At 36.2% G+C, this 72,089-nt stretch overlaps 5 protein-coding genes and 1 long non-coding RNA gene across 6 annotated transcripts in view; 4 read left to right on the forward strand and 2 right to left on the reverse strand.

The window, feature by feature from the left end:
* The window catches only part of LOC132555484 (proton channel OtopLc-like), a 13,217-nt gene extending 7,250 nt beyond the window's left edge, over nucleotides 1-5,967 (forward strand). Inside the window, exons 6-8 of the mRNA XM_060219834.1 lie at nucleotides 2,034-2,223; nucleotides 3,748-3,876; nucleotides 4,659-5,967. Coding sequence (XP_060075817.1) covers nucleotides 2,034-2,223; nucleotides 3,748-3,876; nucleotides 4,659-5,449 — 1,110 coding nt within the window. The 3' untranslated portion in view covers nucleotides 5,450-5,967. The remainder of the gene's footprint in view (nucleotides 1-2,033; nucleotides 2,224-3,747; nucleotides 3,877-4,658) is intronic.
* Nucleotides 5,968-15,156: 9,189 nt separating this feature from the next.
* On the reverse strand, nucleotides 15,157-34,090 carry LOC132555472 (proton-coupled zinc antiporter SLC30A9, mitochondrial-like). The gene is made up of 19 exons (XM_060219819.1): nucleotides 34,060-34,090; nucleotides 33,431-33,524; nucleotides 31,890-32,108; nucleotides 31,360-31,524; nucleotides 30,468-30,543; nucleotides 28,379-28,477; nucleotides 27,728-27,792; nucleotides 27,271-27,302; nucleotides 26,944-27,020; nucleotides 25,736-25,838; nucleotides 24,836-24,891; nucleotides 22,832-22,970; nucleotides 21,997-22,036; nucleotides 21,558-21,635; nucleotides 20,604-20,817; nucleotides 19,499-19,561; nucleotides 17,450-17,564; nucleotides 16,982-17,095; nucleotides 15,157-16,716 (listed from the first exon to the last, which is right to left on the reverse strand). Exons 2-19 carry the CDS (start codon nucleotides 33,510-33,512, stop codon nucleotides 16,672-16,674), a joined length of 1,782 nt encoding a protein of 593 aa, XP_060075802.1. The 5' UTR covers nucleotides 33,513-33,524; nucleotides 34,060-34,090; the 3' UTR covers nucleotides 15,157-16,671.
* Nucleotides 34,091-34,163: 73 nt separating this feature from the next.
* LOC132555480 (uncharacterized protein SYNPCC7002_A1628-like) lies at nucleotides 34,164-39,581 on the forward strand. Its single transcript, XM_060219828.1, has 8 exons — nucleotides 34,164-34,309; nucleotides 34,716-34,867; nucleotides 35,761-36,067; nucleotides 36,461-36,654; nucleotides 36,966-37,094; nucleotides 37,692-37,830; nucleotides 38,283-38,425; nucleotides 38,695-39,581. The coding sequence occupies exons 2-8, from the start codon at nucleotides 34,739-34,741 to the stop codon at nucleotides 38,746-38,748; spliced, it is 1,095 nt and encodes a 364-aa protein (XP_060075811.1). The 5' UTR covers nucleotides 34,164-34,309; nucleotides 34,716-34,738; the 3' UTR covers nucleotides 38,749-39,581.
* Nucleotides 39,582-40,661: 1,080 nt separating this feature from the next.
* Nucleotides 40,662-43,681, reverse strand: LOC132555473 (protein zwilch homolog). Its single transcript, XM_060219821.1, has 3 exons — nucleotides 42,724-43,681; nucleotides 41,908-41,975; nucleotides 40,662-41,658 (listed from the first exon to the last, which is right to left on the reverse strand). The coding sequence occupies exons 1-3, from the start codon at nucleotides 43,679-43,681 to the stop codon at nucleotides 40,795-40,797; spliced, it is 1,890 nt and encodes a 629-aa protein (XP_060075804.1). The 3' UTR covers nucleotides 40,662-40,794.
* A 179-nt stretch (nucleotides 43,682-43,860) lies between these two features.
* LOC132555482 (exosome complex component RRP43-like) lies at nucleotides 43,861-54,300 on the forward strand. The gene is made up of 11 exons (XM_060219830.1): nucleotides 43,861-43,892; nucleotides 44,808-44,844; nucleotides 45,146-45,209; nucleotides 45,608-45,681; nucleotides 46,326-46,371; nucleotides 46,900-47,005; nucleotides 47,786-47,831; nucleotides 48,489-48,585; nucleotides 49,129-49,243; nucleotides 49,479-49,582; nucleotides 54,158-54,300. The coding sequence occupies exons 1-11, from the start codon at nucleotides 43,876-43,878 to the stop codon at nucleotides 54,268-54,270; spliced, it is 819 nt and encodes a 272-aa protein (XP_060075813.1). The 5' UTR covers nucleotides 43,861-43,875; the 3' UTR covers nucleotides 54,271-54,300.
* A 13,180-nt stretch (nucleotides 54,301-67,480) lies between these two features.
* On the forward strand, nucleotides 67,481-70,113 carry LOC132555485 (uncharacterized). The gene is made up of 3 exons (XR_009554439.1): nucleotides 67,481-67,512; nucleotides 68,202-68,306; nucleotides 70,034-70,113. It is a non-coding gene; the product is annotated as an uncharacterized LOC132555485 (long non-coding RNA).
* The last annotated feature ends 1,976 nt before the right edge of the window (nucleotides 70,114-72,089 follow it).

Here is a 72,089-nt window from a genome sequence, read left to right on the forward strand (position 1 = left end):
GGAATTCTAATCCGCCTGTATTATCGAAACGTTTAAAATGTGCTACACCAAGAATGATTCCATTTTGAAACATTATCAGCTCCGTAAAATTTGTTGAACTCCTTTTGAAAAGATTGTTTTTGATCACCTAAACAGCCCTCACAAGTCACAACACAAACTTGTTAGATAATATTTTTGACAATTGTTTACGGAAACAGACACAGTTTGTTGCATAAATGAGTAAAACGACCATCACCTCATCATCGTTACAAGCAGTAATGAGAGGTAATCTACCATTGTCATGTAAAAGAACAATAAACGTTATTGAAGTGTTGGTATAATTTACATACTGTGGCGACTTACCATTAACAAAGATCAGAAGAGAGAACTTTTATTCATATCTTGTACATGGAATGGTGGTCTGTCACGAACCACGTGTCACGGTTGGTCATAGTACTGAGTGGCAAGAAATAGACCAGTATGGCTTCTCCTGGTCTTATATCACACTCCCACGTAACCAATTACACAACACCCATCTGTCATTTCCGGTAATTTGTAATTTACATAAATGTATATGCAATCTTAACATGAAACAGATAATGAATATACACAGGCGTATAATTTGGCATGAAAACAAATGCTATTATAAGAGATATAAAGAGATGTACTAGTTACGAGCCCAGACGATATAAATTTGTTGTCGCACTAAACATCTGGGAAGCCCGTTAATGTCTGAGATTGGTTAGTGTAGTCGTTACTTATCGTCGTTACTTACCAGTTATCTGACTAAACTGATAGGCATTAGTTTAAACTTTTGTTTTATTTTTTAAAAATTCATACATGAAAACGTTGCTGTTGTGTAGAGGGGAGTGGAAAACAAGCTCATGTTTTCCCCTGTGATATAAAGTTACATTTTCTATAGAGATCAATTAGGTAGCAGAATATGATAATTGTATTCATATCATTATCATGTTAAGGACTGACAAAGGAACACATGTTGTCTATCAGACAACCAAACCCAACAATCCTTCTATATATAATAGTTAAGTGAAATAAAAATTACTGAATGGAAACTTTTTCGTAATTTTGATTTATTGCATAGTGTAGTCGCACAACCAAACTTTCTGAACACGCGCATTTTTTGGTAGTTTTCATCAATATAGGATGTCAGTTTTCGTTTATCAATTTGTCTTAATGGACTAGGATTAAACCTTTCGACGTCTGTTTTTGTCTCGATATATGCTTGAAATACTGTTAAATCATTGATTTTCGGGGGGCTTTTATTTTCGTTGAATTCGTGGTTACTCGTAATCAACAATACATATGTCCACCAAATAAATTGATAAAATTATTTTTAGTACCGGTGGATTCCGAGAGGTTTATCCACGAAATAAGATATTAGCGAAAATGTGTATTACTAGAAAACCACGAAACTTCAGCCAAACGAAAATGTATGATTTTGCAGTATCACAACATTCAAAGTGCTGACGAAAAGGTTTATCTGCATAAACGGACAACACCAGGTTGTATTACGATGTTGCTACATGTATATATAAACACTGCTACGGGTTTGGACGATCTGACTTCCTGATCCAGAATACTAACACCTGTATGTTCTCTACCCTAATTCTAGCCATATGAGTGCCATCAACATCAAAGTATATACAAAAAATATGGTCGCCCCGCCCAGCACGCGTGTACAACGGTACAGCAGGGGTCGGTCGGGACTACCATCGCTGTACTGTTGTATAGGAGACTCGTATCGTGTTATTTAACAATTCATATTTCATGTTTATGATTTCTATCCAGCAGGTCAACAGGCCATTAGCAGTAAATTACATAGACTTCATCTCACCCAAACTGAATGTGAAAAATGCTTCCAAATTAATCATAATGTTTACACTTGTTTTTTCGAAGACGTAACGATGAATCACACGACCCTATCCTCTAGATAGAACCGGATATCTCAAATTCTTTCAATAGTGTAAATAAAAAATATTTTGGTCCGTTTTGCTTTTGAGTGTAACCTTAATATTTTTGTTGTATATTTTCAGATGTGTATACATCGCTACAAGAGCCTGGCCAGGTTCGGACTCATGCACATGATCGCAACTAACTTATGTGTGTGGGTGGAGAATATTGTCCGGGAAACCCTGCGCGAAATCGAAACCTATAACGTCCGGCACGGGAACGTGGTCACGTGGATAGATCCGCACGTGTCTACCAATGATTCAGTATCCATGGGTATGTGTAATGGTCTCTCTAACAGTCCAGTGTATACAAACCGTTTTATACATGTTCTTAGTGATTATATCACCATTCGCCGATGAATTATTCATTTAACAAATAACACGATGTCAAAGTTCAAAAAATAAAAAAAAAGTGTTAAAGAACCATTAACCCGAAACATTTTTTCTTTTGTAGTAGTTTTGAAATAAAGTTGACAAGTAACACGTTTATTCAGGCAAAATACAGTAATAATATCGGCATCAGTTAGACTGGCGGTTAGTCATTTATCATACAATGCTGGATAACTCTCGCTCGGATGGTTTTTTGTCGTATGGACCAATAAAATAACAGAAATTCGAGGATAAATACCCGAACCTCTCTTGGGGAAAGTAACATTACCAAAATGCAAATATTAGATATAATAAAGATTCCTCCGAGAGAGGTTGATCCGGGTCATTATTGATCGTGCGTGCTTTTATACGATCCGATGTGGGCACGTGCTGTGTAGTTTGACAGATACAGATTTCCGGCAGCGTATCTTGTGTTTATGACTGATCTGGGATATGTATCCTCCAGAAGGATTCTCGTCCGCTCACGGTCAAAAGACAACGTCACGAGATTATCATCACTTTGTGTCTTTAATCCACTAGTGTCAGTTCACAGATCTCCCGATATTGCGTTAGTGTGCCGCCAGGGGGTTCTTTTCACGTGCTTGGTACCAGCATGCTTTGCGACGCCGCCGGTATTGTCGCCGTTGTAGATAAGCTCGAGTAACGGTGCAGTTTCCATTGTTTTAAAACAATTACAACGAAATTAAATGGAAGTTCCGTATTGGCAAACGAAATAATGGCTCAATACGTCTAAAATTCAATCAATAGTGACGTCCGTGAACAAACCATCAGAAAGTCAATGTTTTTTTTAATCTTCCAAGTAATGTTTTTTAAGACGAAGAACATCTTTATACTACTAGTATTACAGATCATATACGGATCTAAGAGTGGCAGTTAAAATAGACTTGCCACAGTAGTGAGTAAACGACTATATTTAGGACAAACACGATAAAAATATGTTTATGAACAGCTTCCTCGAGGAAACATAGGTTTATTACGGATTTTTTTATGCAGTTCCTGTTTAAATATCTATCTGTAAAGTTTTTCAGTATCCGCTGTCAAACCCGTCAATCGGCCTTATATAGGTTTTAATAGGCATTGCTGACATGTTTTCATGTCCGACCAAATCTTAAAATTATTTGTCAATAAACAGTAGATCTTGAAGTAGTTCATTTCGTACTTGAATACGTCACGTAGACAGCCTTCTATGATATGTAATGATATGATAATAATTTCAAGATATTGAACAAAACCAAGAGTATTTACAATGTTCTCAAGGTTAACTTGTATCTTATTTAGCATTTCTAAAAAGCAATTCACAAGAATATTAATACCCAATAACTGCGTTTGTGACTGTGACACAAGTCAGTTTCTGATATTTGTATCGTTGACGTTTTTTTCTGATATATGTATCGTTGATGTTATACAGTACAAAATAGTTCAGTGGCGTCAGCCGGCATCATCCGATGTAACGGAAACTCATTGATGAAGTCTGTTGTGGAGTCGTCTGGCCCCTATCTCTACCCATGCAGTGTCGAGTACAGTATCATCTGTGCAGGTAAGTCTGACCCCTACCTGTACCCGTGTAGTGTGGAATACAGTATCATCTGTGCAGGTAAGTCTGACCCCTACCTCTACCCGTGTAGTGTTGAGTACAGTATCATCTGTACAGGAAAGTCTGGCCCCTACCTGTACCCTGTAGATCACAGTATCATCTGTACAGGTAAGTCTGGCCCCTACCTGTACCCGTGTAGAGTACAGTATCATCTGTACAGGTAAGCCTGACCCCTACCTGTACCCGTGTAGAGTACAGTATCATCTGTACAGGTAAGTCTGGCCCCTACCTGTACCCTGTAGAGTACAGTATCATCTGTACAGGTAAGTCTGGCCCCTACCTGTACCCTGTAGAGTACAGTATCATCTGTACAGGTAAGTCTGGCCCCTACCTGTACCCTGTAGAGTACAGTATCATCTGTACAGGTAAGTCTGGCCCTTACCTGTACCCTGTAGAGTACAGTATCATCTGTACAGGTAAGTCTGGCCCTTACCTATAGAAACGATCTTATTAAGCATTTCCTTACACAAAATTACGGACCATCGTAAGCATTGCCAGTGTTGACAGTTATTTCCATTCATCAATGCTTCTGATATCAAATATTTTACTCTCTACTTTGAGCCAAGCAGGTTTTTGTAAGATTTTATCATTGCACAACTCAGTTGCATACAAGCCTTATACGTTGTTTTAAGCTTCGAATCCATGAATATAGAATGTTTCAAAGCAAAAGAACTGTTTTAAATATTGAAAGTCCAATGCATGATAATTTTACACTCTACCTGCAGGTATTTTGTACGTGATGTGGAAGAATATAGGACGATTCCAGATGGGTTACGATGGCAATGACGTACAAGACATTGAATCTAAGGTTAAGGCCCAGAGGATCAACGTCGACTGTTCCGGATCTAGTCGGGGTCTTTTCATCGGAATATTTGTCTTAGTTGCCACTGTCATAACCATGATAATATTTTTCGTTCTGATTGGCTCGTTGTCATATTTGGATACGGCTCTTAAATTGGAACACCTTTCGGAAGTAGTCATATACGTTTTGACGTCGATCGCCGTCATCTTGGCGTTTCACCGAATGCAGGCTTTACGTTACTCGATTGAGAAGCAGATAGACCTTGAAGAAAGCCTTCTCTTGGTTGGAGTGATAGGAGAATTTACGTTTGGATTATTTAGTATCATCGCTGCTGCCATGGACAGTCAAGAATCCAATGGGTTCCTTGTCATATTATCTAGTGTCCTGGGAATGTTTCAGGCCACTCTTCAAACTGTGTTCCTTCTGCACGCGCTCCGGAAATCCGCGGGAAAACGGGAGCACGAGCGACAGAAACCTGGTCGCGAGTTTGTGACATTCTTGTTAGTGTGTAATATTGCTCTGTGGAGTATTACTACGTTTGAGGTTTTGCGGTCTCAAGCTAACCCAATGCAATTGAACTATTATGGTGTTGTGGCTTGGAACATTGTCAATCATGTGTCTATCCCACTGACAATATTTTTCAGGTTTCACTCGACAGTGTGTTTGTCGAACATATGGAAAAATGCTTGGAGGCGACGTTACCCTAGTGGTTAGATTTCAGTATCACAGACGAGAAAACCCAAATCATACCATTTTGTCACTGCTTGGTGCTACAAATTCATCTTGTCATGCCTATACACCAGTAATGTTCTTCAATTCTCACCTGAATGAAGAGATTCAATCGTAACAGTGACTAACCATAAGGTCCAACCACGTGACTGCATTGAGGCTTGTTGATATGACGTCATCATAATCTTTATGCAAAATAAAGCCAACTAAAAGAAAATCTAGAAATTCAGGTCGCTAGTATCTATGTTCAACAAAAAGAAAGCTTAGAAGATGGATTTATGTTGTCGATAATCTCGTCGGGCCAACATCTTTACAGGATACAGTACTAGAAGGTTTCACGTCGACATTTTAATTCAATGCTATAACATGTTTTCAAAGTTGAACACTTTGAAACAATCAAAAGTTTAGCAGTCCATGATGCTACAGAAAATTATCGGCCAATATTAGATGTAATCTTTTGTTATCTTCTATTGAATTGTTTTCTATGTATTTGGTTGTGCATCTGTAGGAAAAAAAAACATTGTCAGCAATGTATACAATTTTGGCAGCATTTTTAAATAGTACATTAGTATTTCTGATAATGGGTCGGTCATATCTTCTCGTATACAGTTGACAATTTGATGGTATTGTTTGCCGACGCAGTGCTAGTGAGGTGGCCTGATGCACTGTACAAGTGAGATTTAATTCTGCACGGACTTCGATCTCTCCCCCTCCCAGTCTCTCTCTCCTCCCTCCCTGTCTCCACCCCCCTTCCCCTCTCTCTTTCCTCCCTCCCTGTCTCCCCCCTTCCCCTCTCTCTCTCCTCCCTCCCTGTCCCCCCCCCCCCGTTCTCCATCTCTCTCGCCTCTCCCCTACTACTACATTGTACGTTTACTCTTCTCCTGAAATTGAAAATGAAATTAATTTAACGATCCACGTTTTCAGCATAATAGCATAATGTATTACTGTATATGTTTTCTTCTACTAGTTCTTCAAATTTATTGTGGAGATCAAATGGCTTAATAAAACACGAAGGAATTACTTACAGCTTTAGTTACACCATTACCTGCCTTACTACAACGGCAGGAAATCCAGTCTAAGGACCGAGCTTCGGAGCGCAGCCAAAATAAGACTGACAACCAGCGTATTTCAACATGATGCTATTTGATCCACATCGTATTGTAATTCATCAGTATTACCTCAACAGAATCATTGTAAATAGCCTTTTAAATTATGGAGAATATATGTCATGACCAATGAATATTGTATACACATGTATATTAACATTATATCAGTGATGCACAATGTTTTACAACAAAATTTCAACTTAAATATTAAAATTGATACATATTTGAAGAAAAAATTGTTGATTTCTTGTCTTTTTGTGAATTACAGGGCGTGAATATCTCATTTTCTAATCCTCTGCATATAAGATTTCGAATACGAACATATTTGTATATTTGAAGTGAATAATTGTAAAAGTAAAAGGGGAGGGGGCCGGTGAGATATCTTTTTCAAGTGGGTTAAGAACTGGCTTGTAGTAGATCGAAATTTTCTGTTTCTAATACTACAATATCGTGGTGCTGGAGACATTTTCGCATGAAAATAAATCGATAAAATGAAAGAAAAACAACAACACAACTATTGATCTTTAAACGTTCACTCTGACCTTACATGGGCAGTTAAGAATAAGTATCTCGTAACCTAGCGTTTTACCATCTGTTTGGACAAATAGAAAAGAGAAAAAAATGTATTATAAATGCATTCATGCAGATAGTGTTTTTTGTAATATTGACATTAGCTACATCCTTTTTTAGATTTAATAATTATAATAAAAGCTCTCAAAAATAATCGAAGAATTTGTCCCTGCTGATCTGAAGTGAAACACGAACACACGGTTCAGGGTAAAGATGTTCAAGATTTCAAGATTTTTATTTCTCTCAGACAACAACAATGTGTGACAAGAGGTCATACATAATGAAACATTTTTAGTACATGACAGGCAGCCATAGTTATAAACATGTTATATATTTGTTGATTTTCCGAAAACATACATTGTAAGCAGCTCAAACATTTTAATATCTAGGACAATCAATGCTAACAATTAACGCAGTCGCATTATAAAATGTATGACAATCGTTGGATAAACATGCTTACATTCATCAATAACTTTTTATTAAAGACTGTGAACATCCCTTTCATTTTGTATCGGTTAGGATATTTACAGTAGTATCCCGGGATATACTTCAGTCTTAGCTGTTTTACTTCATCATTATTACACAAAAATATAAAATGAAACTCATCTCCTATACCATTATTACACATGGGACATACTCGATCAAGATGTTGTATCCCTCTCCATCCACCTAATTCTACCGGTAATTTACCATTTGCTGTTCTGAATTTACAGGTAAATTCTGCATCTTTTTTATTCAACCGTAATAAATAGTCTTCAATACCAAATTCATTTTTGAAAATACTATATACTTGTCCTCTGGACGATTTTTCCATTTCGTCGAACCAAGATTGGACAAACTGGTCCTTCAGTCTCTGAGCAACTTCAGATTTTAAAAAATTGATATGTGGTAAACAAGTTTTCTGAAACATCCATACATGACCTAATCCAACACTGTTTAAAATATTTTTGATGCAGTTTATCCATTTGAATTCTATTTGGCCTGTTTCGTTGAGTGAATACATCAATTTATACATGCAACTTGATAATTTATTCTCATTCAGGATTAGTGATTACCAATATTTAACCATTCTTAATTTAATATCTATAGTAATAGGGTATCTTCCGATTTCTCCGTAGACCATAAAATTGGTTGTACTTTTCTTCAACCCCAAAATTCTCTTACAAAATTGTAAATGTATCTTTTCAATAAGATGACAGTTCTCATATCCCCATATTTCACTTGATTATAATAAAATCGGGGATACCAATGCATCAAATAATTTCAATTTCAAATCAAGCGGTAAATCAATATTTCTTATTTTTCGGTATAAATCGGATATCGAGAGTATTGAAGTCAAGATGTTTTTGGTTGAATTTGGCGTTTGAAATTATACTACAATACATTTCAGAGGGATTGTATAAATACAAGAAAATGAGCAGCGTATTTGTATTTAAATTAAGTGATTGAGAAAGTATATTTATATGAAAATAATGAAAAAATAAACAACTGCATTCAAAATGTTTCGTCCGAATAGGTCTCTTCTGTGGTTCTAATGGTTGAACGAGCTGCTAGGTGTTAGAAGGGAGGTAACCTAATCGCTTTATTGCATTAAAATCTAGAATTAAGGTTTATGACAAACCTTTAGGACTATACTGAACACAGTATACAGGATACAAGCAAGTGAAAAAAGCACAGAGAATACGCTGAATTATTTTTCAGGATGTGTTTTCATTAAATGGCAAATCCAAATGTTTAAACACAAATAGTGTTACCCATTTAAGAACAGGGATGTGGTGTTTTGGTTGTGTATTTATGAGCCAGACATGCTCACGAAAAACTTCCATTTGGACGATAATCTTATTTTAGTAAATTCTGCCATTCGTCATCTCGTGTCCTTAACTTCCTATTTCCTTATAGTCGCATTCAGAACAGTAAAATCATCGCCTTTGATGTTAGAATAGATTCATGAAAGGTCATTTGACTTTCGATTGATTGTCGGTTGATCTGTTGTTGTACTGGTTTTATTACTTGCAATATTGATAAGTCTTCTTGAGGACGTGCTTTCTTTTCTTTTTATTATTCAGAAGGTATGTCTTGGTTTCAATCATGTCGAAAATCACGCCTTAAGTATCGTTTAATCTCGCTCCATATTGGTTCACACAAAAACAACAAAATATCGACAAGATAAAAATATCGTAAGCTCAACTGAAAATCAATGAAACTGTGGTAAAATATGAACAAAAATATTTACACGGAGATCTTCAAAGTACAAGGTGAATGAGACCAGGTATTCCGGAAGGTGTAGGGTTTTTCTGTTTCATTAACGACACCCGGTTAACCTCATTATATTGCTAATAATGTCACATCTTCAAACAAGGATAGAATTAATGAAACCACCAGGCATACTAAAAGACAACGAAAATATTCAGATACATATCGCAGAATGAAATGGAATGTTTCTCAATGTAATCATGCTTCATCGACGGACCTGCGTATCCCTTGTGCTGTGGGTTTATTTGTCAGCTGTTGGTATCTTTACGAGGATTATGATGATGGATTGAATATCGAATAAGCATCCACCATTGGTTGGGAAGAGTGTATATCGATATCTAGAAATCGACAATACAGCTTGTTCGAGAGCTGTCCCTGTTGGTTTGTTGTAAGAAGACATCGAGGTAGGGCAGCTAATGTAGAAATGTCTGTCGTGTCCTTGATTTCAAATTCAATTTTTTTTTGTCACTGAAATGAGTTGGAAGACTTGGCAAGATCTTTGTGTCCTGTCTTGATAAGCTCTTCCATAAATTCAGCATCGTATGAAAATAAAACAAGTCTGCAAAATGAAGAGCGTGACTTGGTCTTATGTGGGGACATTGATCATTGTGTGTGTTTAGTCTGTTGGAAGACATTAAGGGACATTGATCATTGTGTGTGTTTGGTCTGGGACATTGATCATTGTGTGTGTTTAGTCTGTTGGAAGACATTAAGGGACATTGATCATTGTGTGTGTTTGGTCTGTTGAAGGCATTAAGGATGACTTAGTCCAATGTGGGGACATTGATCATTGTGTGTGTTTAGTCTGATGACTTGGTCCAATGTGGGGACATTGATCATTGTGTGTGTTTAGTCTGTTGGAAGAAATTAAGGATAAAAATCAAATTTTTAATAACAGCCGATACTAATTGATTCAGCGCAATGTATTATGCTCTTTGTATATTAATATAATATTGTTGAGAACACCATTGTATCAAATTGTGTAGGAGTCCGTCGCCTCGTCTGCACCGAGGCTACCTCAAAGTGTGAAATACCTATATAAGGACGAAATAGCTGTTAGACTCTACCGTGCTGGTGCCTTTTGTCCCCTAAATTGTAGGCAAAATCAAATATACTTCTAGTATCGGATCTTATAAACTCCTCAACAAATTACTCGATTTAAAATTAAGACAATAGTTGGGTTAGATTGCAACATAGATATATATCAGTTTTATAATGTATTTCGATAATCCAAACAATTATCAAATCTATTCTTGAGAGAGTTTATGATTGGTGTTAACCTCATCTTCCAGGAGGATATTTTAAAATTTTAACGACATAGAGAAAAAAGTTTTGCTTACGGATTCAGAGTGTGAGAGGAACATTTTTCCTTAATATGGCCCTGTTCCTTGTCTTTTGATTTGATCTTTCCAGAACTTAATTATCCTTAGATGCATCACTACCACAAACAAGCATTGAGCTGCTTTCAGTTGGCATTCACGGGTATATGAATGCCAACAGGATAAGAGTAACTTCAAAGAAGCAGTTAGCATAGCCCATGAATGCCAACTGAAAGCAGTCCAGCAATTTGCTTTCATTACTTATTCCTGCACTGTTGGCAGTTCATGAGCTGGTAATACACAGCTGATTTTGGTAAGATAACACTGAAGCAATAACATACAATGGTAGATATATTGCTATAAAACTTTATCACCGATACTAACTCTTCTGTGAATACATATCACTATAGTATTAGTAGTAAGAGTTTTCATTGACATAGAGGCTAGAACCTGTGCCTTTATCATATCTCCACTCAACTTGTGGTTTATTTCCTTTATCAGAAGGTAAACAATTCAATTCTCCAGTTTCTTTATTGACTGCAGCAAAATCTGAAAATAATGAATAATACCTGGATACTAGAAACTTCACTTTTTGTTTGTGTAGCACATCAGATTCAAAGTCAAGACACAGTGGTCACTATTCCTGGTGAACTTGTTCTTTAATCATATTCTCCTCTTTGTTAGCATATTTGCTCCTTGCCACTTTGTTTCCTTGTCCATGAGTTGATAGAGAAACAATCCTTTGTACACACCATAAAGTATTCCATGCCATCTCATTGTACATTAAATGTTTCCAAACTAATACTTGGATGATGAATACTCCCATGATTGAAATATTTAATTATTAGAATTTTGACTTGTTATAACTGATGTCAGTTTTCTTGGGTTTTATTTTTTTTTTCCGCCCACTTTCTGATGTATGGTTACTTTCGACCAGAATCAAAACCATTTAATAGTTGTAAAGACACATGCAGATGTGATAACTATACCTTAAGTCCAGGTGCTGAAGATCAGGTGCTGAACTACAGGTATTTCATAAGTGTAAGAAAGACATCATTATCACTAATATAGATAAAATTTAAAACCAACTCTCTCATAAGAAATTTTAATTAGGGAAAATGAATCTCTCAGTGCTTACAGTATATGTAAATAAAGAAGTATACAAGTTAAAGAAGAACATACATCAATGTTATCTCCATGGATTGAGAAGATATATTTTGATTTATCGTCCCTGTGAACAGCCAATACAAAGGGCAGTCTCCTATTACTAACTCATGGTTACCTCACTTAATAACATACAAAAGGCCCATTGCATGTCATCCATAGGGGTAAAGTGTCTTGACCAAGAACACATCCACCACAGCACAGACAGAATTGGTTTTTCAGTAAGCAACCATGTTTAGGAAGTGTTGAACCACACACAATGTACCTCTATCTGAGGTTGTGTAGGCGAACACTCTACTGACTGTGGTGTTGCTGTAGCTATAAAATCACAAAGAGAGTAATGTACATTTATGTAAACATTGCTTTTATATTCCTGTGGTAAAGGACAAAGTTTGCATATAATATATTTGCTGTTCAATATTGCAGTACATCTTAAAACTTCAAATGTAAATAGAAAGCAAGCCTCTCAAATAGTACACTTACAATACAATACAATACAATACAGGACACTGGCATTATTTGTAATATAACATAACCACATGGTGTTAACAAAGTCACCTTCAAAAATCTTCACAAAAAAGTTGTTTAAGACCCTTACAAAATAATTTACTTTAACAAACATATATTTCATCACACAGAGGGAAAGTTTTAATTGCACATTCATAAACATGTTGGTAACAGTCATCTGAAGAGTGTATTGTTCAGTAAATGTTCTGTAAACTAGTGCCCACTAATACAAATGTCATGTTATTTCTACCAGGTAACATACCTGTATTACAGGTATAACTCAACGACACACTGTCAAAGCATCTGTTGTAGTAGAATGCTGAATCACAACACAAATACAGCATGGATGGACTACTGTAGACAATACACAGTAATTATAACCTTGTACTTTAAATTGTGTACAAACATTTAAAATGAGCTACAAATGTAGACATCAATCCAGTTTAGTTCTTTTACACAAACAGCACGACCATTTCAGAGGCAATATTTCTAAATCAAAAGTTACATATACTTGGTGGTTCCCATTGGCAACACACCGACATTATTAATTAACAATGAATGTGAACTCTGACTTCTATACACAATACATCTGGTCATATAATTTTGTTATAAAGTCAAGTAAAATGATCACTTCAATAGAGAGATTTCTTTACATAATCTGAAAATTCAATTTTATAAATGAAATCATACAAACCAATCATTTACTTAATGAACAGTTTGAAAAAATCTTGATTATCTAGGAATAAGTATGACTAAACTCAAATTTCCTAAAAAGAATTAATTTCAGTTGAATATGTTGGTATTCTTGTTCACATGTCAACAAATTAGTAAAGAGTATTAAAACAGAAAGTTTATCTTTGATGGATCTTGTTAATACTGATAACCAAAGACATCATGTGTCTACAAATAGTATTTTGTTAAAAGAACCATGAAATTGGAGCCCCAATAAAGATGTGTGATATAACAAGTTTAGATGGACCATCTTGTAAATCAGATCCACCTATAATATGAATTATTTGAAATAAGCAGTAAAATCGTTTACAGTGTGTGTAGCCTATATCATATGTATATATAATAAAAACAAGAAAGGGAATAGATCACAACAAGCCATGATAACTGGTGTCATTTTCATCTCTTTTATTGGGGGTGTATAGTGTTAACCCATATTTGCCCGTCCCCCATCCCATCCTCATTCTGTCCTCTCCCATCCCCATCCTGTCCTCTCCCATCCCCCATCCAATCCCCATCCTGTCCTCTCCCATCCCATCCTGTCCTCTCCCATCCCCATCCTGTCCTCTCCCATCCCGTCCTGTCCTCTCCCATCTTGTCCTGTCCTCTCCCATCCCCATCCTGTCCTCTCCAATCTCGTACTCTCCTCTCACCCCCCCCCCTCATCCTGTCCTCTCCCATCCCCATCCTGTCCTCTCCCATCCCCATCCTGTCCTCTTCCATCTCATCCCCCCCTCCCCCCCCTCCCCATCCTGTCCTCTCCCATCTCGTCCTGTTTCCTTCATGTTGTGGTTCATATTTACCCCATAGCACCATAACATCATTTTACACCTGATCCAATTCTGGGTTGCGTAGATTTCGTTGCATACATGTCTGACAGGTACCGGTATTTGCTAATTTATCATCAGAGTTCCATTCATTTGCATTTTAATAAGACACTTTTCATATCCTCCAATATCTGAGCTGAGAGCTTGTAGTTGTTGATGACCTGCTGTAGTCAGATGTTCTTTCTCTCATGTTAGGTTTATAATTAAAAGTGACTTAAAGTTCTTTAGATAATGATTGATCTAGTTATGGATTTTATAAGATGAATCATTTTGTTAATTTTTGTTATAATTATAATATTTATAGCTAACATTTGATAACCTGTGTATTATCAAAAAGTTCTCCGACATACAGTGGTAAGGAATAAGAATACACCTGCTGGACATGAATTCCTAACCCAACAGTTCTTATCTTATAAACAATGAATTATCTGAACAGTGGGGGAGGAAATTCGTGTTAATGATCTGTATCAACATCATACATACTGCTTTGTTTAAAGACAAACATACTAAATATATTTCTTCAACATTCAGTAAAGTTACAGCTGAACTACATCACGTCATACTTGTAAAATATGTGGAAAAACTTGAAATTGCCTTCATAATTTATGTATAGTGCCATATTTGACAAAATAGAGATGCTAAATTGTTTATGAAATGTTTATGCAATGAACAAATTTAACTTCAATATAGATGAAAAGTTTAGGAATTATCAGAAAAATCCTGACAGGATGAAATATAGGGGGTGTCGACAGGTATAATTTGAACATCAGGGCATCAAATTAGTAAACCTTTGTTTATCATACAGTTTATACATCATGTAAAATTAAAATTGGCTGGAATGATCAAACACAACACATTAACAGAACAATTTGGACTGAAATCATATTTTATGCAACTTTAAATGGAACTCAATTTGAACCATGAATTCTTGTAGGTGATATGTAAGGCATTGAAAAAAAAAAAAAAAAAGAAATTAAAAATAAATAATTTACATCAACATTCATGTCATGATAGTGACACACAAAAGACTTGCACCACTGTTTAGCTAGCAAACATGCTTATCATCAAGTTGTTATTCAAAGATATGACACATCTGTCTGTTACAAAAGCAACTACTGCTTGACTCAGACAGGCTTAATGTTAGTCAAAATTTACAAATGCATTGTAAAAAAAAACTTCTATAAGGATAGAAAATGTAGGTATAAATGAAGACACAATTTGTTAAATGCTTAATTTATTTCATTTAAACTTTCCTCAGTGAGATTATTTCCATTTATGGTAATATCAAAACAATACAGAAACAAAATAAGTAAAAACATTGGATCATTTTGGGCCTTGTGACTGAACCCATTTCTGGACTAGACCATTAATAATACCAAATAGTTTTGATTTTACATACAATGTAGTAATGTAAATAATAAAATATCAGTCATAATTGTCCTGAAACTTTACAAATCCACAACAAATGTCCTAATCAATACAAATGGCACATAAATGTCTACATGTCGAATTTCCATTACACCTATACAGTATGTAATCTACCTTGTAGACAGACTATAGAGGTGTGGAAAATCTCCTGCATCACTGATCAGGGGTGGGAGGTTTCTGTCACAGACTGACACTCTCTGAACAGGTGTGGGAGGTCTTATTTCACAGACTGACCGTCTCTACAGATGTGGGAGGTCTCGTGTCACAGACTGACAGTCTCTGTACAGATGTGGGAGGTCTCGTGTCACAGACTGACAGTCTCTGTACAGGTGTGGAAGATCTCGTGTCACAGACTGACAGTCTCTGTACAAGTGTAGGAGGTCACGCGTCACAGAGTGACAGTCTCTGTACAGGCGTGGGAGGTCTCGTGTCACAGAGTGACAGTCTCTGTACAGGTGTGGGAGGTCTCCTGTCACAGACTGACAGTCTCTGTACAGGTGTGGGAGGTCTCGTGTCACAGACTGACAGTCTCTGTACAGGTGTGGGAGGTCTCCTATCACTGAGTGACAGTCTCTGTACAGGTGTTGGAGGTCTTGTGTCACAGACTGACAGTCTCTGTGCAGGTGTTGGAGGTCTCGTGTCACAGAATGACAGTCTCCGTACAGGTGTGAGAGGTCTCCTGTCACAGACTGACAGTCTCTGTACAGGTGTGGGAGGTCTCGTGTCACAGACTGACAGTCTCTGTACAGGTGTGGGAGGTCTCCTTTCACTGAGTGACAGTCTCTGTACAGGTGTTGGAGGTCTCGTGTCACAGACTGACAGTCTCTGTGCAGGTGTTGGAGGTCTCGTGTCACAGAATGACAAGCTCTGTACAGGTGTGGGAGGTCTCCTATCACTAAGTGACAGTCTCTGTACAGGTGTGGGAGGTCTCCTATCACTGAGTGACAGTCTCTGTACAGGTGTGGGAGGTCTCCTGTCACAGAGTGACAGTCTCTGTACAGGTGTAGGAGGTCTCGTGTAACAGACTGACAGTCTCTGTACAGGTGTGGGAGGTCTTGTGTCACAGACTGACAGTCTCTGTACAGGTGTGGGAGGTCTCGTGTCACAGACTGACAGTCTCTGTACAGGTGTGGGAGGTTACCTACAACACTGGCTGATGGTCTCTGTCTAGGCTGACAATCTGTACAGATGATGGAGGCTACCTACGACACTGGCTGATAGTCTCTGTACAGATATGGAAGGTAACATCACCTTCAATGATAAAAGATTGTCTCCATGCATGTACATAGTTAGAAAGATACACTTCATAAAGACTCCAGATCTACATGGCGAACTTTGGGATGTCTTGCCTGAAAAAGACAAAAAAAAACATTTTCTAAAACGGAGATTCTTATTCTTTAATTATATATGTTTAAGGTATATAACACTGTTATACAAATATTCTTCCAAATACAACTTAATATAAAAGAATGAAATTCATTTAAAAAAATCTGAAAGAATCAAATTGGATGTCTAGTTCAATCTCCAATGGAAATCTATATCATACAATATGTTAGAGTAAAATAGCTTCTTTGACAGACCATCTAACACAAGCAAAGCGTTTTAAGTGTTTACCTTGATTCTGGTCTCCAGTCCATCTACTCCCTTACCCAGCTGGTTGACAACTTCACCACCATGGTGTAGAAGGAATTCTTCAGCTTCTTTTTCATTGGATATAAACTGCATTTCCTACAAAACACAACAAAATTTAACTAAATAATAAAGACGTTATTTTAAATAAATCAACAAACAAGAAAAGTCAGCTTGATTTTATTTATAAAACATGTGATCCCATACAGGGTCTCCACGGAAACTGCAAAATATGGTTAAAAGTTTGTTATCATTGTTTCTTTGGTTGATATGACAAAATTTGGAAAAAATTCATTTATGACATATAAGCATTTTTTTTCTTATATTAGATACGCTAACAAGATTCTCTACAGAATAATGTCAAATATGTCCAAAAACTGGAATTTATAGCAAGCTTATATTTAGTAATAATGAATCCAATGATCAATTGTTATAGATTCAGTGGAAACAAACCTGCAGTAATGATGCCATGTTCTGCTCCAATAAATATTCTTTGGTGATTTCTCGGCCATTGAAGTCAATCTCGGCTTTCACTCGATCATTTACAACCTTCATATCATGAACTGACCTACAGTATATATATAAGAGTTTGATTGTTATTATAAACAATACTTTAGTACAGTCAAGGACTAACCAATGTTTTTTACCATATCCCATCTTGATCTATCATCTCTGCTAGATGTTGTGAGAAATTTCCAATCAGTGATTGTAGATCACAACTGGTTATTTTCCTCCATTTGCGATAACATGTGAAATGTGTATTGAATAAACTGGTCCAAATAATGTTCTCTCTGAACTTATCTTTGCTGCATTTGTGTAATTATGTTAATTTTCTCGTAATGAGACAAGAAAAATTCACACACTTCCCAGTGCTACATCTGTCTTGTCCATCTGTCAGGTACCATTAGGTGATATTTAGAGCAAAGTGGAAATATCATATTTAATTGTATACTTTAACGCATAACCAAAAACAGTTTATGCACTTTTGCCACAATAATGTACGAGAAATAAAATCTGTTACACACATCAGGTAAAAGTTTGAGAATAATTTACTTCAGTCTTCGACTGATATTCTGTAACATCTCGTTATAGTCTGTTTTTGCCTCGAATGAGATTATGTTGCAGAATGTCAGCCCTCAACAGTAATAAAATGATTTCAAACACATACAGGTAACAGATTCTTTTGATCAGGAATGCTTGATATCTATATCTAGCGGTAAAATTAAAAGTATCATCAATTGCAATACATGTCCTGCGATATAAACCCACCCTCTAAATTCAAGCTAGAATTTCTGTGTTGAGCACTGGGCTCTATTGTAGGATAAATGTCGTATGTTTACACAATGTACATACAGCTTCTCCCAGAATTTCTGTGTTGAGCACTGGGCTCTATTGTAGGATAAATGTGTTATGTTTACACACTGTACATACAGCTTCTCCCAGAATTTCTGTGTTGAGCACTGGGCTCTATTGTAGGATAAATGTCGTATGTTTACACAATGTACATACAGCTTCTCCCAGAATTTCTGTGTTGAGCACTGGGCTCTATCGTAGGATAAATGTCGTATGTTTACACAATGTACATACAGCTTCTCCCAGAATTTCTGTATTGAGCACTGGGCTCTATTGTAGGATAAATGCGTTATGTTTACACACTGTACATACAGCTTCTCCCAGAATTTCTGTATTGAGCACTGGGCTCTATTGTAGGATAAATGTCGTATGTTTACACAATGTACATACAGCTTCTCCCAGAATTTCTGTATTGAGCACTGGGCTCTATTGTAGGATAAATGCGTTATGTTTACACACTGTACATACAGCTTCTCCCAGAATTTCTGTATTGAGCACTGGGCTCTATTGTAGGATAAATGTCGTATGTTTACACAATGTACATACAGCTTCTCCCAGAATTTCTGTGTTGAGCACTGGGCTCTATTGTAGGATAAATGTGTTATGTTTACATACTGTACATACAGATTCTCCCAGAATTTCTGTGTTGAGCACTGGGCTCTATTGTAGGATAAATGTGTTATGTTTACACACTGTACATACAGATTCTCCCAGAATTTCTGTGTTGAGCACTGGGCTCTATTGTAGGATAAATGTGTTATGTTTACACAATGTACATACAGCTTCTCCCAGAATTTCTGTATTGAGCACTGGGCTCTATTGTAGGATAAATGTCGTATGTTTACACAATGTACATACAGCTTCTCCCAGATTTTCTGTATTGAGCACTGGGCTCTATTGTAGGATAAATGCGTTATGTTTACACAAAGTACATACAGCTTCTCCCAGAATTTCTGTATTGAGCACTGGGCTCTATTGTAGGATAAATGCGTTATGTTTACACAAAGTACATACAGCTTCTCCCAGACTTTCTGTATTGAGCACTGGGCTCTATTGTAGGATAAATGCGTTATGTTTACACACTGTACATACAGATTCTCCCATAGTTAAAGATAATTCACTGAAGCATCTTGGTGTGGACTTACTTACCTGACGATAGGATCACTCTCCATTGTGTTTAGAATGGCCTCTTTTACGTTGGGTGGAGCTGACCTACAAAGAATCCAACAACAACACAAATAATGTCAGCCATTCATCAATAACTTGTCCTTCACTAAATTACTGTGTAGTTGGTAATATTTGTGAGGAATTTTATTTTCATATATTCATGGGCATTATTGTAAAGTTATGTCTTTTTGTGGGGCTCAATTTTTGTGGATTAAAAAAGAAAAAAGAAAACCTATTTCATGGACACTGGATTAATATAATATGGCTCAATTAATCTACATAATTAATCTCCTATTTCAATAGTTCATGGATTTGTAGATTAAGCACATCCATGAAATCAACAAATATAAAAAAATCCAAGAAAATGATTGAATTTACAATAAAAATCTAACAATAATCTCAACAAATGTAAGTGATATGTCTATATACCACGTCACCAGTGTCTAGAAAAGTTTTCCCGATTACTTATGAAGATATAGTATGATGCAAAATTTATTTCCAGTGAACTAGCCACAACCGGGACAACCGCGAAAAATATTAACCCAGTAAAATAAAACAAAACATAAAATCATAAAATTGCATCAATCCCCTGCCTATCCTTGGATATTAAGATGGGAGGCATATTACCCATCTACCTACCATTTAACAGTACACAGCGTTCAGCTCTACTACCCATCCTTAAAACATAAATTGTACTAACACAAAGTCCTGACTGGTAACATTTGTTGAACACACCTTTCGTTGATTTGTAGAATAAGTTTGAAGCGATATGACTTCTCAGTAGTAAATTTCAGACAAATACAAATAAATCAAAGATAAACTGAACTGAATTTTCATTGTCTGATGTCCACCTCTGATTGATGAACTTTGCCCTCTAATTTTATCACACATATAACTTCAGCAGTGTACCATATTGTTGGAGGATATTAATGAAGCTACAGAAACTGACATCCATAGACATTGTGTTATGTAGTGATACTCATGACATTAGTCAAAATCATAAAAATAATGAACTTTTAAATGGGAAATAGAAAACCATTTCCAAATATTTTTCATTTTTCTCAAATAATTATGTTCTTCTACTTACTTTTCTACAATAGCCTGAAAGTTGGTTGTAACAATGACGCCTCCCACTATACAAAGTATCCCTCCAATCATCACAGAACCTAGAGCATCGATCCAGGAAAGGGAGGGATAGACACTTCCTATATAGTAACAGCCTAAGGCGACAAAGTTACCAAGTACTGCTGCAAAATCCTCCAACAACACCACTGTAATGCTTGGGTCCACACCCTCCTGAACTGGGATCAACAAAATCGGTAAAAATCAATAAAGTTCCACAAAAGCAAGAAGTATATACAAGGACATCTTGAAAATAATATCAACTCACCAATTTATGAGTAGTGAAAAATACATCTCTTTTGTTTCAAGTTTTTGGCAAAACCACAAAAAATTTGAATTATTTGAAAAAAAACCCCAAAGAAACCTCTATGGTACAATCTTATGCTCTTAAAAATAATCATTACAAGCTGTACTTTGGTCCAATAAAGTCAGAGTTAGTAAAGGGAAAACTGATGAAGTTTTACAGCACAATACATATATACAAGTTCATGTTTACATTGTCCTAATGCAAGGAAGATGCATGTTATTAAGATATCACTTGATATGAAATATTGAGCTATTAAAACACAACATCTCTGAAAACATCTATACTCTTCTTACAATACACCAACAGTTAATCTTACTAAAAATTCACTTTCACAATAAATTGATTCATTAATTCTTGAGAAGTAGATAAATGTGAAAAGAGTCGTTGCATTTAGCACTCTGACTCAATCAAACTGATCATGCTCTGAAGACCTGGGACATGTATTATGACAATGGCTAAAAGAAAAATTTGTCATGTTTTCAACAGCACATGAACTGATACTATATTTATAAAACTAAAACTTGGCATGTAATTAATTTCTGTAATAAGTAATCTTTAATATTCTTAACGATATTACAAGGAACATAGACATCCTCCATGGCAAGAACTTACTGAAATTTCGTAATCCTTTGATTTTGTTATCTCCTGGAATCTTTTTTGAGGCTTCGTTAAATGCGATGATTAATGAACCTGAAGTATAAACAAAATGCTTAAATCAGTCGGATACGATCTTTGTATAATATTGCTTTTGTCTCATAGCGATTGTATGCATGCTTAACACTGTTTTGAAAGATGATGGTATTATTCAGAGCATACAACTGCTGCTAGGTGGCATTAGTAACTCATCGGAAAATTTGAACCAATCATAAATGTAGGACTTGGTAGAAACACCTACATCCAGAGGCTATGACAAGAGGCTGAAACCCTGTGTGATGATTCTGAGAGAGACAAAACAGCTTACTAGAATGTAATGTGCCATCCCCAAGCTTGCTGACTGCAAATCTGCAGGTCAAGTTTACCTATTATGCTGGAAACAATATGGCATACTGACCTGCTTCCACACACGTAGTCCCAATCAGAATACTCAAAGCCTGAAAATAAATCAAAGTGTAAGCTTCTTGACATGCATAACAATATGCTGTGAAAAAATGTCCTCTGTTTTTTGTCATGACACAATTATTTTACTTCATCTCAACACATGGGCGGCTTTTTTCATGCACTAATTTATGATCAAATGAAATATAAGGCCTCATGGAATAGACTTCAACAACTTATATTCCTTATTCAGTAAGGTATCATCTCATCATGTAACTGCACCATTTCTACAAGCATTAGAGGCCATATTCCCAACCTTCCTGGGGCAGAGAGGGAAAGGTGGGGTGGAGAGTAGCAAATATAATTCTACCAACTTTGGATTCCCATCCCCAAAGGATCATTTTGGCCAAGTTTGGTTGAAATCCATTCAGTGATTCTTGAGAAGTTGAAAATGTCATCTGTTTACAGCAGATGACACACTTCCTGGACACAGGCTATCGCCAAAGGTCTACTGAGATTTCAGACATAACAACAGCCTCAGAGTTTTCATGATATCCTATCCCATAACAACTCCATAAACATTTACATCACCTGCATACACTGTCCGTAAGTCAATGTTCTGTTTTTCCTCTCAGCTACTATAATATATATATATACATTGGGATTAAAAGTATTGATTTACCTTCATGGAGCTGTCCAGGTTCAATGGTTACATCAATATTGCATGCTAGGGCTTCACGTTAAATATGTCAAGTTTAAGAAATTTTATCAGGCAATGCCCTATTACTATCTATTCAATCTCAACAATGAAGGACTATGACTAATATGTATGATAGGATAAGATTCCTTACATATACAGAGTAGTCGTACATCTCCGACTGACACACTAAGCCCCTCACTCCCAAGAGGCCGTTGATTGCTCCTCCAAAAAAGAAGATGGCAATCCCCGCAGTGAATGAAAACACATATTTGGCAGATTTATATCCATATCTGAAAAATAATTAAATTTCATCAAAAGCTTCAGCTTCATATCTCCACTACTACAGATTCTGATCAGTGTAAAACTTAAAAACTTTGCCTCAGGTGATCTATATATCACCTAATCTAACTTGAGAAATGTAAAAAGTCCTGGCCAATTAGAGGCAGTGAAGAAGTTCAAGGGTAGAAAACAAAAATCTCTATCCTCAATGGAGATTTCTGTCTGTTCAACATTTGGCTTTGGGACAAAGAAATCTTGTTACTTATAGAAGATTCTTGACTGTCTAACCCTTGGCTATAGGAAAGAGAAATCTCTAAAACCGCAAAAGATTCCTGTCCATCTAACCCATAACTTTAAGGATATCTCTGTCCTACCTCAGAGTAAATGTTAATTTGCATAGGAAGCCAGGATAGGGTGTGTAACACTCATCTGGCAAATTTGATTCCTTTTCACCTAAGAATGCTACAGACCAAATTTGGTCAAAATCCAATCATTCCTACGGGAGGAGTAGGATTTTCCTAACTTTACTCTAATTCCCCTATTGACCCGTGCCCTTGAGGGCAGAGACCCATTACCGGTATTCATACATTTGTTCCACTTCCCCCATGGATGCATCTGGTGAAATTTGGTCAAAATCCTGTCAGTTTTTTATGTCTTGTAGAAATTTAAAGAAAAAAAGTTGACATACATATGGACAACAGATGCTGTGGTATGCCATAAGCTCTCTTGGTCCTTTGACAGTGAACTCAAAAGGTTGTTCCAGTTCATGCATGGATGTTATGGGTAAGCTGATAATTCTTTTCCACATAGATAGAGATATCTCTACCCTGACTGTCCAGTGGGGTAGATAATTTTGCTTTGAATATGACTTGTTTTTTTAAGACAACAAGAGGATTCATTTACATGAAATTGATGCATGAAATATGATTGGTCAATTCTGAGAAATTTGCATATGTAAAAGCTTTCATAAAGACCATTAATTGATGCTCTAACACGACACAAGAATCCTTAGAAGGAATTAAAATTCATGGCAAAATAACAACCTAATCCACCAAAAATAACAAAAATCACAATGAATTTTGAAAAAAAGGTTGCTATTTTTTTTTTTAATTCGACTTTAGGGAATGTAATGAAACTGAAAAAGCTGGTATCTAATAAATAAAGATAATAAAGAAACGTAAAAAATAAGACTTCTGGTAAAACCGCATCAATTTACCTATCAAAATACTAGAGTATCAGTGAAACTGATGAATGCTCCCCAAAAACAACTTTTATCAGACACAAAATTTAAAAAAAGGGCATTAATTCTGTAATTAGGGGTTACCAGGCCCTGAATTTGGTATACTGCACATTCACTTAGAACGAATAATGTATACACTAAGTTTCATTATCCTAGTTTAAATGCAAGCAAAGTTCTGTTCTGGACAAGATATTTTTCACAATATTCTTCGTATGATCAATGTATTCACCAAGTTTCATTATCTTTGTTTAAACTTAAGCAATCTAAAGTTGTGCATCAAAAAAAATTCACAAATGACAATAACTATGTATTTAAGGGGTTTTGGGCCTGAATTTGGTACGATGCACATCATTTTAGTACGATCAATGTATACAGTTGCTACAGGCAAGAATTTTTTAACAATGGGCAATAACTCGGTAACTGGTATACTGCACATTGCCTTAGTATGACCAATCTGTACACCAAGTTTCATGATGGGCAAAGTTATGCTCTGGACACAAAAGGACAGACAGAAAGACGGTGAACGTAAGTCGAAAATGTCAAAAGTTTATGACACACGACAGATGCCCACGGATGTCAGAAAAAAGAGCTTTTTCACAGGTGACCTAAAAAGAGAAAAAATTGAAGGATACTTACGGATGGTCTACATCAGGAGCCTTATTAGAACTGTATAATCCAAATAACATGAAGACCTGAATAACATGTACAGAAACAATGATTATAAAATCTTTGAATTTTAAGTGATAAGAAAATATAATTTTTAACCAATAAGCTAATGTTGTATCCCCTTTTGTAATCTTTCAATATGTTATTGCAGCACCCATAAATGTATTTGAGCATACAAGTGTATGACTACCATTCTAATACTGTGAAATCATTAATTTTCTTGGAAGATTTATTTTCGCCGATTTTTTGGGTGCTCTTACTCAATGATGTCATTTACAAAGTTATATTTATCAACAAAATCAAATATTCATGAAAAAAAGTAATTTTTCGAAAACTACAACTGAACCCCACCACAATATATGATTTTACAGTATGGAACAGATAAATTAGTACTCCATGGAGATATAAAACATAAAATATCCTACAGCAGAGTTCTTAAAAATATTTTCCAGATAAACAAGTAAAATAAAACAGTGGTACATGCCCTCTAAGGACCTAACTTCTGATTCTCTGCAGAATTAAAAATGTTAAAAATGCCTTGTAAACAGCCAGGGGTATATCGAGATGGAATTTCCTTGTAGTAGCTGATGGTTACCTCAATGAACAACATATGGGAGGCCCACTGCATGCCATTCTGAGCAATTGGGTTAAGTGTCTTGCTAAATGACACGATCACATCAGCACAGAGAAAGAAAAACACACCCTGACAGGTAGCTAGTGTCAACCCACTTACCTCTGATCTTAACCTCAAGTTTCAAATTGCTAGGCCATCCCCCTTACCCACTAATTCATTGTGGCCTCCTTATTAAGGGAGGGAACTCTTTATTTACTGCTGATCAACGGTATCAGGGATTACCTATATGTACCTACCTGATTGATAGCGTCTATTAAGGAGTGAATCATTTCAGCGAACATACTAAATGATCCTGTACGATACCAAGCATGGCATTTAAATGCAGCACTCGTCAGATTACTGAAAACAGACATAGCAAATTAAATATGGGCAGTGTAACATCTGTAATGCTTGCAGCTAACATCATTCCAGATACATACATGTATATTTCTTTAGTGCATTTATATTCTACTAATATATTACTGTACATATTGAAATTTTGAGGGTTTTTATATTTTCTGTGCCTTCAAAGATGGAAATCAAATCTTGTTGAGAAAATTGTGGTAAAGACTTTCTTAAAAATCATATTTGAAAAGTTATTAAGTTTTGAAATTGTTACTATCATGTTTAATCATATCAAATTGATAACACCATCTTGATTTTTATGAAAATCAGCTTTAATTTTGAATAGAATCAATGATAACTTTCTTCATTTTTTGTAGAATATAAGTTCTTCTATAACCAGCCTGAAGAAAAATTTTTGTAACTTTGCTTTTTATGTTCCATAAAGCAATGTCAGTTCAAATACTCTCGTTTGGAGGTAGAGTGGATGTTATGATTAATAGATGATTAAGTTCACCTTACACAGCTAACACTTGTTATCATTTTGTATATCTTAAAATCAACAAAAGAGATTCCACAGGGATCGTGGTGCCTGCCATTGTACGATTGTTATTAGTCATCGTTATCGTTTGGATCTCCTTATACCCATGGATCAAAAGATCAGGGGCGCATTGTTTGTGTACTATCTGTTGTCAACTTTAACTTTGCCCGTAACTTTTGACCATGTGACCTTGACCATGTGACCTTGACCATGATCTTTAACCTATATATGAACAATTCTAACATAGGCCATCGCTATAGCATCTTACGAGGTATCGCTTTCATATTTGTCCCACCTCAGAATTTTGTTGCAACAGGGGGCATAGTGTTTCATAAACATATCTTGTTCCTGAATGGTTTTAAAATCAAATACCTAGATCTAGGGATCATGCCGAACTTCTATATGAATTCAAACAGAATAGCTTTAACAAACTATAACAGTCGAGAGTTATCCATCCAGGACTTATTAAGACACAGCAGTAACAAGAATTGTTTCAGGAAGTATGGATGAAGGAGGATACATCATAGACAATGGGGGATCTGAACAGGTTACCTTGGCTAAAAAGATAAAAGGAATACATACGCAGCAATGGCTGATAACACCACTTTACCAGATGCTGACTTTAATGTCTGGAACGTTAGGTTAATATTAGACTGTGTCTGAAATAAAAACATAATTCAATTAAAGTGCATTTGGATTCTTCCATTCAATAATTCTGATTTTACTACTCTAGAAAAATTTATTAAGACTCTCAATATTTTCCCTTCTTTCATATAATGATTTTCAGTGAGATGTTTTACTGTAGGAAAACATTTCATTCAGAATTGGGGTAAATCTAACTTATCAATCTTCAGGTGGTTGTTATATTCAGATCCTATCATGAATGGAGTAAATATCCACGATTCTTACCTTTTCCTCAGAAACATCCTCCCTTTCATAACCTAAAGGAGAGCAAAATCACATTACAATGTATATTTGTACAGTTTATATTTCAAAACAAAGATCAAATTTGACCTTTTAAATGGCTTAAGTAAAGTAGCAACGCTGTTCAGTTCAGCACCTTAATGTTCAAATAATATTTCTGCTCAATGGCACCAGTGGAACGTAAGAAAAAGTTTGACATTTGTTTTTAAGTATGCAGCTATGATGGCCCTATTGGATTTTGGACCAAACCAAAAAATATCAATATCAGGTCAGGACAATCTATCAATCATTTCAAGCAAGTTTCAGCTCAATCCCACTGATGGAATTTGAGATGTTTAAAATATAAAAAGTTTTCCCACTGTGCATGACAATGGACAAGCACAACAACATGAGGACTTTTCCCATTAAATCCACCAATGTCTATATTGATGTTGATATTTACTATAAACACTGCGCCGCTTACGCTGCTTTAACATCTTATCCATGCTTCCAAACACTTCCACTGTCCTACAATAAAACAAATAAATTGTGTTAATGATATTCAATGTCACAATTCCGCAACAAGGTATTAAGTATTTCAGAGAGGGGGAGAAAAAAGAGGTCCACTGGCCTTCCCAGTCACATGACTACAAAGATCTATAAATGATATAGAAGTATTAGTGGCAGTTAAAACAAATATTAAATGATTACAACAATTCTGAGTTTTAAGCGATGAAAGTCAGAAAAACATCACTTTTTGTTTTCATTTCAATTCTTCAAGATTTTAGATAAATGACAAAGTGGAACTAACTAAGCTAAAAATGTGTTTTTCAAGATAGTAGCTATGAAGCCATATTGGATTTTAAGCCAACTTGAAGAATAACAACACTTGGTCAGGACCATCTCAGGATCATTACTGGCAAGTCTGAGCTGAATGCTCTCAGATGGAATTTGAGAAATTGAAAACAGGTGTTGTTTAGGAAAAATCAAAATTGTGCTACCAGGCAATAATGCGTGCCATAGCCACCATGATCCAAATAGCAATTTGAGAAATTACTTAATTACAGAACAGATTAAAAGTAAGAAGGGTATCAGAATGTATACAAACACTTACTTTTCACGTATATCTGACACAGCGTACATCTTGACATATTTCTTGTCTGTATTATAGTATGCATTCCTTTTCTTTATTGATCTAAGATTTTTCAAATGTCTGTAATAAAGAAAATCCACTTTTTAAAAAACCTGCAATTCAGGTCACAGTTAAAAACAAAAAATGATTCATAAATGTATCTTTTTACAAAACTGGAATATTGACAAAATAATTTGCAAGAGCTGAACTGAGAGTCAAGTCATTTATTGTCTATGACTCTAGATGTTTTTTTTTCGAGACAGTGATTAAACATCCAAATTATCTATATTTTAAATCCAGTACTTCTCAAGAAATAGCGATGACAAAGTGAACACATCTAGGGACCAAGGAGAACCTATATTTGAAATTTCATAACGATCCATCAGGTACTTCTCAAAGAGATTTGAAATTTAAGAAAATTTACTGAATTAAGGGGCTAGAGCAAGTCCCCTAGATTTTGACATTTCTTTCGATCACTTTGGATTTTCTCCAGTCGCCTCCTCAGTTTAGACCCTTTGCATCACTGATGAGTCCCAGTCACAAGAAACAGCTGTACAATGCAGTTTAATTCATTGTTTGGCTATACTGTATGTTATTTAAATTTGTTTTAAAAGGTGCTATTTACTTGTGTCTTATGTACTACCTTAGAAATATCTTGCACCATTCTCTTAATTCATACATCTTTGAGTGGAGATGATAAATTTGGAAAGATGAAAGAGTAGAATCTGTAATTCCATCAGACTTCAGCAATTTATTTTCTGTTTGATGGAATGACAACGGAAACTATCTGACTGAGTACAGTGTATATATCACCTTTAAAAGGTCTTTATTATCATCAAGCAATACTATATAGTAATCAAACAAGTGAAAAGACAAGTAATCCTGTGGGGATCTTGGCTTGCAACACTGTGTGATCATCTTTATAAGCTGGATCCTTTCCTTTCAACTATCAACATCCCTGATTAAAACAATTATATTTCAGGTAAAAAAAATACACAATTCAGTCCCCCCTACCCCCACCAAATTTTCAGAACAATCCGAAAAAATAACACACTTGGTCAGGATCATCTAAAGACCATTTCAGCCAAGTTTCAGCTCTATCCAATAGGAGAGTTTTAAACATGTCTCGCTGATGGAAACCATGATTGTGCAATCATGTTACAAATTAGCTGTGATATTTAACATTTTACAAGGCTGAAAAATTTATTGCCTTACTTTCCTTAACATCCCCAACCAATTTTCAGCTAAATGGCACCAGTGAAGCAGAGATTTAATTTGTGAAAAATCTATGGCGGATGGCCATAGGTCATCTTGACTACAGGTCAGTAAACCTGACAATGGAAACCTACATATATATTAAAATACCCATCACAGCATAACTGAAAGGACTCAGAATTTGGTTTTTGAATAAATAGAGATCATAAAAAATTTATACAATCAAAATCAAAGATGGCCATCTGTCAGACCATGGACACAGGTCTACCTGAATAGTCAACAAACATTTAAAACTGCAATTGCTGTGAATGTACCATACTTCAATCTTGAGCAGTTTATGCTCCCATACAAGAATACTTCAAAGCTACATGTACATATCTTTAAACAATATTGTGAGCAGTCTGAGGGACTTCTGGGATTTCAGTAGCTGCCAAAAGTACACAGGTGCTTAAATAACACAGATTTTTACAACATACGTAAATACAGAAGATCTGAGAACAGGTGGTCATCTCACTAGCTTTGGCAACTGGGAGTGAAAGTCTGGAGACAGAAAGGTTGATGGTTCAAATCCAATAGATGGAAGGACATTTTTTCATTACTCTGTCCCATTACAAATTTGGTGCCATTGACAACTCTAAGGGTAGAAAATATAGGAGATTGAGATGCTTCCTTGGCAATATCGTACTAAGGTTGTTGTTGTCTTTGGGACTGAAGACTTTGTGAAGGAAAGATGAGTGTTAAATTTGAATGTACAGGTTGCCTTACTAACTTTGGCTGTAGCAGTAGAGTGTTTTGCTGGAGACCAGAAGGTTACTTCTGTTTGCGAAACAAGTTATTTCAACTTATACTAATCTACCTTGGTAGAAGAAAGTATTTTCTAAGAGCATGTTCTTCTTCTATCAATTTTTCATTCTCTTCAAACAGCATTGTATCTGTAAAAAATGTAGAATTGCTTACATTAGTATTCAACTTCCCCTTTTAATAATATTATTTAACAAGGACAATCAACATAAACAGCCTTTTTTGTATGTAAAAATAAAAAATCACTGACTATGTACGTAATAATAAAGACTTAGTATAACTGTGTTAAATACATGATAGAAATGTTATAAGGAAATGATGTACAGTGTTTTTACATACCATAGTCTGTTTCATAATATTGCCTTTTTTAAAACAGCTTCATTAAACATGTCCACATCACAATATCACAAAGGGATATACTTAAGTCCTTACATAATTCACCATATCAACAAACATACAAAATACAGTTTAATTTGTTGAATTTTTTTATAGATCTAGCTAGATTGACTTACTCAAACATATGCTGTACTATGATTGAACCACAACTGGTTTACTTTTCAATAGCCGTACAGTGTGAAATATTTGTGTACATTTTAAAATTGATGATAAATATGCTGAACAATGAAATTCCAACCGCAGCAGAAATTATAAGTGAACAGCACACAGACCTGTGTATTTAACCATTAATTTGCATAAAATCTATGATCCAGTCAGTGATGAGTTTCGGATTGCCCATTGAGCTATATTAGGACAATCTAATTTTATATTGGAAGGAGGTATTTTCATCGAACCTTAGGAAAGATATTTAAATGCTCACAATAGTTTAAGATTTTTAAAAACATGGCAAAAAAAGGTGCTAGAAATTAGCCAACTTGTGCAGCATATCTCTTTATGAGATGAGTTAATTGTACAAGTTTTATGAACACGTTTGTATCTGTACACAGTACCTTTCCTTTTAGGAAAGACGGGCCATGTAAACCTCTCATCGTTTAAATTTAAGGGCTCTCCTTTGGCATTGGTTATTCTTAGCGTTCCATCTTCCATGCACTTTTTGAGTTGATGATGTAAGGGTAAACCTTCTTTGTAATCAAAAGAAACTAGTAGTTTTCCATCTGCAACAAAAGTACATAGAAACATAGCAAGACAAGGACAAATTTCACAAAATATGGAATTTTCTCCCACCACACTACAACACATAGCCTGAGGAAAAAAACCCTCCTGGCCAGAGCACAATTGATGACTTTTTTTATAATACTAAAGCCGTAGTGCAGAAAAAACTCATTAACAAAGACAAGGATGTGATTTAACAACATTTTTAGAGGTTATTCAACGAAGTCTGTTTGACGTTTAAAATACATAAAAGACAATTTCTTTGAATATTTTACAAAATAGAATTCTTTGAGCACACACTCCCAGTTCATATATACTTAATTAATTCTTTACATGTTCATGTATCATATACCAATGATATTCTTACCACTATCATTTCCATCTGTAGTTGACGTGCTTGCTCCGACCAACGGTTGCTCCATTTTGTACTCTGTTTTGGATTCAGTGTTATTTGCACCATTTCTGGAGGGACCATCTGTTTGCCATCGTATGGGACTGCTAACAATTCTAGGAAGTCCATTCTTTAACTTTCGTGGATAACAGGATGTTATATAGATATAACGCTTAATTAAGCACTCTTTACATACTGTGGAGAAATCAATGAAAAAAGATAGTTTAAAATATTGGAGATTTAAGACTGACAAGAAATAAAATACAAAATATAAGCAATATGGATACAAATTTACAAAATGTCACATAAAAAGCATGAAATAAGTAAAAATATGAGTAACCATAACCACTTTCTTTCTATTTTTCTTTTAGTTTTAATATGGAAACAAACTTTACAGAAATCCCTAAAAGTTTGGTTCATTATTTGGTGTTTTCTAGAATGTACTAAAACAACGTCTATCTGCACTTTTACATCCCAGTAGTCACCTGTTTTGACAGTTCATAATTATATAATAGTTTATCTAATCAGATAAAAATCTTATAATTACTGTTTATGCAACTTGAGTAACTTGGTTTCGACTCCAGTCAATATTTACTTAAGAACACACTTGTTATAAACTTTAATCCATTAATTTTTTTCTGATATATACAGCTGTGAGGAAGGTTCTAAATAATCACACATCAGAGCCTTGAGGCTATAAAATGAAAGCATAACTAACCATAGAATGCAGATACAATGTAGTAGATTAAAAAAAAAAAAGAGAGAGATATCAAAGAAGGATGTTGTTATCATTTAGCCCCCCATCAATGTTTGATATTTATTTTTTCTTGAAAAATTGGATATCTTCCCTTCTTTTTTCTTTTGCTCTTAGTTAAATGAAATTTGAAAATTCCTGTCAGGAAAAAAACATAAATGATCTTTCACTGCCAAATCCAAATTGACAACTAGCCAGCCGTTTTGTTTTCTGATCAATCCCAAAAATTGAAAGGGTGCAACTTGGACCAAAGGAAACCTACATACAAATTTGAGACATATTAATCCATTACTTCTAAAAAGAATTGTGATAAAAAACTTTCATTATCAAAATCCAGTGTAGCTACCTGTCATCCATTGTTTTCTTCTGGCCAGTCCCAAAATCAAAAGGGCAGGACTACTGACCAAAGGGAGTCTACACATCAAGTTTCAGAAACATCTTTATATTACTTCTCAAAAGATACATTGTTGCAACAACAAACTTCAACTGTCAAAATCCAAGATGGCCACCATTATGGCTAAGCCATTTTTAACTGATAATCCATTTTCTTTTACTGATCAGACTCAAAATTGGATGAGCATAACTAGGAACCAAAGGGAACCTGTGTATGAAGTTGAAAAAAATCCAAATAGATATGTCCCCCTTCTCAAGGACAGTGATAACCTGGATTGTTTATTGTTTACAGCTAGATGCATGACAGACCACGCTGTAAGGTAATTTTGTATACCCCACAATCATCAGATGGTGTTCTAATAAAAGTTACCTTTGTAATTCTGAGATGATATTCCCAGCAGTGGGCAGACAACACCCAGTCCTTTAGAGGAGTTCAATCGAACTGGCAACATCGTCTCAGCTTACTTAAAATAAACAAAACAATATTATCACAAATTGATCATCATTATATCAATAAGTAATTTGCAATATAAACCTCGTTGTGTTTTCCATTCCCCATCATCCCTCAACGAATGGTGTCTTCAGTTAGTTCAAGGAAAGAAAATATAAAAAACAACAAAAAATGGTATTTTTAAGGCTTATGACTCGAGCACAACATGCTTTCTCTTTCGCGATCAACCTTGAATGTCAAGTAATGACTTTATTTGAACTCGGTTTGGAATTCAAATAACGATTCTTTCATATATCGAATCATCTTATTTATTTTTCTTTTAGTTCTTGGGATACATATACCCTAAATAATCTGTCACTGGGACTCGACTTTTTACTCAAAACACATTCAAATGTACTCAAATAAACAATTGGTGTCATTTGCTTTGCCAGATCGCATATCGACCAAAATAGCACTTAAACATCGATGATATAATACGATCACGAATAAATAAAGTTCTTAAACCAATTTGGTAATAATTGATTCTTATTTTGCGTAGGGTCTCTCACCTTTCAATGCAGCAGCCATATATAAAGCAACTCCTGACCAACTTCCGGTACTGATGACAAGAACAGATAACTCTATCACGACAATTTATTCATGGCAGTTTCTTCTGCATCTGTCTAATTTGCAGGGTTGTATATGTCACAACAGTTGTGTAAAACATTCCAAAGACCTTTTTGAACCGACACAAGAGTATGCACTTCATCCATTTAATAGTTGATTAGATTTATCAATGAAACTATTTGTTAATCTCAGGTAAAACACTGCACACAAGTTAGCTGAAGTTATGAAACACTGATCTGCTAATATATACTGTACATATTGTAGTTAATCCAAGGGTAGTCTGAAGTATTCAGAATATCTGTTTGCTGAAACGGAAGATAGCCAGTGCTCTGCAGATTATACCTGCACAATATAATGTACATACTCTCACATTATCTCGTTTATATTTTCTAAATCTCTTAAATCTGAGCTTCAGTTTTAAGCTGAAATTCACCATTTTGATTTGTCACATAACAACTATTATATTTCAAACTTACTACTGTCCTGTTAAATGTAAAGATATGAGCCAAGAAACTGACATGTGAACATTTTCCGAACTTTTTATTTCGAATTGATTTGAAATTACTAACAAGTCAAGTATGATTTTCTATTTTTTAAGTTCAATCTTTCCAACAAGCGACCATGCTGTACTTGAAAACATCTTCTAGACTGAAAACATATGCAGTGTTGAGGAAAACAAAACAGATATGGAAAAAGTGGCTATCAACTTTAAATATTACAGATCAAAACAACTTGGATTACATACAAAAGGTATAGAATTCATGTTGAAATTTGTATCTTAATTAAAATAAATTAGGAAAATTTAGACTGGTACAGTAGAATACATGTTGAAATATGTGTGAGTAATTATCGTAATAAAGAATGCCATACTCATACTGCATTTAAAAAACTATGATAGATAAGAATCACACATTATCCTAATCCTCTCTGTTTTAAAGCAGCATATTTGATCCTTGTGATGTTAAAGAAGAAAAACTTGACCTGTTGGACTTTGCAAGTATTAAGCCAAAGAAAAACAGTCAATGAAATGTTACTTCTCACATTTAAGCCATGTGACTTTGAAAACAACATACCAGGTAGCTTTAATCCTTTGAAAAAACTCCCTTTTCTTCCTTTTATCCAAGTATGCTCCAGCTACAGTTTGAAGCGTGTTAGGGTAATTAACTAGCAGTTTGTAGCAGAAAGCCAATATTTGATCTTTTCACGAAAAAAAAAACAATGATTCGGAAACTTTTAAAAGATTTTAATACATTTGTCAAATAAAACCTTTAAAATGTCACCCTAGCTGTCCTAATCACAATGTCAAATATTTTGACTCCAGGTAAGCTGGCTAGGAAAGGTGTTTGATATTGAAAAAGCATAAGACTACTGCCAAGGTCAGTTTTTAGCAAACTTGATATTTCAACGCCCACCCCAACTTAGTATGTGTTGGCCTAACCATGATAATGACTTTAAGCTTCTCGGTTGATGCAACAACACATGCTCAATTGAGCTTTGGGCTGGTGTGCTGAAAAATGAAATTTTTCACTAGGGACGTGTTAATCAATCTGTACACTCTCACTACTGGAAAGTATGGACAAAATTTGAAATGTACATCATTTGTTTTAAAATATGTTTCAAATATTTTCTTTTACCGTTTCCAGATAAAACGATCAGAGATTGCAGGGTTACCCATAGTTCATCACCATGGTTATGTAAGTGACCTACCAATCAAACATCGGTTTGCTATGAGGAAGTTTCATGGTGTCATGAGGTATTTAAGAAAAGACAACGTTATATCAGCTAAGCAAGTGGTAGAACCAGCATGGATAGATACAGCAGACATATGCACTGTCCACACTGAGGATTACGTACACAGATTCCTGAATGGCTTGACAACAAAGAAGGAACAGCAAATCACAGGGTTTGAATGGAGTCCAGGCTTAGTCAGTCGATGCAGATATGAAACAGGTACCTACAGGTAGGATGAATCCAGTATTTCATACCTTCTTTCGAAGGGTGTTGAAGCCATCCCTACAGCCTTTTGAAGCATTCAAATCTAAAAAGACAGAATTATATTTTTCAGGAATGCCATTCAAAATACACAGGACCCCATTTAATCTGATAAAAAAAAAAATTATTCCAACCCAAATATTGTTAAGTCAGGGGGCCAACTCAACCCTGTGAGTGAGTTGTTAGGTAAACCGATTACAGAGGAATGAATTAACATAGCTGACATTTTGAATATTAAGGAAATAGATGATGATATCTTGTATTAGATAATATTAGAATTGTTTTGTAGTCTATTCAAATAATAAATCATTGAAAGGGTTAAAAATTTCACAAAATTATGCTTTTGAAAAGGTGGGACTCTCTTAGCTGCCAGATTAGCACTGGAAAGGGGTATTGCTTGTAGCACAGGAGGAGGGACCCATCATGCTTTCCCTGGATATGGTTCTGGCTACTGTCTAATTAATGACCTTGCCATCACGGCTGCGACCTTGATCAGGGATAAAATAGTAGACAGGGTGCTCATTGTTGACCTGGATGTTCATCAGGTAAAATAGTTGGAATGGTCAGTGATGTCAAAGGTATTTGTTAAGAGAATACACATGAAGTTTGATATTACCTGAATGTTTACAGGCCTGTCTTATAAAGCAGTTCTTCCTGTTAAAGGGATCTGCATTATCTTACCCCACAAATGTAATGGATCATCTTAAATGAGTTTTTATTTCATATGGGATTTTATGGAAAGAAGTTTTTATTTTTTGAGCCTTCTAATGTAGTTGAAAAAAAAAATCAATTTTCATGCAACGTATTCTTGTACTTGATATGATTTCTCTTACCTCATGCTTTGTATCTGTGTCAGGGGGATGGTACAGCAGCCATTTTCCAACACAACGATGATGTATTTACATTTTCCATCCATTGTGGTAAAAATTTTCCCCACAGAAAACAGTTGAGTGACCTAGACATAGAGTTGGATCCCGGAACAAAGGTATTGAATTTAATTTCCAAGGCATTTCTTATATGTAGAATCTGGCACTCTGTGTTCCACACTATCCCCCACAAAAACAAAAAACCAACAAAAATTTCAGCCAGATCGAAATTTTCCAAATTGGCAAGGAAAAACATTGAAAATTTATACAAAAATCTTTTATCAGTATTTTTTCTCTTCATAAGAATTCAGATATATATATCTACTAGTTTGTTTGCTGAGTTCATTTCTTCATGAACAGCCAGGTGATTTTGAGGTAGGGTCTCATTATTATAGCTGGTGACTACCTCAATGAACAACATATCCAGAGCAGTTAGGGTAAAATGTCTCACACAAAGACACATCAGAACTGATCAGTCTGTTTCTCTGTAAATAACATGTGGTTACATGGACCTACGCTACAACCATAATTATGTATTTTGTGGAAAAGAATGGTATTGATTTTCAGGAGTATTGCGTGGTAGATATATTTTTTCTTCAAATCAAGTATCAAGTTATCAATGTGAATTTTTCTCACAGTCATTCTTTGAAAATCGGGTATTAAATGAAGATGTATAAAACAACCAGTATGTTAATTCATTGTTTAATGTTATGTAGGATGTGGAATTCCTCGAATGTTTATCAACACATCTACCTTGGGTGATTAACAGCTTTCGCCCCAACCTCATTTTATTTGATGCGGGTGTTGATCCACATGTTAAGGATGAATTAGGAAAATTGAATCTTTCTGATCAAGGTAAGTTCTAAAACTAATGCATCTGATCATAGTGAGTAATGATCATATGTCCATATCTAGATTCAGTTTGTCAGACCAGGTTGAATAATAAATCTTATTTGTCTTATTAGAGTACCACTTCTAATATGTCTTATCAATGAGTGTACCACTTCCAATGTGTGTAATCATAGAGAGTTCCACTTCTAATGTGTCTGATCAGTGAGAGTATGTTTAATGTGTCTGACCATCGTGAATACCAGTAGTAATGTGTAAATAATAAAAACAAGATGTATGAAGATGCCATGGGTCTAGACCAATTTTCCAGATATATGATAGAAAATTCCCTATGATTATTACTTCTTAAAGGAACTGTGAAAACGTTGTTTCCAGGCATTGTTGGTACCCAATCCTGTACATGTATATCTTCTTTGATGAAAATTCCAGTAATTCACATATTTTATATGATTTTTCAGGATTATTTGACAGAGATAGTTTTGTGATTGATACAGCATTCAACCTTGGCATCCCTATAGCAACGGTGATAGGAGGAGGTTATCAACGAGACCTGGATATGTTGTCAAGAAGACACACTATAGTACACAGGGCGGCCATGAAGGTGATGTTGCTATTTATGTTTTTATAGCTTGAATATGTAGGAAATTATAGATAATTTATTGTTAGAAAATATTGCAAAGAAAAAAGACAAAACAAATATCTCCCTTTTGACTGTTTTTTGAAATATTTATGGTGAATACAGGTACACTCTGCAATCATATACATACACCTTTTCAACAATGGGGGACCCATACAGCATGTATTACTTTGAATTGAAGTGCTAGTAATTATTGTATAATAATAATCATTAATTTCATTTTATATTTCCAGGTGTGGTGTCAGCAGACCCAGCACAATACAAGTACCTATGGCATTGCAGTGTGACAAGTTCTACAGGATTAGAATTCTCAATGCATTATTGTTAGCAACTGTCTGTATCAATGATCTGACTTTACTTTTGTTCTGATGACATGAAGAAACCTGTAGAACAAGGCTGCTTTCATGTAAGCAGTTGAAATGGTTAGACTAGTTGATTCTGCAAGAAAAACACCAGGTACAGATTGAGTGAAATGGATGGTATCTTAATATTAGATCATTGTTTTATGCTCGAAAGGAAATTCTGAAACTATGCATTTTGAGCATTACATGTATCGGTTCCAATATCTTGTACATGTGTGTTCGTATATAGTGGAATAATTCTGTACTTCCTGTACTCCTCTAACCAGGTTACGTGAAAGCTGCCCAAGACTCCTTAAAAAAATCCTGAAAAACAAGCAGATCTTTGCTGCATTGTCCACCTCATTGGATGTAAAACTTTGCTAGTAAGGACTTCTTTATCTCAAGTATCGAGACTTTTTTCTCTCGAATCAATACACATTGTACTCAGAGAATTTATCCCATAGTATTAACTTGGATTTTACCTTGATTTCATATGTACACTATGTACATAATCTAAAGATGGTTATTTTGTGAAGAACCTAATAATTACTGTTTTCAGGGTGAAATATAAATAAAAAACCTGGAAAAACCTTAGAAAGAGATTTTGTATTGAACTGCATCGCCTGCTTTATCATTCATAACAAAACTACATTTAGTTTGCTTTCAACCTGTGTAAGACTGCAAAAATTTGAACCATCTGAAAAAACAGATTTCACAGTTTGTAAGCAGTTTTGTCTGAAGAAAATTCTGTAAACGTACTTATTTTACCAGCAATCGTTTCTTGCATTGAATGTTCTGTACTAAAATATGATTGTGCCAATGAAAGTTTTTGTTTGTTGTTGTGTATAAGTATTATTGTGGATGCCCAAATTCATCATTGCGCTAATCTGCCAAAAAAGATGAATTGAAGTATGTTAACAGTATTACAAGAATATATATATACACACCGAGATTGTGAACAGTTTGTCAATATCACATGTTCAGTTTGGCAGTTGTCTGGCAGTCGTTGGTTGTACAGGGCAATCCCATAATTGATTTTAAATACATGAATGATGCTTACAGCAAATATTAAAGAGAATACCATCTGGTCATGATTTGAAGGAACGATGTTGGATATAAGCAATCATAGATGTTTACTAATCTGTGATATTTAAGAAATTTAACCAATGGATTCAAAATTATCTAGAGGGGGTCAACAGACAAACATGTACACTAGATAGCTGGGCATCAGATCTAGAGACCAATTTTTACATGTATCAATGGCAGGGTGTTTTATGAACCAGTGATCGAAATTAAAGATGCCACTTGTTGGCCAATTTGTTTTTAAATTGGTCTTTGAATTAAACATACTTAACAAGGAAGCATGGAGAACTTTCATCTTTAGCTTACATAGTGTTCAGGTGTTCATTGCATCAGATAAGGTTAAACTGATAATGAACTATATCTGATTGTTCTCGCATCACTAGTCCGAATAGTTGTGGTACAGGGGAGTTGTAGCATGAAATTTGATAAAGCTCCATTAAGGACTTCTCAAGAAATGAAAATAACATTTACAAGCACTCTTACAATGATTTATCTACTGAAATGGTTTTATGTATATGTATAGTTCATCGTACATCTGGAGGATTCTTTTGTTTTTTTATAAACGGCACTAGATGCATTGATTTGTATGTATATGCAAACTTTTTCACTCTTACCCATTTGTTACAAAATATAAACATTTGTATAGCTTTAATTGCTTAAAATGTTCACATATGCATCAGTAGAAATTACATCTCAAAATTGCTCTCTTTAGCAGTTTTCCAATGTACAGAAATCTTGGAAGTTTATTCTTCTGCTAAAATGCAAGTGGTGACATGAAATATATCAAGTGCTAATAAGTGTTATGACCGATCCGGAAAATAAGAGCTAAACTTGGAATATGTTTATAATATATATACATAAATCTCATACATAAACAAGTGTTCTATTTATAATCCTACTTAGAGAAATTCACACAAGAACAGAAATACTTTCATTCTTTCTGACATAGTAGTACTTCTTGTTCTTATTTACTGTGGAGTCCATAAGAATCTCATTATCCACACTAATATTAGGTAAATGTTTAAAGGGTTGCTGGGTCACCAGTAAATGGTGCACTGATTCTTTCATATTGCCCACCATCTTGGTTAGCACCATCTGTTTCATGCATGGCTGGCACGTCTCAAATGCATGTTTCAGTGAGGGTGTATGCATGGGGAAGGCAAACACATGGCTCTGAGAGATGTCCTCCTGTTGGTAGTGTGACAACATAGCTCTTGCACAGATTGCCAGATTAAGACTGGGGAGATTAAGAAACAGCTTCAACATTACGACCATTTCCAACACATGGTGCATTTTCTCCAAGTTGATGAGTTTCTGTTCCAATTTCACATTTGTTTTGAGAAAGTATTCAAGATTACTGTGTGTGACAAGCTCTTTTGCCAGGAATGTGAAGATATAGTCTTGCTGAAGTTTCTCTGCACCAATTTCTGCTAAAAGTTGAAGAGCATACACTCCTGCGAGGTTGGGCATGTGAAGCTTACCAACATAGGAATCACGTACCATCTGTGCCACTGTAGTATTATTATTACGATGAACCATTGGTCGAAGCTCACCATTACTCAGCACTGTGAAGACATGTCTGAAACATTCAACAAGCTCCGTGTATGATTTGCACTTGTACAGAACAGTCCAGAGATGATCTGTGAAATCAAAATCCTTTCTTTCATGGAACACCAGAGTATCCATCACATTGTTGAATTCATCATCATTTGGCTCATCACCTGAGGTTGTCAGCTGACTGGCATCTCCATGCTTCAAGATCTCTAATAGACCCTATGGGTAAAAAAGACAATTTTGTAAAAAGTTGACACAATTCATGTATTTATAGCTACTCTCTCTGTGGCTCTCTTTCACCTCAACATATTTATAAATGGTTGCTCGGGAATAATTAGAATAACACTTTGCACCAGTTAACAAAGGTTTATTTGCTTTTTATTAGTACCCATTTATTTACCAGTTCTTTGATTAATGAAAAAAAAGGAAAAAATGGTGCATATATGAAGTAAATATATATAAAATTACCTTGAGTTTGTCCATAACAGACGTCTCTTCTTCATACTCAATCCACCTTATTTCAGATGTAGTCAAACCTATGATAAATACATTTGTATCATCAGTGTATGTATAAATAATTCTGCAGTCTCACCATTACTTCAATTCATCTGTTCCAAAAATGTTCAACATTATTTTTAAGATGGGAAACACAACAGGTCTGATTGGGTCCAATTTCATGATCAGGGAAAAATGAACAAGAGGTGCAATTGGCTTGTATAGTTTTGTACATTTTTTGTAGCTCATGAAAAATGCACTAGAAATATAAATTGACTTTATCAGTCATTGAAATAAAAGATTAGGAAAAGTTAGGAAACTTTAATGTTTCATATACAGTGTATATTATAAACACTTCTTTCAAATAAATTTAAACTTCCAAGTAGACTAACATCAAATGATAGATTTCTTAGTAGTTGAAAATGTGAAATTTTAACATGTTGAACTTCTGAAATCTGTCCAGAATGAATGAACAATGGGTGAACATTTTTGTGGATCTCAGTATTCTGGACGGATAGTAAATCTGACATCTGTGATCTTTGAAGTGGCTTAACTTATATAATTAATTTAATAAAAAAAGGATAGACCCATATCATTTCTTCTTAATACTGAACAAATGTCATGGTGGTGGGGTCAGATTCTCCATTTACACAAAATTTTATTAGGCTTAACCCAAGGATGCCCTTGACCAAATTTTGTTCATATTTTTGAACATGTAGGTCTCTAGGTGCTATTAATACAGATCATAGAATCTTAATAATGGACCTGTGCAGTTTATATTTTCTATACCTATAATGTGAAGTTTGAGAGCTTCTAATGCGTTGTATAAACTATGAGCAGCACTTCTCATATCTCCTGGTAAAACCTTGGCTTTTATAACAGTTCTTGCATCCAAAGGGGGAGCACTGGCAAACTTTTTCCATCGTACCTCCAGCTGCAAAGAACCCTGGTATTTATCAACAGGCTGGCGATCATTTTCTTGGTGTGATTCAAAAAGATCATAATTTGCCTCACACTCTATTTCTTTCCCGGATAAATCCAGTTTATGGAAATTAGGCAAATGTGAATCATCACTCTTTGGATCCTTCACAAAGGCTGAAGAAATCCTCCAACCTGCCCATTTGTTTGACTCCAGTGCTTTCAAGTAGACTGGCTCAATATGCATACATGCTGTTCTTTTATGGTCCGAGCCATCACAGAGAATGAACAATGAGGGAATTTTGTTTACAGTTGCGCCTGTGTCCGGATCAGTGTCAAAGTTCTGGTTTCCACTTGACACATGGGATGAGTATGCAAGAGACATATATGATGCAATTTCTCTTGCCTTGTGCAAAGTAACACCGGTTGCCCTGACAACAGTTCTTTTTCTGACACTGAGTGATACATCAGAAGATGGAGATGAGAAACTGAAATCAGCATACGTCTGTAGCTTCAATGGAGAGCCTTCTACTTCACTTTGACTATGGCTCACACTTCGTGGTTGTCGAGATTTTGATGAAATGTCATCGTTTGTGTTTATATCTGGTACAATGTATTCTTCTTCTGTAACATCAGCATCTACCGATGAACTCACAAGAATAACGGGGAATTGGAAATCAAACAACTGCTGGGGAACTATATCGATAAGATTTTCTTCGTTCGCGACTGAAAATTTGCTGTCTTTAAACACCTTTTTCGTCTGTTTATCCGGATTATATAATAAAGTGTCTATCACCTCTTTAAACTCAAAAATATACCTCTCATCCATTTTAAAAGGACCACCATCAAACGTTTATGTCTATCCGCCTTTAAATCCAGCGCCTTCCAGCAACCGGTGCGTGTATAAAAAAAAGTTCGAAGGGTTCCGTATTCGTTTGAAACATGTGAGTTGGTTGGTGCAAGTTACTCCAAACTAGCCAATGAAAGCGCTTGTCTCAGAAGATAGACGGATCTTGGATAAAAATGGCTGACGACTTTAAGTATGAACCGCACGTGGAATATACTTTCTTCCATTTTGTCCATGCATTTACGCTTATGTCCTTATTTTGGGGTGTTAACTGTTAGGTATTGTCAGTGTCTGTCCTTATGTGGTGTTGTCTTGAGACGTGTTCGTGTCCAGGTGTGATCGGTGAGGAAGATGTGCGAGAGTGAATGTGTAGAGTAACAAAACTAGGGATACCCCTGGGTGCGGGACAGAACTACAGAATAACTACGTCGCTCTGGACGACCTCGGGAGTCCAGGCGCCACATATAGCGACAGGTATACATTATAGATACGACCCGACGGTCGGTGGAAACCAGATAGCAAATATATATGTGCATGTCATTTCTAGGCCAGGGGTACAAATAAAGGAACTTTAAACACACAACGAATTCTATTTGATGGTGTGACATTTGGCGCCCATGTAGGGACCCGGGAATCGTACTTCGCCATGCCCCACCGGCATCGCTATAACCCTGGACGAGTTATTTCCTGGATGGGGAGTATGTAGCCCTAGTAAACTACTAGCCGCAATATACCATTCGGCTAGAGAGAACATCTCTTTAGCTCGATTGGTTGGGCGTCAGACTAGTAGGGTTCGATTCCTGGCGGAGGCATTGAAATAAAAAATGACCTCTGTTACACAATACTTAGCTAAACCTTTATTAAACAACACTTGAATCTACTTTCTGTTTACTTTTTTGGCAGGATGGGAGTTGATGGTAGATTATTCGTAGTTTTATCAACTGAACACCACAGCATATTCCAAACAGTTATATTATTCAAACTTTCATTCTTGTCCCAATAGAAAGGAATAGACATCGGAAGTTTCATCCTTTTGTCCATAAGCCAATTTTCAACTCTGTTATTGAACACAAAACATTTAATTTGTTTTCCCTTCTCTTTTTAACAGAATAGCAAAGCCCATTGAATTCTATAAGAAGTTTCTGGTAAGTGAATAAGATATTACATGTTGTCAAGATAAATTTAAATGTATGTAGCGCCTTAAGACATCTGTTGTTATTTGTAGTTTTTAACAAGAATCCATACAGAGTCTTCCATAGAGGTTACCGTAACTAGCATTATCTTTTGTGGAGAAATCATTAAGGAATGTAACATGAAAATGGTTACTAATAAGGTTCAAAGTACACAAATTATATAAGACATAATATAATATGTGTACAGTTTGATATTACCATTGTTATCAGATATATTCCATTATTGACAATCAGTCAGTATTAATCTGTACAGGAGAAAGATGTGCGACCAGATGGCAGGGAACTTGGAGAGTTCAGGCGAACAGTACTTAACATAGGTAAATTTGCCTAAATTTGATCAAAGGTTATATGAACACATGAGGTTACTTTTGTATCAGGTTGCTTGATTTGATTATAAGTCAATAATTAATAAAGTTCTGCTCAAGCCATAAGGAGAAATGATACTTTGAAGAATTTTAAAAAGAAAAAGATATATTCAGGAAACACTATGCCCGAGAAGGGGTACAGGGGCAGTTTCAAATAATATAATATAGATATCCAATTGCATCATGATGCTCCTTAAATTTATATATCTTTAAATATTACAGTCAATACACTCCTAGCTATAAAATATTTAATTACATCCCTTGGAAATACATGGAAATATAATCTCTATATTGATAATAGGATGTAGAGTTTAAATATCAGAATGGAATATTAATTATTTCTCTTGTAGGTTGTGTTACAACTGCTGAGGGCTCTGCTCTTGTCAAGCTTGGAAATACAACAATTATGTGTGGAATCAAGGCAGTAAGTGTTATTGTAGATCAACAATGAATACAGAACAATTAAGATACATTTTAAAGAAGAACTTGGTTATTGTCGTCAACTCATGTTCTAATTGCACTACAGAACTTTCCAGTACTGCAGGTAAAATTATATACAAATGCAACTGCAATTGTACCATAGATCAGTAGCAGTGATATTGATTTGAATGAAATATTAATACATTTCAAGTTCCAAACAAGAACATGGAAGGGGGCTAGAGCTTTGCATTGTCTGTCTGTCCCTTCCTTGGTCCTTCTATGCTCCATCTCCGACATTACTTGTCATTTGAACTTCATACTTGGGCTATGGATTCACCTTGGTAAGGCAGTGTGTCATGTATCAAAAATGGGTCACTCTTATCTATATTTAGAGCTTTGACCTACATCAAAGACTGTCTCCTACAATGCTAGTCACTGGAATTTCTTACATAGGGATAGATTCACTTGCAGAGTATTCATGGCAAATAATTCCTAATTTGGTAGAGGACTGTAATTCTACCAGATTTGATCGGGGACTGTAATTCATCGAATGGTCGTGTTTTCCTTTTTTGAATATCATGGAATTAATTTGGTCATTTTCACAATCATTAACTGCTTTTCTTGTGAAAAATTGTCTTCTTTTTTTAGGAACTAGCTGCGCCAAAGCCTGCTGAGCCAGATAGAGGATTCATTGGTAAATGTTCAATTCTTTCATTTACTATTTTAATATCATATATTATATATATATATATATTGTTCTTTTGTTGAGTTATTGAGTAAGTCACATTTTCACCCAAAATTTTAAGATTAAATCTGAATTGTCATTATAATGTCTATTGTGAATCAGCTCCATCAATTTAGCAGTAGTTGATTCATCTTACCTATGATTACTTTGATCACAGGTTTTCATTTTATTTTCCAATGTGTTTAGTGGATTACATATATACACACACGCACGCACGCACGCACATGCAATTACCTGACTTGTATTTAATATATATTTTGGATGTAACAAAAAATTACTTGTCACTACAGTGTACCTGTAGTTCAAGTATTGCTTTGCAATATTAAAATCAAGGCTACATGAACAAAAGGGTTACCCGAAGCATTCAATTTCAATTGATGGATCAAGCGAGGAACTTGTGAATAATTTGTAAAATATAAGAGAAAACGTTCTTTCTACTATTCAGGAAGTCAGTGTAAGAAGTGCTCTTTGTTTCAGTACCTAATGTACAGCTGACACCTCTCTGTTCTCCACACTTCAGGCCAGGACCTCCCAGCGAACAAGCCCAAGTTATGAGTCAGTTTGTTGCAGAAGTCATCAAAAAGTAAGGACATTGTTTTAAGGACATGTACAATTTCTTGTACTTTCCTTCATGTTCATTACACTGTATATTTTTGGGAACAGAATATAATACAAGATATATTTTTATATGACATCATATATAAATCACTCTCGTTGATCTGGATTGAATGTGTTAGAGGTTCCCTAGTACATAAAAGATGATTGTGTAACCACTGAACCATTTAACCACAGAGTCAAATTGATCACCAATTACACATGAATGATATTTATGTTAATTTTTATCAATGTGTGGATATGTTCTTTCAGGGGACAGACTTTCAACTCCATATTGAAAACAAACTTTATAATAAAAAGGGTTAAATAAAGCATAGCTAAATGGAATAGAGTACATTTTTACCATCTTGTGTATTTTCTCGTCATCTCATCACTTTATTTTTAACCGTAGTGTACATAAGATAAGTACAACTGAAAAAGTTGGTTCATTCCTTACCATCTTATACACATTGGACGTCGGTGCTAGTACGCTTCACACTGGTCATTTGTCTGATGAAGATGACCATGTAGTCTTTGAAATGTCACACTCTAGTCTTCTTTAACTATTAACACTTTAACACTTGAAACATTTAGAAATAAGGCAAAGTTTGTGAAATAAGATAATATAGTGACTAACAATTTTCATTTTTGATGATTATTTACACAGAAAATGAAATAAACATGTCCTGTCATCGCATTCAACATGATTTTCCTTAGAATACAAACCATAATGATGCTTAAATTATTTTAAGACTTTTTTCCATTACAGTTCTGGATGTGTTGACTGTCAGAACTTGTGTGTGGTGCCTGGAAAGGTAAGAAAACCGGTCAGTTGTCACATTGACCTCATTATGAGAGACACATTTCATCATGAATGAAGTGATACTGTATAATCATGATTTTTTGAGAGTAATTGATTTTTATTAATTTCCTGGGTACTCAGTATCCATAGATTTATATATCCCCAAAGTGTTACAATTATCATGAAAAAACTTATTGAGATAGATTTTTACAAAATCAAATGTCCTTGAAATGATAAATTTTTTGAAGGCTACAAAAATTTAGCCGCATGAAAATATATGAATTAACAGTAGCTGGGGGTTAGAGGCCAGTGAGGGTTACCTATACCACTTTTATTTATTATGGTCCATATGGCTTGACTGGCTGGATAAGAATGATTCATTTATGGAATTAAGCACAGACCTGGGTTTTAATTCACTTATGGAATTAAGTACAGACCTGAGTTTTAAGCCTAATTTGCTTTTTGTGGAGAGCTTAAGAACAAAGACTTACAAATTTGCTTTAACATCAGCAAGTTTGTCGGAGGATCATGTGTCAAATGGAATGATTAGTTATTTGAGGTTCAGATAAACTGATTACAATAGCTTGACTGCGGTCATACCATTTATAAAAATGTCATATGCACTCTATACATATTGTTTTTGACATTAACATCTTATGATATTTCTCAGCTGGTATGGGTTCTGCACTGCGACCTGATGTGTTTGGACTATGATGGAAACATCTTTGACACTGCCATGTTGGCACTACTAGCAGCATTCAGAAATAGTAAGTTCAGAACAGGAACTTGTACATTTTTGGGTTGACAAGAATGAGGTACCCTTCATATTTATCTAACATCAAATGGAAATTTTTTTTTGGGAAAAGAAATTGAATACAATATCAAGAGTTTTTATTAGAAAATTGAGATTAGATTATAGGTTTTCTAGAGCAGTAATGCAGCAGTGATTCACTTGTCTTTCACCTAAACTTCTGTAGTTCTGTTACCTGAAATGATATGAAAAGGTCACCTGCCTAAACACGGGTTTCCTCCCAAGTATTCCAGTTTCCTTCAGCAGTAAGACTCGTCTTGCACTTCCATGTAGGCCAACAAGAGTGATTGATATTAGTTTGAATTACTTGCTTTGCAACTGTTGTAAAATAAATAGTTTTATTGAAAAGTTTTCATGATTTGGCTTCTATAGATATACCAGTATGATGTGAGAGGGGAAGCATTTCGATATAGGATGGTGATGTTTTGCCTTATCACTGACTTGTCTTACAGGATGTTAGTCTTTATATTACATTAAACATAATTTTACCTGTCCACAGCTCATTTGCCTTTGGTCGAGGAGAAGGATGAAGTTCCTGAGGTTAACATGGATAAGATATCACCGTTAGTTGTCTCTTCACATCCTGTGTCATGTACATTCTCAATATTTGATGAGTAAGTAGTTAACAAGGTAATTGATGGTGGTGCAGGGTGGGGGAGCAGGACAAAAGTGGATAAGAGACACAAGTTAACTGAATATAATACTGTAAAAAGAGATGGACTGGGGTTAAGTTTGTGTTTTACATCTAGGTATAAAATCTTCTATTTAGTATAAAGTGATCAGACTGATACAGGCTGCATGTGCCTCTTTATCAAAGTTTCCTGTAAAATTATCCTTGTACCATTACAGTCGTATCCTGTTTGTGGACCCCACGGTGGAGGAAGAGGGCCTGTCTACTGGCATGGTTACCATAGTAACAGTAGGCGACAAACTCTGCATGGTACACAAACCAGGTTGGTAACTATTGATCTGCTAGTGAATGGTGTGAGCTAGGTCGACAAAGTTAAAAACCATATACTGGGGTATAGATATCATACGTTTAAATGACTGTATCTGGAAAGGCTGTGTTTTTATATTTAGTTTGGTATTGAACTGTTTTTGGTTTGTGATATTTTATTTTATCACCAGTTAAATTTTTCAAATTTGCTTTGAGTTTTATTCAAAATTAAATATTCATTGGCTTGTTATTGTAGCTTCAGTTTGAAGTGAATTCTGAAGTGTGTTTTAATGCTATCTTAAAAATGGTGCTTAAGGTAGACCTCGTCTCTGTGTATATTCTGTAAGATTTTAGGAAACAAGTGAATAGCTGAATTAAGTAGATACAGTAAAGTCAAATAAAGATTAAAACTGCAGGGATGAAAATGGCTTTAATTTTGAAACCTAGGAACCAACTGAGGAAAATATGAAGTGATCAAAAGATGTCATAATCTAGTATAAATGTTTTGTGACCAAGTCATTTAGATTAAAATGAGACCAACAGGGCCATAGAAAGTAACTCTTTTCCTTGTAATCATTTATTATCACTAATGACATACTTAACTTTGAAGTCTTCTCTTCACAAGTGACTGTTGCAGCACTTTAAAGCCTGAAGATAAGTAAAATCTTCTGAATAGACTAAGATAGGTCAATATACATCTAAACTGAAACTAATTCTCAGGCCCCTGTGATACAGACCAGGATAGTTTATTGTTTACCTAGACTAACTAATTCTCAGGTCCCTGTGATACAGACCAGGATAGGTCAATATACATCTAAACTGTAACTAATTCTCAGGCCCCTGTGATACAGACCAGGATAGTTTATTGTTTACCTAGACTGTAACTAATTCTCAGGTCCCTGTGATACAGACCAGGATAGGTCAATATACATCTAAACTGTAACTAATTCTCAGGTCCCTGTGATACAGACCAGGATAGGTCAATATACATCTAAACTGAAACTAATTCTCAGGTCCCTGTGATACAGACCAGGATAGTTTATTGTTTACCTAGACTAACTAATTCTCAGGTCCCTGTGATACAGACCAGGATAGGTCAATATACATCTAAACTGTAACTAATTCTCAGGCCCCTGTGATACAGACCAGGATAGTTTATTGTTTACCTAGACTGTAACTAATTCTCAGGTCCCTGTGATACAGACCAGGATAGGTCAATATACATCTAAACTGTAACTAATTCTCAGGCCCCTGTGATACAGACCAGGATAGGTCAATATACATCTAAACTGAAACTAATTCTCAGGTCCCTGTGATACAGACCAGGATAGTTTATTGTTTACCTAGACTAACTAATTCTCAGGTCCCTGTGATACAGACCAGGATAGGTCAATATACATCTAAACTGAAACTAATTCTCAGGTCCCTGTGATACAGACCAGGATAGTTTATTGTTTACCTAGACTAACTAATTCTCAGGTCCCTGTGATACAGACCAGGATAGGTCAATATACATCTAAACTGTAACTAATTCTCAGGCCCCTGTGATACAGACCAGGATAGTTTATTGTTTACCTAGACTGTAACTAATTCTCAGGTCCCTGTGATACAGACCAGGATAGGTCAATATACATCTAAACTGTAACTAATTCTCAGGCCCCTGTGATACAGACCAGGATAGGTCAATATACATCTAAACTGTAACTAATTCTCAGGCTCCTGTGATACAGACCAGGATAGTTTATTGTTTACCTAGACTGTAACTAATTCTCAGGTCCCTGTGATACAGACCAGGATAGGTCAATATACATCTAAACTGTAACTAATTCTCAGGCCCCTGTGATACAGACAAGGATAGTTTATTGTTTACCTAGACTAACTAATTCTCAGGTCCCTGTGATACAGACCAGGATAGGTCAATATACATCTAAACTGTAACTAATTCTCAGGTCCCTGTGATACAGACCAGGATAGGTCAATATACATCTAAACTGTAACTAATTCTCAGGCCCCTGTGATACAGACCAGGATAGTTTATTGTTTACCTAGACTGTAACTAATTCTCAGGTCCCTGTGATACAGACCAGGATAGGTCAATATACATCTAAACTGTAACTAATTCTCAGGCCCCTGTGATACAGACAAGGATAGTTTATTGTTTACCTAGACTGTAACTAATTCTCAGGTCCCTGTGATACAGACCAGGATAGGTCAATATACATCTAAACTGTAACTAATTCTCAGGTCCCTGTGATACAGACCAGGATAGGTCAATATACATCTAAACTGTAACTAATTCTCATGCCCCTGTGATACAGACAGGATAGTTTATTGTTTACCTAGACTAACTAATTCTCAGGTCCCTGTGATACAGACCAGGATAGGTCAATATACATCTAAACTGTAACTAATTCTCAGGCCCCTGTGATACAGACAAGGATAGTTTATTGTTTACCTAGACTAACTAATTCTCAGGTCCCTGTGATACAGACCAGGATAGGTCAATATACATCTAAACTGTAACTAATTCTCAGGTCCCTGTGATACAGACCAGGATAGGTCAATATACATCTAAACTGTAACTAATTCTCAGGCCCCTGTGATACAGACCAGGATAGTTTATTGTTTACCTAGACTGTAACTAATTCTCAGGTCCCTGTGATACAGACCAGGATAGGTCAATATACATCTAAACTGTAACTAATTCTCAGGCCCCTGTGATACAGACAAGGATAGTTTATTGTTTACCTAGACTGTAACTAATTCTCAGGTCCCTGTGATACAGACCAGGATAGGTCAATATACATCTAAACTGTAACTAATTCTCAGGTCCCTGTGATACAGACCAGGATAGGTCAATATACATCTAAACTGTAACTAATTCTCATGCCCCTGTGATACAGACAGGATAGTTTATTGTTTACCTAGACTAACTAATTCTCAGGTCCCTGTGATACAGACCAGGATAGGTCAATATACATCTAAACTGTAACTAATTCTCAGGCCCCTGTGATACAGACCAGGATAGGTCAATATACATCTAAACTGTAACTAATTCTCAGTTCCCTGTGATACAGACAAGGATAGTTTATTGTTTACCTAGACTAAATAATTCTCAGGTCCCTGTGATACAGACCAGGATAGGTCAATATACATCTAAACTGTAACTAATTCTCAGGTCCCTGTGATACAGACCAGGATAGTTTATTGTTTACCTAGACTGTAACTAATTCTCAGGTCCCTGTGATACAGACCAGGATAGGTCAATATACATCTAAACTGTAACTAATTCTCAGGCCCCTGTGATACAGACAGGATAGTTTATTGTTTACCTAGACTAACTAATTCTCAGGTCCCTGTGATACAGACCAGGATAGTTTATTGTTTACCTAGACTGTAACTAATTCTCAGGCCCCTGTGATACAGACCAGGATAGTTTATTGTTTACCTAGACTGTAACTAATTCTCAGGCCCCTGTGATACAGACCAGGATAGGTCAATATACATCTAAACTGTAACTAATTCTCAGGCCCCTGTGATACAGACCAGGATAGTTTATTGTTTACCTAGACTGTAACTAATTCTCAGTTCCCTGTGATACAGACCAGGATAGGTCAATATACATCTAAACTGTAACTAATTCTCAGGCTCCTGTGATACAGACCAGGATAGGTCAATATACATCTAAACTGTAACTAATTCTCAGGCCCCTGTGATACAGACCAGGATAGGTCAATATACATCTAAACTGTAACTAATTCTCAGGTCCCTGTGATACAGACCAGGATAGGTCAATATACATCTAAACTGTAACTAATTCTCAGGCCCCTGTGATACAGACCAGGATAGGTCAATATACATCTAAACTGAAACTAATTCTCAGTTCCCTGTGATACAGACCAGGATAGGTCAATATACATCTAAACTGTAACTAATTCTCAGGCCCCTGTGATACAGACCAGGATAGTTTATTGTTTACCTAGACTGTAACTAATTCTCAGGTCCCTGTGATACAGACCAGGATAGGTCAATATACATCTAAACTGTAACTAATTCTCAGGCCCCTGTGATACAGACCAGGATAGTTTATTGTTTACCTAGACTGTAACTAATTCTCAGGCTCCTGTGATACAGACCAGGATAGTTCATTATAAATATAAACTGTAACTAATTCCCAGGTCCCTGTGATACAGACTAGAATCGGTCCATATTCACTAGACGCTAAACTTATTTTCAGGTCCCTGTGTTTTTTTACACTGGTTTCATTAAGGACATGTTATGGAGAGGAAATCAGCTTCAAGACCGTAACTTAAAATGAAGCTATTTTTATTCAATGTTAAGGATAGTAAAACGGCTTCATTTTAAGTAACAGTCTTGAAGCTGAATAAAATATTGTTGTAGAATAAGATATGATTTCAAGGTTTAAGAATGTTCAAAGTTTGGAAAGATGCAAGCAATGCATGAAATATCATACACATATTTTTTTCTCTCTGCAGTGTATTGCTGCAAAATTCATGGTAATTAGGGGGGGATACATGTAATGGATTGATGTGTTCAATATGTATCGTGCTTTTCAACAATGTCTCCTCAGGTGGAAGTCCCCTCAAGTCAGAACAGCTGTTGACATGTTTTGAGCGAGCCTTTGAAAGAAGCAAGGAAGTTTTGAGACTCATAGAAGAGACAATTCTTAGTGTAGAAAGGTGACACGTGTAAATAAAGGTTTATAATAAATAATACTTTGTGTTTTTTCTTCGTAATTTTCAGTCGCTGAAACTTGATATGAAATGTGTAATGTATTATCTCTGATAACAGAGATTTGCTATCAATTGTCATTTATGTGTATTAAGACACAGACTGACTGAGCTGTTGGAATTTTGTACCTAGACCCTGTGATTGATACAAGCTATGTACGGTGTAATTACATCAACAGAAACATGTCAACAAATTATTTTGAAGCTAATAAATAAAAAGGGAAATTTGAACAATGATCTGAACATGTGAAAATCTTAACTCCAGGGAACACAGGAAACAGCTAAAAGGGAGTTCATAAGAAATGATTAACGTTGAGGTAACCACTTGTTTTATCAGCTTACCTGGCCTAACAATCCAAGTGAACTTCTGGCATATCGTTGCATCTACCGTCTGTCCGGTCTTCTATCCCTCCAGATTTGGTCAGAGTGTCCTTTTGCCAAGGGAACTGAATTTTATGTAAATCATGGGTCTCAGCCCCCTTGAGCATAAGGGGAAGGGTTCAATGATGTTAAGAAACTTTTTAAAAATCCTTCTTTGTCAGGTTTCTGTCCTGATTAGGTCTGAGGCACCCTAAGGTGGAGGAGAATAAAGTGTAATCCATGGATGTGGGCCCACTGAGGCAGGAGGGGAAGGGCCCAATAGGGGAAATGGAGCATATTCTGTAAAATAATTATTTCTCTTTAGGAATAGTGGAATTCAATCCAAATTAAATCTGACACAATATTTAATGAAAAGGAATCAATATTGCGGGTCAGAGATGCAGGGTCCAATAGGCGAAATGGATGAAATTCTTTAAAATCCTTTTCCCTTTGGTAAAATATCAGGATTCTGTCCCAATTTGGTGTAAAGCATCCAAGTGTGACAGGGAATCAATAAATAGTCTGTCTTTGCCCCTCTTGGTTGGCAGGATGTGGTCGAATAGGGGAAGTAGAGCAAATTCTTTAACTAAAGGAATTTTCACTAAGAATGCCTGAATTCTGCCCATATTTGGACTGAAATATCCTTGGTTGAAGGGAAATCTATTTGACATAAACAGTGGGTCTGGGGCTAGAGGGCGTAGTGCCATAGGGAAAATTGAGTTACTTCTTTTTGCTAATTCTGTCCTAATTCAATGTGAAACATCCTTAGGTAAAAAGGAATAAAATTTGTTGCCCCAGGGCAGAAGGGGAAGTGTAGCCCCAATAGGGAAAACAGCAATTTTTCAGAAAAAAATTCTTCATCTGTCAGAGTGCCAGGATTCTCCCAGGTTGGTCTTGTATAAATGGTGGGTCTGACCATCCTGGGGCAAGAGGAGGGGGGTCCAACAGGGGATATAGGTCAATTTCTTTAAAGACCTTTTTTCTTTTTGTTGAAATGTTAGGTTTCTGTCACAATTTTCTCTAAAGATTCTGTTGGTGAAGGAATATCAAATTTGTAAACACAGTGGTTATGTCCCCTTGGGATCGGAAGGGCAGGGCCCAATTGGGGAAATAGAGCAAATCATTTCAAATCCTTTCTCTCCTTCTTTAGGAATGGCTGTATTCTGTCCCAATTTGGTTTGAAGCCTGCTTGGATGATGGAGACTTAAAAAATGGTTTAATCAACGTCCTGGGGCAGAGGTGTGAGACACAATAGGGGAAATAGATATAAACCTTGAGAATTCCTTTTCCTATAATTACACCAGGCTATTTCAGAGAAATAGCTGGGTGAGTAATGCAGGCCTTATTGGCCTTTTGTTGGTATTGCAACCGTTTGTGGTTGTACGACTTTACTGCAGTTAGACTCCTCCTTCCCCATTAAAAGGGAGAAAACCGATGCAAAACAGCATTTTCTTATAAGTATTACACAGTTTCTATATAAAAACCATTTGTTTATAATAAATTATTAGAATGGAAATTTTTCCAAGAAATTTGAGTAAAAGTTTGGTTATATTAATTCTTCTAGACAATAGTATGCCCAACACTACAGTTTCATTTTCTGTACACTAATGGATATCACACTCGAAAAGGAGTTCAGTGAAAATTAACCAAATTACATGTTTTTCTCAATTTTTTATGCGTGACTTTTCTTTTTTGTACCACATGAACTCTCTGCCTGCTTGGTTGAAATCCCGTGTCTTTTATGCGTTCATTTGTACGTATCATTTTTACTCAACATTAACTTTTAAATTTGACTATTTTCTTATCTTCTAAACTACAGATCAGATTTAAATATGTTCATGATAGTAAAAAATATACTTCGTGCACTTGGAGTTGGAAATCATAGCCATTTTATTAGGGTGAAGGTCAACATCAGTCAGTCAGTTACACGTTCGCCCATAATAACACGACACAAAGATAATGTCAAGGACAAGGAAAGGTAAGACATTTTATTTTATTGTACCCTTCGATGTTGGCATGCTATGTTGAGGTCAAAGTTTAAAGGTTATCTTTGAACTTTTATAGCCAGTAGGGACAATGGATTTATTTAACCGTACTTCGGTTTTACTTCTTCTGATCTTCAGCAATTTCAGCTCATAATGCCAGTTTACCATTTTTCATGAATGTAGGTTTTATCGCAAATCAGAAGGCTGTACTTGATGTATCCTTTAAGATTACGACATTGAATCGCCTGACGACGCTAGATGCGCTGCTAAGCTACTTTTTTCTGACATACATTTGTTGTCAGTCATGGAATTTATTGGATATTATCCATAGGAAACGTTTATAGAATGAATTCACGAGGAAACAAGCGTCTTTTGTTCCAACATCAACAAGATTTCGTTTATCTTGGTCAAAACGACAAGACCGTTAGTCCAGAGTCGTTCTTTATGGAATTATGACGGACCAAGACATCTGTAATTACCGCCGTTTACTTTATAACTTTAACTAGAAATCTGTAGGTCCATCAGGATGAAGCCTAAATGTTTCAGTCAGATATTTGTATGCAATTATGATAATGCAGTAAGAAAAAGCAGTACGTAGTTTGCAGAATGAAGTTGATAGCTAGCAGGCGAAAATGTTTGCAGGAAATGGATAGCAAAACAATTGAAATATAGCATGCAGTAAGCGGTCTAGCGGACAGATGATATTTACAAAAATAGTATGATGTATTGCTAGTGTTCTATCTAATTATTTAAACCAGATCCATAGAAGACATCCCTTCCAAGAATACTCTAGAGAGATATAGTCACCATACATTGTAACAAGGTTTAGCCCTCGAACTTGTTCAGACGTGTGTGACTTTTCTATATAGGTTCCATATACTTCAACATTACCAGGAAGTTAACTATAGTTCTTGGACTCTAGGGCTCCAAGCACGTGGACGAAGGTGAAGGCCTTGATACGAGTCAGCGGCGTCCACTGAAGAGACATAGACTCCGAGACGATTCGTTACGGTAAAATAAGTCCTAATTGTACATTATTGCTACTGATATATGCTACTAAACATTGTTTTCAAATCAGCAGAAGTCGTTTTCATTGTTTCAGCTTGCACAGACCACGACATTATTCACCTGTCAATTCACGGGATCTGGGTTGTTACAATCTGTGAGACCGAAACTTGAGCCGATATTGGTGACTGTATACACATAGACATAATATTGTCACCACAATGGTTTCCGGTGGCTACTTATAAACAGCGACTTAAGGTATATATATATATAAACCGGTTAAACAGGTTGAAAAAACCCTCTGTAATAAGTAGCGGAAACCGAAAGTGCATTCATTGAACTCAAACAGGTAAACTGTTTAATTCTTTATACGGAAGAGCATAAGGACCAGGCAGAGAAAATTTATTTCTTTTTTCATGTTATCTCGAAATTTCAAATTATCAAATGGAAACTTACTTGATTTTACGGGTTATTGACATGAAAAAATGAAACTATTTTTTCTCTGCGTGACCCTAATGCTCACCCGTAGTGTTAGCTGTGTAGCCGCACCATTTAAATAAACAAAATACATAATTGATATAAAATTTTGAATTGTGATTGAATTGATCACAGTAACAATTTATAGGTTACTACTGCTGGGAAAAATGTCAAATTCAAGTCACAACGGGCTGTCATCCACACACAAACAGGTATACCAACCCTGACGAATTTTTAATAAGATGCATGCTTAATACCTTCAATTTCATGAAAAAAATGATAAGATGTGATCACACTATTTCATGTTTAGCATATCCTGACTATCAAATCCTATTGAATTCCGTAATCATCATTGTGCTTACCTTGTCAAACAAATGTTTTTGAATATTCTTAAGTATTGTCAGAGATCACGATTAAAATAAACGGAACGAAAATAACAGTTTGTCTTTCATAATAAACGATAACCGGGTCCAAAGGCCCGATAAACTGATGACATCGCGCGACGCTGGTTCTTCTTCCATTCGGCGTCTGTCTACTTTCCCCTTTAAATCGAAAACGGCCAAGCGAATTTTGACCAAATTTGGACATGAGCATCCTTGGGGGAGGGAAACAAACTTTATAATGGCGGATTTCGGTGCACTGAGGAAATTTAGCAAGTTCTTTGAAATCTTTCTTCTTCTGTCGGAAGAATTGGTTTGGGCCAGGTTAGTCTAAACAATCCTTAGGCGAAGGAGATTGTATCAATGGGGCCAAAGGGGTGGGGCCCAAAAAGGGAAATAGAGGAGTTGCTTGAAAATTCATGTTCTGACGAAGAAATTTTAAAAATCAAATTTGTTCAGAAGCACCCTTTAGGGGGATACATGGTGAATCTCAGCTTCTGGGTTCTGAGGAATGGGACCCAGAAGCTGATATATGAGTAAATTCCTCAAAATCCTTCTCTTAAGATGAAGATATTTTAACCAATTTTTTTTCAGAAGTATCTGACTGATATATCTCGGGCCCCCTAGGGGCAAAGGGTGAGGACTCAATAGGGGAAATAGAGGAATCAATTGAAAATCCCTTTTCTGTCGGGATGAAGATATTTTGACCAAATCTGATCAGGAGGATTATTTTGGGAAAAAACTTGACCCGAAGCATTCTTTTTGGCCTCCAAGGAGCTAGGCCTTATAGGTAATTTCAGTACTTAAAACCTTGTTAACAAACTTTGTTGGCTGCTCAGTTGATCTTTAATACAGTAACCTGTAAGGGTAGTTGTACATAACTTTGCTGGTATTGGAAAGTTTTCCGTCGGAAAATTAAGATCCTCTGTAACTGGAACTTAATATTTCACTGCTATGGTTATGTATTTTTATTGAAAACCCAACAATGTTTCCATGCATCATATAGGAAACATTTCAATGCCACATTTATGACTATGATTTAATAATGTTTCATTATTTAAGATACAGGTTAGTATATCGACGTCTTTAAAAACATTTATCAAATCATTTTAAAATAGAAATCATAAATACACATATATGAGAAATTAATACATGATTTATTGATTACTATGGAAGGACGCCGAATACAACGACCGGAACGGCTGATAGGCATAATACCCAAATCACCGACACCATGTTTGCTACTTATGAGCCAATCAATTCCTTCATAAGTACACAAGTACAACCGACACTCCAAAGATGGGAAGACGCGGTGAAACGTTTTCAAAAAGAACATTCAAAGGATAAACACGCTGATAAACGCCGTTTGCTGGGAATGCATGTTTCGCAAATGACACAAGATGTCCAAAGGTTGCAGGTATTTTCATATTGATTTACAATTTTATTGGTTAATCAAATTTACATTTAACCTATTTGGTCCAATAGCACACATTCTACATCAGTTAGATACACTGTTGGATATCTATACTTGACCATAGGAAGCTGGGAAACGGACCAGCCTGTACTGATCTGGACGACATGCGACAGATCTTCCATATGTTGTTCAGTGAGAAAGCAACCATCTCCTATACGGAGACCGTGCCTCAAAGTCACACTGGCTTTTGCCGCAGCAATTAACCTAAAACCTAAATCAGTATAGATATTTAAAATAACTGCAATGTATACTTGATAATTTATATATATTGGGTGAATATGTATCAGAATTATTCACACTGAAAACATGAACATGATTGGTTACAGAGCAGTGAATCAGAAAGCAAAGCTTTAAATTTATTAAAATCAATCGTGACAGAACAAGAAACTATGCCTGGTTTCATATTTCACTGTTACATCTGAGATCCCTTGTTTCAGAGTCACTTAGGCTATCAGCGTGACGTTTATGTGGGCCACATGGACAAAACAAAATGGAAAAAATCTGATGAAATACTTTCGATGGTTGGTGAATGGAAAAAAAGATCCAAGAATGTCATGGAAAAAAATAAACCAAATCACACACCAGGGAAACAACAGGCATTGGCTGCACTGTTTTTCGAAATGCTTGAACAGCTTTATGCTTGGGAGGTATGTATATATTACACATCTACATTTATTATGCTTCTCGAAATTTTCGGAGGAACATATAGTCGCCGCTATGTCCGTCCGTCCGTCGTGCCGTCCGTTCTTTCGTGTCCGGAGCATAACTTTGCCCATAGTTAAAGAAGGACCATGAAACTTGGTGTATATATTGGTCATACTAATGGGGATGTGCAGTGTACCAATTCAGGGCCCTTAACCCCTCCATTACGGATCATATCTTTGCTTACAGAACTTTGAATTGCTTGGTTTTATAACTATCATAATGAAACTTGGTGGATACATTAATTATGTTAAGGCAATATGTAGTGTACCAAGTTCCTGGCCTCTAAACCCTCAATGACAGAGTTATTGACCTTTGTTAAAAATATATTGTTCCGTGCAAGACTGTATATTTTGATCATACAAAGACAATTTAAGCGTACCAATGTTAGGGTCCGCAACCCCATAATGTCAAAGTTATTGCCCTTTGTTAAAATTTTTTGTCCGAAACATAACTTTGCCTGGATATTGAAACGTGATGTTTACATTAGTCATACAAATATAACGTGCAGTTGAGCAACGTCGTGGCTCACGACCATTCGATACAGAGTTATTGCCCTTTATCAAAAGTTTGCGTCATGAGCATGGCTTTGTTTGCATTAAATTTAGGATAATGAAACTTGGCATATACATTTGTCATGTTAAGAGAATGTCCGACATGCCAAAGTCAGAATTATGACCCCTTTTTGAAACTTTGTATCCAAGAAAGTTGCTTTCGGGGAGCATTCATTAGTTTGACGGATTCCCTTGTATATCAGAGCTCTTTGTCCTGGATCTTTGCTATGATATTTAATCGAATTCAGATTTCAAGTTTGATGTTAAATCCGATCGATCGTTAATTAGGGAACTGTGACAATGTTTATCTTGGACATTTAAAAAAAACAACTTAATATACAATATCTAATCGGCAGAAGTACTCCCATATTGATTTTTTATGATAAAAGTTTATCTTATATTCTAAATGGTATTTGACTTATGACAACTTACAATTGTCTCATCATAAACCTTTTTATGTATTTGTTTATAAATAAATTATCGTAGGATTTTTTTTATGAAATTACTTCTTAATGATTATTACAGCATATGGATAGCAGATTTGGTGACATCACTATTTTGTTTGTTTTGTTTGTTTGTTTTTGTATCCTGTTCGTTCATTCAAGTCAAACGGCTTTAAAATGGATAGTTTTATAGATATATACTTTAATAAAGAAAATATTAAGCTTTAGTAAATCATCGAAGATGATTTTTTTTGAAATTCAAATTTTACGAGTTTTACGTTGCAGAGTACATGCTTACAATAACTTTCATCAAAGGCATCCCTTTGGACAAAATATGAAAATTCTGGAGGCAGAGTTATTAGATTGTAGTCTCCGACGTTTGCCCTAACTCGCATGCTACGGTTCAGTTGTTTTTCCCGTCCCATATGTAAAATATATCCGTGTAGATATTGTTTAAACCAAGAATATACAGCTACACTTGACCTTCTGAAAATATCAGAAGTAAGAAAAATACGAAATTTACGGATTTATGGGCCATTGGAATTTTAGAAAACAGTTTTGTTTTTCCTCAATCGCCTCCTTTCAAAATTTTGGCTTTTAGCAATCAAGACCAGTCATGAGACAGTTAATCTAATTTTGTGATGATAACCTACCTAGATTTTTGTATGGATGTATGTCACCTCTATACTATACTGCTAAAGGCAAATCCCGCCAACTAATTTATATAAATATTTATATGCAATTTGATGGATATTCCAGAAAGAATTAAACGGAAAGAAAATTGACCAGCAACAACAGGGACAGTATGGTGGTGGACAATACTCTCCATTTTCTCCAACAGGTGTACCCCAAACAACAGACAGGCGACAGTATGGCGGTGAACAATACCTTCCGTTTTCTCCAACAGGTGTACCCCAAACAACAGACAGGCGACAATTACAGGCTCAATATCAAACAGAAAAAGACTTTCCAACATGGGAACGGCAAAAACTCATGGAACAGATTCGCGATTTACAAAAACAATTAGAAATGAGAGCGATGGAGAATCGAGAAGGAAGGAACAAAGTAGCCGGACAAGATTCACGTATTGATGAACTGAGGAAAATAAACGCCGAACAACAAGAAGAACTGGATGCTCATTACCAGGCACATCGTCGGGTCGTGAGGGAGAAAGACGAGGCCATGAACAGGTCTGGAATTTTGTATTCGTAATTCTATCAGATTTGAACCAATGAAACCATTTTGAAACTTACATTGATTTAACGCATGACAACTTTTATTAGAGTAAATTCAACAAGTTTGTCAACTGATACCCGTAACCTGGGACCTATTTAATAAGTTTGTCAACTGATACCAGTAACCTAGGACCTATTTAATAAGTTTGTCAACTGATACCAGTAACCTGGGACCTATTTAATAAGTTTGTCAACTGATACTAGTAACCTGGGACCTATTTAATAAGTTTGTCAACTGATACCAGTAACCTGGGACCTATTTAATAAGTTTGTCAACTGATACCAGTAACCTGGGACCTCAATAATGGAACTGCTAGCTTAAAAAATTCAAAACATTATTTTTTTTTATTACAAGAACCCGTTTACCAAACGTCCAATCCTCCCTACCACTATTCGTACATAACACAGACAGAATTGTTTGGTACACCGTTAGTCATTGCTTGTATGAGAATGATAAATCTTTATATTTTATTGAAAGTTAATGATTGATAAGAATGATCTATGTAGATTTTAAGACCTGTTTACCGGGTACCAAACCTGTTGCCCTAAAATGTTTAGTCGTAGTTGATTTGGTTTATAGAGTATATATCATTATGCAGGTGTGTTCTATGAATCAGAAGACGCTTCCAGGAAAGCATGGCCTTATTCTTTTATAAATGCTTTTGCATAGTTCCTCAGGTAATTGTATTTTCGTAATTTGTCGCAAGGATTGTGATTTTTTTGTTCCATCGATTATGTAGAAATCAAAGGTATTGCCATTTTGCTTATTTGGTGTTTATGAAGGATCTACACGAATATACATTTAGTGGTTGCAGACGTTTAATGCGGCTGTTTGATCTACTGTAAATTCAGTACTTTTCGTGGAGAACTAATTTTCGTAGATTTCGTGAATAGTCTCACGCAGTCCACCAATTCAAAATTTCACAACTCTTATAAGTAGAGTTACTCAACAATATTTATCGAGAAATTCAAGTGTCTACGAAACAGTCGTTTTTCGAAAAAAAAAAATCACAAAATTTGATCCCCACGAAAATATATAACTTAACAATAAATAAACTGCTGGCATGGTGTTATTTAATGGAATAGCCGTAGAATGCACGTGCATTGAATTAATGAGTAATTGAAATTTTGATTCAACAGACACCATTGTTGATCGTTGTGAACGTACGGTTACCTGCAAAAAGACTCGAATGAGCATAAGTACAGAGGTTTCTATCGGAAAGATTGATCTGATTGTTTCCCCCTTCTCTCTACTCCCTTCCCTCTACTCCCTTCCCTCTACTTCCCTCCCTCTACTCCCTTCCCTCTACTCCCCTTCCTTCCCTCTACTCCCCATCCTTCCCTTTACTCCATTCTCTTTACTCCCTTCCCTCTACTTCCTTCCCTCTACTTCCTTCCCTCTACTTCCTTCCCTCTACTCCCTTCCCTCTACTACATTCTCTCTACTCCCTTCTCTCTACTCCCTTCTCTTTACTCCCTTCCCTCTAATCCCTTCCCTCTACTCCCTTCCCTCTACTGCCTTCCCTCTACTTCCCTCCCTCTACTCACTTCCCTCTACTCCCCATCCTTCCCTCTACTCCCTTCCCTCTACTTCCTTCCCTCTACTCCCTTCCCTCTACTACATTCTCTCTACTCCCTTCTCTCTACTCCCTTCTCTTTACTCCCTTCCCTCTAATCCCTTCCCTCTACTCCCTTCCCTCTACTGCCTTTCCTCTACTCCCTTCCCTCTACTCCCTTCCCTCTACTACCTTCCCTCTACTCCCTTCTCTTCACTCCCTTCTCTCTAATCCCTTCCCTCTACTCCCTTCCCTCTACTTCCCTCCCTCTACTCCCTTCCCTCTACTCCCCTTCCTTCCCTCTACTCCCCATCCTTCCCATTACTCCCTTCTCTTTACTCCCTTCCCTCTACTCCCTTCCCTCTACTGCCTTTCCTCTACTCCCTTCCCTCTAATCCCTTCCCTCTACTCCCTTCCCTCTACTCCCTTCCCTCTACTGCCTTTCCTCTACTCCCTTCCCTCTAATCCCTACCCTCTACTCCCTTCCCTTTACTCCCTTCCCTCTACTCCCTTCCCTCTAATCCCTTCCCTCTACTCTCTTCCCTCTACTCCCTTCCCTCTACTCCCTTCTCTCTACTCCCTTCTCTTTACTCCCTTCCCTCTACTCCCTTCTTTCTACTCCCTTCTCTTTACTCCCTTCCCTCTACTCCCTTCTCTTCACTCCCTTCTCTCTAATCCCTTCCCTCTACTCCCTTCCCTCTACTCCCTTCCCTCTACTCTCTTCCCTTTACTCCCTTCCCTCTACTCCCTTCTCTCTACTCCCTTCTCTTTACTCCCTTCCCTCTACTCCCTTCCCTCTACTGCCTTTCCTCTACTCCCTTCCCTCTACTCCCTTCCCTCTACTACCTTCCCTTTACTCCCTTCTCTTTACTCCCTTCCCTCTGATCCCTTCCCTCTACTCCCTTCCCTCTACTCCCTTCCCTCTACTTCCCTCCCTCTACTCCATTCCCTCTACTCTCCATCCTTCCCTTTACTCCCTTCCCTCTACTCCCTTCCCTCTACTGCCTTCCCTCTACTTCCTTCCCTCTACTACCTTCCCTCTACTCCCTTCTCTTTACTCCCTTCTCTCTAATCCCTTCCCTCTACTCCCTTCCCTCTACTCCCTTCCCTCTACTTCCCTCCCTCTACTCCCTTCCCCCTTCTCCCCTTCCTTCCCTCTACTCCCCATCCTTCCCTTTACTCCCTTCTCTTTACTCCCTTCCCTCTACTGCCTTCCCTCTACTCCCTTCTCTCTACTCCCTTCCCTCTACTACATTCTCTCTACTCCCTTCCCTCTACTCCCTTCCCTCTACTCCTCTTCCCTCTACTCCCTTCTCTTTACTCCCGTCTCTCTACTCCCTTCCCTCTAATCCCTTCCCTCTACTCCTCTTCCCTCTACTCCCTTCTCTTTACTCCCTTCCCTCTACTCCCTTCCCTCTACTCCCTTCCCTCTACTCCCTTCCATCTAATCCCTTCCCTCTACTCCCTTCCCTCTACTCCCTTCGCTTTACTCCCTTCCCTCTAATCCCTTCCCTCTACTCCCTTCCCTCTACTGCCTTCCCTCTACTTCCCTCCCTCTACTCCCTTCCCTCTACTCCCTCCTCTCTACACCCTTCCCTTTACTCCCTTCCCTCTACTTCCTTCCCTCTACTCCTCTTCCCGCTACTCCCTTCTCTTTACTCCCTTCCCTCTAATCCCTTCCCTCTACTCCCTTCCCTCTACTGCCTTCCCTCTACTTCCCTCCCTCTACTCCCTTCCCTCTACTCCCTTCCCTCTACTCCCTCCTCTCTACACCCTTCCCTCTACTCCCTTCCCTCTACTTCCTTCCCTCTACTCCCTTCCCTTTACTCCCTTCCCTCTACTTCCTTCCCTCTACTGCCTTCCCTCTACTCCCTTCTCTCTACTCCCTTCCCTTTCCTTCTTCCCTCTACTCCCTTCCTTCTACTCCCTTCACTCTACTCCCTTCCCTCTACCCCCTTCTCTCTACTCCCTTCCCTTTACTACCTTCCCTCTACTCCTTTCCCTCTACTCTCTTCCCTCTACTCCCTTTCCTCTACTCCCTTCCCTCTACTCCCTCCTCTCTACACCCTTCCCTTTACTCCCTTCCCTCTACTTCCTTCCCTCTACTGCTTTCCCTCTACTGCCTTCCCTCTACTTCCTTCCCCCTACTGCCTTCCCTCTACTCCCTTCCCTCTACTCCCTTCCCTCTACTTCCTTCCCCCTACTGCCTTCCCCCTACTCCCTTCCCTCTACTCCCTTCCCTCTACTGCCTTTCCTCTACTCCCTTCCCTCTACTGCCTTCCCTCTACTTCCTTCCCCCTACTGCTTTCCCTCTACTCCCTTCCCTCCACTCCCTTCCCTAGTATCTCTCTCATGTAGTTGTGAATTCGTAGTAAGAGGAAGCCATTTAGTTAGCCAATGAACACGCCGTGATGGCACGTTGGAAACTATCACCAATTCGCTGTCACTTTTCTTTTTTTCAACTTTATTTATTCTTGTATTAGATATAAATCTTGTCACTGTTTTTTCATATATTATGTTTTTGTGGTGAACGTTTCTGATCGTTGACATACACCCCTAATACACTCAAGAATTTCTTCTGGCATATTCAACACGTTATAACGATTTTGAGTGACTCGTATCAATTAGATATATTTGTTGTTTATCAATTTTTTATATTGGAATATCTGTACAATTTCACAGGAAAGGCGGACATAGTACTAGTAATAGTTGAGAAAGAAAAGGTGACTGGATATATTGTACCAAGAACCTCAAAATATATGCAGATTTCACGTAATATTAAAGTTCATAATATCAAGTTCAAATATTGATAACTTATGTTTTAGACTCAGTGAGATAGCAGGTCAAAAACTAAGACATAACAACCCAGCCATCATCGATCTAAGCACACACAACAGACCAACCAAAATCGCCGAGGGTTTAAAAGAGTTATACACCAACCAATGGACCGACGCCTTTTCCGAGTTAATAGAGAACGGAATTGAAGAGAAAGAGGTTATAGACATCCTCTTTGTAGCCCTTGTTGTGAGTACATTTCATACAGAGAAAAGTATAACCGCGAGAGTAACCGCAGTAGCGTGCACACTACGAATAATTACTGAACAAATACAATGTTTTTCTAGCTTGAGATGTTAGGAATGAGAGAAATATGTACATAGATATTGGTGTTTTACTTTGGAAGTAAAATGAGATTTTGCTTTTTTTTTTTAAAAAATTACCAAGAGAAAATTACAAATAAATAGGCGGACGTTTAAAGAGACGTGAGACACGGAAAAATCGAATCTTATAATTTCAATTCCTGCGATTATCGAAAAAATGAGATAAGCTTAGAAATACCCGATCTATAGTGATGTACAAACAATCAAAACGTCACAGACATTTTATACCTTCGTGTTAGATTTACAATCGATATTACCAATATCATTCTACGATCAGTTCATGTACGCTAGCACCCAAATTGCCTTGGGCATGCCTTTCCGTCTTGTGAATTTATGTGGTTGACCAATCTCGAAGAATAAAACGTTCTATTTACGTTAAATTTTCTTTAAGATCCGTGATACATCTGGATATTTTGAAGATTCGTTTATAATTAATGACTTCAGCTCTGTAATCGCAGGTAGTGTATGTGATAAGTGATACATCAGTATGCGATGAAAAGACACCTTACTCATGTAACACATAGACTTTAAATACTTTTCTGATTCTGTTATCAGGACAGTTATAAATTCACTGCTGATCTACGAGAAAAGCAGCTGAATCAATTAACACACAGATCACAGATGTTGCCTTGCACCGAGGGGAAGGGTAAACATGAAGAGGTAAGGAGTCAAGTCTCTATTTATAGAATAGGAAAAAATGTGGAATGAAATATTCATTCATTATATGAATGGTTTTGTGCTGAAATTGATTTCCTTGTTTTGATTATGACATGAAAACTATTGCAATCGCCGATTTTGTCCCATGTGGTGCGTCGTCCGTTCGCAAACAATTGACATTAACACCCCCAAGGAACATTAAGGGCTGAGCCAAAATGGCTCACAATAACTAGAAATTTAAAAAAAAGTATCAGGAACCATATATGGTAAAATCAAACGCTCTTCATAGCCATACAGTTGCAGTTACGCAGAGTACCGATATTTCTACAAAACATTTACAACTTAAGATGTTTCCCCCTATAAAGGGACTTCGGCGTCCATCGGCCGAAGGGATTATCGGGACACCTAAATTAACACCACCGCTCTGGATCATAGTCTATAACTTTGTATTTGTTTTATGTTCCTTGTAGTGTAATTTATTTAATATTTTGTGTCTTATTTGTTTCTTAATAAAATTTCAATAATTCATTTGTCAGTACTGTCGCTATGGATTCATCGATCATACATCTATTCAATACACATCCAACAAACATTTGTTTGTTAGGATATAGTACCGGACTTAACATTCCATATTACTTACTAATTTCCACCCCTCCCCCCCCCCCCCCCCCCCCCCCCATATATATATATGTGTGTGTGTATTTATATTAATTACTTGAATAATCATTTAAAAATAGCAAAAACATATCACGTATTCACATGAATACCTTAAGCCGGGTTTTCATAGGAGTGTTTCTGTAACAAATTAAAGATAAAGTGGACTAGGATAGTTTTACTTTACAATGATTCTGTTAAATCCTGTTGAGTAGTACAGATAAAAGTGGCTTATTATTTGTTTAAGTTTGTAACATATGGCAATAAGTTTCCCTTTCTTGATCTTAAGCTTTTCCATCTTGATCTTAAGTTTTCACATCTTGATCTTAAGTTTCCCTTATTGATCTTAAGTTTACCTTACTTGATCTTAAGTTTACCTTACCTGATCTAAAGTTTTCACATCTTGATCTTAAGTTTTCACATCTTGATCTTAAGTTTACCTTATTGATCTTAAGTTTACCTTACTTGATCTTAAGCTTACCTTACTTGATCTTAAGTTTACCTTACCTGATCTTAAGTTTTCACATCTTGATCTTAAGTTTTCACATCTTGATCTTAACTTTATTGATCTTAAGTTTACCTTATTGATCTTAAGTTTACCTTACCTGATCTTAAGTTTACCTTACCTGATCTTAAGTTTACCTTACCTGATCTTAAGTTTAACTTACCTGATCTTAAGTTTACCTTACCTGATCTTAAGTTTCCCTTATTGATCTTCAATTTCCCATATTGATCTTAAGTTTACCTTACCTGATCTTAAGTTTACCTTACTTGATCTTAAGTTTATCTTACCTGATCTTAAGTTTACCTTACCTGATCTTAAGTTTACCTTACCTGATCTTAAGTTTTCCCATCTTGATCTTAATTGTACCCTTCTTTACCCGACGTTTACTCTTCGTGGCCGCTTCTTTCACACGTTCTTGTAATAACTGTATTAGAAATGTGTTGACTCCAGTCATTGAAATTATTAAGCAAGTATTTTGCTGTTCACAATTGCATTGGGCTCAATATCATGATTTCTCATTTTTAAGTCACACAGTTATAAGAGCTATTTGAAATTGTGTCATTTCCTGCAGAAACCTGTATCATTGCCTGATGAATGTATAGACCTGATTAAGCAATTGCTGAAATCCTCAGCACCTGCATTTGTTCCGGAAGTACAAAAGGTAAGTAAAATAACTTTGTGATATACAAATGTATTCCACATATCATTATACAAACGCTGATATACAATGGTATCTGTGACCTGAAACTTGGTTTATACAGTTACAGCTGTATGTATAACACTGCATATATTCTTTCACACCCTTTAAACGACAAGTTAAAACAGTAAGCACATTAACAGAAGGAATCATGTAATTTGTTTAATATGAGGAATATTTCTCGTACTTTCAATCCCACATCGCTGTTTCTGTAACGAGGAAAATTTTTTCGTACTCTACATTTATGATGTGATACCATCCTGTAACTTAGGTGAAAAACGAAAAGAAAGGATGAAAGAAAACTGTACGTTATTGGAGCTAATTGATAGATTGTTGGTATTTTTGCGATTGGTTGTGGTGCTCAAACAGAAAAACAATGATATATTTGAATGTTTTTGTAGCGTTTCCTTAAAGAGAAAGAAAGAATGCTGAAGATACTAGAAAAGAAAAGTGAAAATGATCATCTGATACAATTCTACAAAGATTGTGCTGAGATCACGTGGTACATGAATGTCCAGTCTCCTCCTCTGGTATTGACGTCAAAACTGGTAAAAGGTTCACCGGTCCAGACTGAGTTGTACATGTTCTACACACAGTCCGGGGACCATGTAGATTATGTTGTGTGGCCGGCCTGTCTTCTTCATGAAAATGGTCCGCTATTGACCAAAGGAGTCTTGCAGCCATTTAAAAGAAAATGAGATAAAAAATAAAATAAATTAATAAAGGAACCTTATGGTTGTTGGATTCTGGAAAACCATACAGACGATGACAGAAAGCCAATGATAGACCTAAATAGCGCCAAACTTACATCTAGAACGACGAAGGAAATGAAAATAATATCATCAGGCGCAGTGTTAGCCGGAGGTTGTAATCGCCTCGCCAGTGGCGCTTTCGTCACAAAGCCATGTCTGATGATATGGCTCAGCATCCGAATATAACACGTACAAACTATATATAGAAGTGTGATGAGGTGATTTTGACATTCCCTTTATTCAATAGGATGATTTATAAGTTGTACAAAAACTAGTTTTATTAGTGATTTATCGCCGTCAACAATATTATATGTATGACGTCATAATGGTCATGCCAGCGTGTCATATAGAGCTTTGTCAATGTCAAATCTGTCCTTAACTGTTTATGTTTATCAATGTCGTTGTTAATATAAATTCCGTGTTATATCAAATCTAGATTTAATCGGAAGGTAGCAAACGTTGGTGATTGATAATATCTGGCTGCAATTAATGATATTGTTGTCAAGTTAAGTTTAAATACAAGGACTGTTTAGATAAAAGTACTGTTAATTAATGTCAAATACACGTACAGTTAAACTTTGTACCAATTCATATTTGTAATGTTGTGTTTATTGATCTCAACTTCTTGACATTTGTACAGGATAAGAAGCTTACAAAATGATCAAGGGTCCGTTCCCGGTATCACGAGTTTTTTGCAAAATGTCGACAACTGACAAACTCATAACACAGGGATTCGAAATATACAGGTTGATGAAAATTATGGGAAGTTTTACAGTCGTCATAGTGATCTCATAAACTTTATGCTTTTTAGTTTGTTTGCCAATCGATTGTGTTGTTGTGGGATCCCACAGGAAACGTGTGCAGTAGTTGTCTTTAACCTCATCAAAACAACTCCTGGGTCCTTTTTCTTCACAGTTTTATTAATACAATAAAAAAAACCTGTAACATGAAATACATCATATTACTACAATACCTACACAATCATACGATAACTATATAATATAACCATATATCCAGATCACTCTGACCGTAGTCAGTTACATTAGTTTGAAATACTGAATATACATATATATTCATTACAACTGTAAAATCAATCTACAAATTATATAGAAATAACAGTTGGTATCCAATTATACTACATATATAAAAAATGTCCACCTCTTCAGTGTGAAGAGGGT

Source organism: Ylistrum balloti, unplaced genomic scaffold (genome assembly GCF_031769215.1).
Source record: "Ylistrum balloti isolate Yb309-2 unplaced genomic scaffold, AGI_CSIRO_Ybal_v1 Utg370496, whole genome shotgun sequence".
Taxonomy (NCBI): Eukaryota; Metazoa; Mollusca; class Bivalvia; order Pectinida; family Pectinidae; genus Ylistrum; species Ylistrum balloti.

Excerpts from the sequence above, each read along its gene's own strand:
- LOC132555480 (XM_060219828.1), top strand. The coding sequence starts at position 34,739 with ATGCTGTACTTGAAAACATCTTCTAGACTGAAAACATATGCAGTGTTG. Across the intron at positions 36,068-36,460 it reads TCGATGCAGATATGAAACAG|GTGGGACTCTCTTAGCTGCC; the intron begins GTACCTACAGGT and ends GCTTTTGAAAAG. Across the intron at positions 37,095-37,691 it reads AGTTGGATCCCGGAACAAAG|GATGTGGAATTCCTCGAATG; the intron begins GTATTGAATTTA and ends AATGTTATGTAG.
- LOC132555473 (XM_060219821.1), bottom strand. The coding sequence starts at position 43,681 with ATGGATGAGAGGTATATTTTTGAGTTTAAAGAGGTGATAGACACTTTA. Across the intron at positions 41,976-42,723 it reads TCTCAAACTTCACATTATAG|GTTTGACTACATCTGAAATA; the intron begins GTATAGAAAATA and ends TATTTATCATAG. Across the intron at positions 41,659-41,907 it reads CTGTTATGGACAAACTCAAG|GGTCTATTAGAGATCTTGAA; the intron begins GTAATTTTATAT and ends TTTTACCCATAG.
- LOC132555482 (XM_060219830.1), top strand. Across the intron at positions 44,845-45,145 it reads AATTCTATAAGAAGTTTCTG|GAGAAAGATGTGCGACCAGA; the intron begins GTAAGTGAATAA and ends TAATCTGTACAG. Across the intron at positions 45,682-46,325 it reads TTATGTGTGGAATCAAGGCA|GAACTAGCTGCGCCAAAGCC; the intron begins GTAAGTGTTATT and ends TTCTTTTTTTAG.
- LOC132555472 (XM_060219819.1), bottom strand. The coding sequence starts at position 33,512 with ATGTTGCCAGTTCGATTGAACTCCTCTAAAGGACTGGGTGTTGTCTGC. Across the intron at positions 32,109-33,430 it reads ATCATCTCAGAATTACAAAG|TATGTAAAGAGTGCTTAATT; the intron begins GTAACTTTTATT and ends ATTTCTCCACAG. Across the intron at positions 19,562-20,603 it reads TTTCAGGCTATTGTAGAAAA|GTCAGCTCCACCCAACGTAA; the intron begins GTAAGTAGAAGA and ends GATTCTTTGTAG.